General features: G+C 38.0%; 2 protein-coding genes and 1 long non-coding RNA gene across 3 annotated transcripts; 2 read left to right on the top strand and 1 right to left on the bottom strand.

Annotated features, from left to right (window-relative positions):
* The first annotated feature begins 32,421 nt into the window (after window positions 1-32,421).
* LOC6539201 (laccase-5) lies at window positions 32,422-54,998 on the top strand. The gene is made up of 8 exons (XM_002086066.4): window positions 32,422-32,806; window positions 43,752-44,241; window positions 46,908-47,668; window positions 51,252-51,436; window positions 52,342-52,537; window positions 52,591-52,803; window positions 53,686-53,916; window positions 53,978-54,998. The coding sequence occupies exons 1-8, from the start codon at window positions 32,686-32,688 to the stop codon at window positions 54,124-54,126; spliced, it is 2,346 nt and encodes a 781-aa protein (XP_002086102.1). The 5' UTR covers window positions 32,422-32,685; the 3' UTR covers window positions 54,127-54,998.
* Window positions 54,592-56,540, bottom strand: LOC120320581. The gene is made up of 2 exons (XR_005560112.1): window positions 56,473-56,540; window positions 54,592-56,250 (listed from the first exon to the last, which is right to left on the bottom strand). It is a non-coding gene; the product is annotated as an uncharacterized LOC120320581 (long non-coding RNA).
* A 7,459-nt stretch (window positions 56,541-63,999) lies between these two features.
* Window positions 64,000-65,972, top strand: LOC120320874 (putative laccase-16). The gene is made up of 3 exons (XM_043206768.1): window positions 64,000-64,013; window positions 64,832-65,082; window positions 65,193-65,972. Exons 1-3 carry the CDS (start codon window positions 64,000-64,002, stop codon window positions 65,783-65,785), a joined length of 858 nt encoding a protein of 285 aa, XP_043062703.1. The 3' UTR covers window positions 65,786-65,972.
* The last annotated feature ends 6,117 nt before the right edge of the window (window positions 65,973-72,089 follow it).

The following is a 72,089-nucleotide window of genomic DNA, read 5'->3' as shown; positions in this document are numbered from 1 at the left end:
CGGAACCAACACCCCTTTGTCTTCGGGTAGCAGGGTGTCCGGCAACACCCTAGCCCTAAGTCTGGTCACAGTCCCCGCCAGAAGGAAGACACCCTGATTACTCACAACACGGCATGGCCAGAAGACAATGGTTATGACAGGGACCAAACTACAAGGTACAGAAATCACGTCAAACCAAGTGGATGACATCGTCATCGGAAGTCCAGCGATGGTCTCCGAACCATAAGAGAGAACATGGCCCCCGTGACTCATGTATAAGACAGTGGTCCGGAATGCCAGACGTAAGGGAGAGTTTATTATAATATTCCGGGGATTGTCCAAATTCTGGAGGCGGATATCAGCATTGGAGGTTAGAGTATTCGCCCAACGGAAATGCTAAATAAAATCAAATTCTGTGAAAGAGAACATGTAGAATAATTTCACAAAGACGGTAAGAAAAACGTAGAAGGAATGCTTACAGATAACAACACAAAAAAACTCCTGACAAATGCGGATGTCAACATCGGACGGATATCCTGCCTTTTGCCAGTTACTCAAGAAATCACCGCGTAGTAACTAGAGCTTGTTGAAAGACATTTTGGAGATATTTGGAGACACACAGTTTTGAGAAGAGCTTGGAGAAGAAAGGTTTGGAAAAGAATACGTGAAAAGAAGAAGGCCAGGGACACCAGGCTCCGCAGGATCGCAACGGCTAGCCGTTCGGGACGAAGCAAGTCACCGAATTGAGATACAGGTAGCTGAAGTTTCCGAAGGAAGAACATTGTAGAGTTCGGATTTCTATTTCCTCTTTGCAATACTGTTTCTACTATTTCCTCCCAATACTGGGTGCCGTTATCGGGTTTAAATCGCCTTTATCTTCCTAAGTGAAAAGGTTTCTGCTACGCCTTAAAGGATTTGAAGTTCTCAAACACATCAGATGTATGTTTGAGAAAATGTGGGATAAAAAAGCAAGTCACCGAATTGAGATAAAAGTAGCTGAGGTTCTTGAAGGAAGAACACTGTAGAGTTCGGACGCCTTCCCCCAACACTAATCGAGATCACACCCAGGCCGGTAGTGGTCGATCAGGCGAGCCCCATCCCAACGAGATCCAAACTTAACACATTCTGGCGTACATAATTTACCTCGTTTTATGTTGCTAGCTCTGATGCTGGCATCTGCACTAAATTGGCTTCGGATTCCTCTTCCAGCATTGAGCCTGCTTTGTTGGAGCAAGATATTTCAGGTATCATCTCTGTCAGACTTTGGGTTTTTTTTTAAAATGGTATATCTAGTCTTTTCTATCCTCTTCTCTAGACTCCAGAACCTTGAACCTTTAATGTATACTTACAGGAGGCTGGATTGGACAGAGTTGGCACACTGGTAATAAGCTGTGTTTATGTTTAAATAATTTCCGTGTTGTTTCCTTTTCTTGTTGAATGAATAGAATGATAGAAATTGTGAGCAAGAAACTTGCGTTTTATTTTACCGGAGGCGTATGCAATGTGATCCCACTTACAAGAGTTAAATGCTACAACGTCATAATTGCTAAATCTAAAGCCTCTTATTACGATTTTATAAATATGGGATTGTAGGTCAAGTTCCTGAAATAAAGCCTGAAAAATAATATGTATTTATATAGTTTGTAAGCCACATAATTTCTGCTGTTGCTTGTTGGTAACCCGATGGGTGTGTTTTTTCTAATTCAAACCCCTCTACCAATTCGGGTTAAAAATGGATCGTGAGAGCCACCATACCTTTTTGTCCTTTTTCACGTCAGCATCGTCATTAATATGGAGGAGGAAACTATTTTTTTTATTTTATATTTAATTCAGTCAGACCTTGGAGGAATACAAATAGAACCGATATCATTGTTGCTTTTGCAACACTTAGCACGTAAAATGAAAAAGCGCCGCAAGGCAGAAAACAAGTTTTCATTGTCAGGTCTGCGGCAAGATTCATGTGTTAGGCTGAGGTGACCATGAAAACAAAGCTAAAACAAAGGTTAATTATCCATTCGACTAGTTTTTGGCATGCCATTTGCAAGTGTCGTCCGCCTACCCCACGAATTGGGTTTCATCAATGGTTGAGTGTGACCGAAGTTCTTGGCGTTTAAGGCGGTCTTCACTTGAGGATGATACCACCCGAATCTCGAAAATTGAATCTCGAGTATTGAGTCCCGACTACTGACTCTAGAAATCTGACTAATTTGTCGGTGGGCAACGGTGTTTTTATAGCGCTTAGAGCTTTTTCTGAGCTACTCCGGACATCTGCCTTCTATGCCAAGAGTTCCCACCTAGGAGTCATATTTCTAGATTTCCCCTATTTTGGGAGTCAGTACCCCTCGGTAAACTGTGCCCGTAACTGGAGTAGATTTGATTTTCTTGATTGTACCCCTTTCCCTGCTTTAGATTCTGGTCGGTTTTATATGTGAATCCTTTAAGTCTTATGATCTTCCAAAAAGGGTGTACGTAACAGGCTCGAAGTGATCGATGCGTTTACGCATGGAATGACTTGGCAAAAGAAAATCGTACGGCATTCTTTAAGTTTATTTACCTTTCCTGTTCTCATCAGGCGCACATAAACGTGTGGCTTCGACCCACCATACTCTGCTGACTGCGCTAGCCGGGCTATGTGTATTTTTGTAAAGACAGACGTAATTGGTTGTGAAATTTTAATTTTTTTTTTAATGCCTTTGCAACTTTTCCAATACAATTCACCGGTATCTACTAGTGCCAGTATTTCCACTCCATCACCCTTAGTCTTAACAAACATACGGTTATCGTGTTGTACGCTCATCTCCGTGTCCACGACTTTCGGTCTAAAGCGTCGGTGTCGGTTATGTTTTCATAGAGGTTTTGTATTCTGCGAGCGTTCCGTGCTGTTATCTGGGACTAAGGCCGAACGAGGGGGACTAAGGCCGAGCGAGGGGCATTCAATGTTCATTTAACATGTTGCCAGCCTAAACGTCGGTTTCGGGACGTGGGATCTTGGTAACCCCCCCCCCCTAAAACATAACGACAATAAATATTACTAGTGCCTGTAAATGTTCGTACCGTTCGTCAGTCATCAGTCCTTACTGCCCCACAAGCCGTAGCTTGAGCGTAAAACGATCGGAAACAGTTTCGGCTTCATTCACTCCCCTTCATGCGTCCGCATGCCTGATTAATAATAGTCGCGGGCCGCGCAATACGATTCCCTTTTGTCAAGGGAAACTCCAGGGTATGCTGCACATCTAATATCCACGGTGTTGATCACATTGGCGGTGTTGTCGGAGGCATGAGACTCCTTGCCGCCCATCTTGAGACTTCTATAGAATTGTAGTTTTTCTTCAAGCGTGTTCCTTGTATTGATCCTGGATCCTCCCAGACTACGTCCTGTTATCCTGGGGGTTGATGCAGTCCTCGCTCCTCTCGGCAGTTTTTCTTTGACCGAAGTTATTAGCGTTTTAAGGCAGTCATCATTTGAATCGCGCGGATAAAGTCTCGAAAAAAGCATTCTCGGGAATTGAGTCCCGACTACTGATTCTCGAGTATTGGCTTTCGGTTAGTAAGTTCGAGTCTTCCCGAATATTCACTTTCGGGAATTCACTTCGAGTCTTCCCGGGTATTGACTAACGGGTTTTCACCCGGTTATTGACTATTTTATCGGTGGGCCACGGTCTTTTTATACCGGCATAGAGCTATTCTGAGCTACTCCGGGAATCGGCCTTCTATGCGAAGTGTTCCCACCTAGGGGTCGTATTTCTAAATTTCCCTTATTTTGGGAGTCTATACCCCCTCGGTGAACTGTGCCCGTAACTGGAGTACTGCGGCCGCTCGGTCTTCGGACACTCGTTTATTGTCGACTTGCGTTTTCGTTGTCGCTTTCCGTCTGACTCAACGCGATGATAGTACAAAGTCTTAATTTCTTACAAATAGGGTGTTCGTAACACAACCTCCACCAAATGAATTTCTTGCTTTAATTAAAGCGCTTACGTAGCCGATTAAGTGTAAGTCAAGAAACTCGATCGATTAGTTTATCAAGGAAATGGATCGGAGCTGCTATTGCAGTCAAACAACTGAACCTCTCACAAATCCGTTTATCTTAAACAAATAAAACCAATCTTGAATAATTTAAATTTAAAATTTTTAACACGTATCAGGATTGCTGTAGCTAAAATTATTGGAATTGAATTTTCTTCGTCTTTAAGCTTCGTATGAACTTAAAAGAAATTTGTATACCTGTTACTCGTAAAGTAAAAGAGTAAGTGATTTTGTGGTGCGTCGGGTGAGTTAAATCACCACCTGGACATTTTTTTTATTTGTATCTCCCTGATTGGACCTCTCTACAGGTTCGGGAGGTTGCATCTTAGTTTCATCTTATCCGGATTTCCTTTTCCTCCATTTCCTTTTTGCAATACTCGGTGCTGTTATCGGATTGAATCGCCTTTATCTGAATGCCTGAAAAGGATTCTGCTAAGGCTTTAAGGATATGAAGTTCTCAAACACATCAGATTTATGAATCAGAAAATGTGGGATAAAAAGGTGAAAATCATCTATAAGTTGTATTTATGCCTTGGTATTATGCCTTTTGGGTTAACATTTCTACCTTGACTTCTCAACTTATAGGGATGGATAACGTTTAATATATAAATTTAAAACAAGAGAAAAATCTATAGTCGTGTTCCCCAACTATGCAAACGAGATTTTTACATTTTCTTGAATATCGGTAGAAATTGTGGTAAAAAATAAAAATAGTTTCCAAAAATTTGGACGTGACAGCTTTGGGCGTGGCAGCATTTAACTATATGCTTAACCTCTCTAATCTCGTTCCTTTCGCCTACTGTTCGCTCCGTAATTAAGTCGCACTGAATTTTCACTCTCGTTTTCGTACCCCATGCATGCGCATCGCCGCCAAATTTCTCGAGAAAAAAATCGTCTTTCAATTGCCAAAAAAAAAATCCTGTCTGAGGGACACGGCCTTGGAAACTATTTGCTCATCAGAGGGCAACTATGCTTAGTTTTGGAATTGTTACAAAACAGATTTGCTAATCGGCGTCTAGTTTTTCAGGCGCAGGTCACTAAGATTTTGCATAAATAGCCTCAAGAGTGGGCATCAACTGAGTATTGGAAATTGGAAATTCAGAGGGCAACTATGCTTAGTTTTGGAATTGTTACAAAACAGATTTGTTAATCGGCGTCTAGTTTTTCAGACGCAGGTCACTGAGATTTTGCATAAATAGCCTCAAGAGTGGGCATCAACTGAGTACATGCATTCCAGCGATTTTAGTGCATGCGTATTTAAGCACCACACCCTGCTTCCTTTGGGAATCTTGGCCTCGCCTTCACCACATGGAGAAACGCTTGCTTCTGACTCACATCATGACGTAAAACCCTCTGCATTGCCTGGAACGATCTAAGAATTGGTCAAAAACGTTAGTATTGATCGCGTTAAGAACGGCAGAGAGTCAGAATTTGAGATAATAGGATAGAATCTATTATAGTCAGAACAGTTAGGTCTGAATTGACTTAAAATTAGGGGTACGAAATTTCTAGTAAATCTGCTTGGAACAGTGAAGTTTAGACGACTTATGAAGTCGAGACTATCAAATTCACCACGAATAAGATTGAAATTATAGACTGCTCCAAGCATCATTCTGCGGTTAGCTAGGGAAGGTAAGTTAATTAACATAATTCTACTGGAATAAGGTGGTAATATAAGGTTTACATTCCAGTTAAGGCGCCGTAAGACAAAAAGTAAGAGGTTTTTTTGAACCGATTCAAAGCGGTCCGAGTAAACTTCTTAATGTGGACTTTACACAGGTGATCCATACTCAAGAATCGGACGGACTAGAGATATGAATAAGGTTTTGGTCATGTAAGGATCATCAAATTCTTTTGACCACCGTTTTAAAAAACCACGCATCCCTGGCCTTATAGACAATAGAAATATGGTCTGAAAATTTAAGTTTACGGTTCAGAAGAACACCAAGATCATCAACATGTGTTATTCTGTCCAAAGAGCATGCACTTAGTGTCTAAGTCGCGTGTATTGAGTTGGCACGACGAAAGTTCATAACTTTGCACTTGGAGCCATTTAACTTTAATACGTTATTACGGCACCAGGTTTGAAAGCTATCTAGATCGAATTTTAAGTCCAAATGGCGAGAAATGTCCTTATACTGCAGGCATAAGCGTACATAAGTTCACGCAAGTGCTTTATTATTAGGAGAAGGATGTTAAAAAATAAGGTATGAAGGAGGAGCCCTAGGTGCTTTCCTCGTGGGACACTCGGAGAATACAAGAAAGAGAATTTTTAAAGAGAACCCGAGGGATCGAGGGATCATAAAGGACTCCTTCCATATATGGGGGAACTGTGAAGGTTTCAGAGATAAATTAAACAGTTTCAGTAGAGGCTTGCACAAGGCTTCCGCACTGAATCTAAGCACACACCCAGGAAATCCGTCGGGACCTGGCGAATAGACAGGCTTAACTCGCTGAAGATCATAAAGCAGTGAGCTTTCGCTTAGAGTGGGACAGAGTATTAAATTCAACTCTGATACCGCGTAAGGGTAAGGCTGTTCGGAATGATGTAACGTAGAATATATAGTTTGAAAAAACTTGGCAAATAGATCGGCTATTGCCTGATCCAATGTTACCGTAGTATTTTTCGCGTGAAAAGATGTAAAGATGCTGCGCTCCTAGCCACTGCCACCGTAATAGTGAGGAACCGTTCAGGAATCTTCGTGCCTTGCCGTGCTATGCTCGACTCTGGATTTCAACTGCTCCTTATAACATCCCGATTCGCAAATTAGCGTAAGCTGGAGGAGGCAAAATCGGCAGCTTGTGTTGCTGGAATAAGCCATTCTCATTTTGAGACGGATGGTTCGTCATGAAACATTTCAATGCGATCTCGAACGTCTAACTACTCGCCTGTTATTGCCTCCAATATTATTGAAAGTCCGCCCAGCTTAGACATTGACAATTGCAACTGGAACGTATCCAAAAATCGTAAGCTCACGGACCCAGAGTTTTATCGTTCTCAATGCATTGACTTACTGATTGGCGCCAGTCTCTTCTACGAACTACTGTGCGTCGGTCAAGTCAAGCTTCTTCCGAGATTGCCGCCAATGCAACATGCTCAGTCAGGCTGGGTTGTTTCTGGAGGTCGCAGTCGCTCAAATCTCACGGACTCCATAACTGATTGGCCACCTACGGCATTAATTCAGTCAATGATTTTCTTTTGGAACATCTCCGCACACTATAGAATTAGGACAGCAATCAAGCTAACGTGCCTCGCTTTCACCCTCTGTTGACCAAGAAATCCTTCGTCGGGTCTCGCAGCTGCCAGAAATTACAAAATTTGGTTTTTGTAAACATGCCAACTTTGGAGACACAGTTCATTAGCATTATCTTTGTTATCTATGCAGACCACTTGCGTAAACATCTAAGCTCTTCCCTTTTTGCGATCACTCTCTTTTTTATTACTCTCACACCTACACCTTTCTGTTGTTCGCTCTGCAATTAAGTCGCTCTGCATTTTTACTCTCGTTTTCTTACCCCATGCATGCGCATCGCTGCCAAATTTCTCGAAGAAAAAAAAATTAAAATCGTTTGAATTCGCTACCATAAAAATCGTCTTTCTTTTGCAAAAAAGCTCTACACACACATTTCACCGAGTAATGGGTATAATTAAATGTTACCTTGGCCGTTTCTTTATTTATATTGATAAATATTTACTATAGTAATTAATGCATAAATAATAAATTGTTTATAATTTATATAAAGGCTGTTTAATGCAAGAGTAAACAATAAAATCTCGCACTTAAGTTAAGAATAAAATTATTTCAATAACGGTATGATTTTTGATTCTTATGCTCATTGTACCCATACCACACCACGTATTTAGAGCAGCGGCATTTAGAAAAAACCAAAAAATAAATGCAAAAAAAGTTGCACATATAGAGGCAAAGGCTCAGGGAACGATCTCTGTCAACAACAGGAAATATGAGTTTTATAGACTTTCTTTGGGCTGAAAAATGCCACAAGTAAAATGCTCAGCATTGATAGGATATGTTATGTTTACGTTGATGACCTAATAATTATACCCGTTACTCGTAGAGTAAAAGGGTATACTAGATTCGTTGAAAAGTATGTAACAGGCAGAAGGAAGCGTTTCCGACCATATAAAGTATATATATTCTTGATCAGGATCAGTAGCCGAGTCGATCTGGCCATGTCCGTCTGTCCGTCCGTCTGTCTGTCCGTCTGTCCGTATGAACGTCGAGATCTTAGGAACTACAAAAGCTAGAAAGTTGAGATTGAGTATACAGACTCCAGGAACATAGACGCAGCGCAAGTTTGTCGATTCATGTTGCCACGCCCACTCTAACGCCCACAAACCGCCTAAAACTGCCACGCCCACACTTTTGAAAAATGTTGTAATATTTCTTCATTTTTGTATTGGTCTTGTAAATTTCTATCGATTTGCCAAAAAACTTTTTGCCACGCCCACTCTAACGCCCACAAACCGCCCAAAGCTGCTACGCCCACACTTTTGAAAAATGTTTTGATATTTTTTCATTTTTGTATTGGTCTTGTAAACTTCTATCGATTTGCCAAAAAACTCTCTGCCACGCCCACTATAACGCCTACAAACCTACCACTAGCTGAGTAACGGGTATCAGATAGTCGGGGAACTCGACTATAGCGTTCTCTCTTGTTTTATCTATGTCCAAGAAAGACCATATCAGGGTCATTGAGTGGGTCCTTAGGGACGCAGCAATGGAAGTGTATCAAAAAATATTAAAGTTAATTAAAAACAAGAGAGAACGCTATAGTCGAGTTCCCCGACTATCTGATACCCGTTACTCAGATAGTGGAAGTCCGAAGGAGAGTCTTAAAGTGGGCGTGCCAAAAAGTTTTTTGGCAAATCAATAGAAATTTACAAGACTATTGGGCGGTTTTTGGGCGTTAAAGTGGGTCGTTCTTTACATTTTATATACAGCAGACATGCCTACAAACTATCAGCTCACAAGCTCTACGTTTGCTGACGATACCGCAATACTCAGCCCATCCAAATGCCCATCATAGGCAACAGAAAAACTTGACTGTCATCTTAAAACAGTGGAAAGATGGTTTGCGGACTGGCGCATTAAGATAAACGAAACCAAAAGCAGACATGTAACATTCACACTGAATAGACAAACCTGCCCACCATGTACCCTAAACAATACACTCATCCCACAATCAGACGTAGTAACATATCTCGGGGTTCACCTAGATAGACGCCTCACCTGGCGGCGACATATAGAATCTAAACGGACTCGTATGAATCTTAAAGCAGGTAATCTCCACTGGCTTATTAATTGCAACTCTCCGCTTAGTCTGGAATACAAAGTACTTCTCTACAATACCGTGCTGAAACCCATTTGGACATACGGCTGTGAATTATGGGGAAACGCGTCCAAAACCAACATTGAAATTATACAGCGAGCTCAGTCAGCGATTCTGCGAACTATCACTGGGGCACCATGGTACCTACGCAGCGAAAGCATCCATAGAGACCTCAACATAAACCTCGTCAACGAGGAAATGCAGATGAGAAAGAGTAAACATCAAGCAAAGCTCGCCGCACACGAAAATCCTCTCGCGAAGTCGCTCACGCGTGTATGTAGTCACAGCAGACTAAAGCGCAAAGATTCTCCAGCCCAGCAAATAAATCCTAGGGCCGTCTCTAACTAATACAACTATTTAATATTGTACTTAAACTAATTTATATAATAAGATTTGAATAATTATTGTTAGTCTCATAATAAGAGAAGATCCAATAAATAACGCAATAAGTTCAAAAAAAAAAAAAAAAAAAAAAAGAGTGGGCGTGGCAAAAATCGATAGAAATTACCAGACTAATGCTAAAATGAAAAAAATTAAAACATTTTTCAAAAGTGTGGGCGTGGCAGTTTTGGGCGGTTTGTGGGCGTGAATCGATAAACTTGCGCTGCGTCTATGTCTCTGGAGTATGCATGCTTAAGCTCAATTTTCTAGCTTGTATAGTTCCTGAGATCTCGACGTTCATACGGACAGACAGACGGACGGACAGGCGGACGGACGGACAGTCGGACGGACGGACAGACGGACATGGCCCGATCGACTCGGCTATTGATCCTGATCAAGAATATATAATGAATGCAAGAAAATGCAAGAATATATATACTTTATATATATTATTATATTATATTATATATTATTATATTATGCTTTCGGAGAACTTGGTTACATATGTAACATAATGGAACAAAGGGAAATTGCAACAGCTGAACATAGTCGCGCAAACAGACCACTGCCAAAAAATGCGAAACAAATACTTAGGGACTAAGTAATAGAAATAGCTGCAAACTGTAGAATGTATGTTCTGGGTAAACATGATCGGCATCCATCATATGCCCGAGATGCCCGTAAACATTTTCTAGCATGCATCGGAAAATTTTCCAAAGTACAATAGTAATAGTTCGCAATAGTACAGCTCATACTCCCGCAATCACAGGTAAAGGATACTGTCGAAAGTATTTCCCTTGCAACCAAAAAGCACAACAGATCAATCCGGTGGTAAACGAGAGACCCACAGACGTAAAAAATCTCATAAGCATAGAAAAAGGCACTGGACCAAATGAACAAAAGTAGAGCCTATAAGTCGTGTCTGGTAAACGACAGGGCTTGGATAGAAAACAATATGAGATTAGGGAATAAACTATCACCACTAATCACAGAAGCTATAGTGGAAGACACGGTTCTTATTAGCGGAAGGGTGGTCCATAAGGACAATCTTAAGTCAGCTTTTGAAATTAGAAAATCATGACAATTATTAAAAAAAAAATTTTTTTTAATTTTAACTGCTAAAAGCACACACATTCGCATAAAGAAAACGGTCCTATTCGCACGTGTGTCTGCGGTCTCGCGGACAACAAAAATGGGATTAAAGAACATAAAAGGAGATTAAATCCCTTGAACTGCAAGACAGTGGACGGCGATCTGAAGGACACCTACGTAAATGCAAAGGCTGCCATTAAACGACTTATTGGTGATGAGCTGAACAACAATCTATCACCAGTTTCCCGGCCATCACCATCTCAACTCTTAAGATTGGCCTTACTGTCGTTTATGGGAAACCATACCAAGTATACAAATTTTATTACTTCATTCTTGAATCTTATGAACCGTGAAAACATATCGAGCGTAGATAAGTTCAACCATCTCCGCAACTGTCTAACAGGATCAGCCATTATCTACTGGCATTGGATAAAATGAAGTTTCGGTACAATAAGCTGGCACTTACGAGTATATTCGTGAAATCAGTCGTGTCAATTTTCATGCACTGCAAGCGAAAAGACTTGCTCAATTAGGAAGCAGATTCCTGATAGACACGTCCGACCTGTCCGACACCGATCCACATCGGATACAAAAATTCACCAGCGCCTCTGGCTGGGGAAACTGCCAACTTCACACGAACCTCGACGGGAAAAAAGGGGAAAACCTACACGGTATCACATCGGACCTCTAATGGTCTAAGTGCGTCAGATAACCGACGGCCGGTAAAACCTAAGCTAACCTAACCTACGGAGCATAATTGACAACGAATCTGACCTTTTTAGTTCGTTATCATTTTTAGGATCTGATGCAGAAATTTCTCTACATCATCTACATTATATTAGAAAAGTGTGATCAACAAAGCAAAGCCAAGTGTAATGAGTCACTGGAATAAGTTACTCTTCCATCCTGGAATCAATTTGTGAAGGTGTCATTGCCAATTTCTTCTGTCGTTCTTCTGTGGTCCTGTTCAAACGCAAAGATCAAAGCAACTGCGAACGAATCGTAACTTTAACAGAGCACATAATGCCTTGTTTGCAATTACCAACCATTCTTCTGTACTTTGCTCATAGACGTCACTCAAGCTATTTGGCTGCGATAGGTTTAACTGCATAAATTCTGTAGAATGCTTTAATTAGGTACAATCGCATCGACTCTGCTTAAATTGCCTGTGCGGCGGCCTTCACCTGGCAAGATGCCCATCGGGGAATCGTTGTCGTACATGAAACAGGGCTTATGATACACTTTTACACAACCATTCTTTAGAAAGCTCAACAACACCGCTCAGCAACAACACCTCCAGCACCTATTCTAGAAGCGTTACGTCGCACATCGCTTACCAGCCTGACAACGATATTGACACCACCGCGTGGAATCTTCAACACTCCGCTAGCGGACGATAAATTTTACCGATCGCGATTTAAATATTAATAGGAACCGAAGCATTTTTTGATTCTATGTCAATTGGACAAATCAAACTGGGTCCCTCTGGCCCAATGCTTCAGAGAACATTATTTGGATGGGTTGTGACTGGCAGATTTCAGCCCAGTGGCATGACTAAATCATCAATCTGCTTGGCTCTCAGCACCACCGCAATCGATCGCAGTCTTCAGCGACTCTGGGAACATATCAGATCATATGTGCAAGGAGCAGTAAAAGAAAATTACATACTTAAATAGCACGGGCAAAATAATCGTCAAACTGCCTGTTGGTCATGCAGCCGCCTAAACTGTGCAGTAGACTAATCTTAGACTTGTAATATTGTAAGCCCAAAAAGTAGTAGTAGCTGTTGCGATGCCCATAGTGCAAACCGCTGTTCTCGCATAAATTTATCTGTACGGCGCTTATCCCTTTCTTTTCTTGTTATCTACCTACATTAAGCTTGGGCGCACCATTGGGCTGTCTGTCCTGCCAATTGTCACTTCTTCGTTTTTCGGAGACTTAATTTGTGCATTCGTTATAGCTCTTGGTCGGCTCTAGCTGCCAGCATAATTAACAAAATTAGCTGTATCGGAAAAAAGACTACATATTTTTCGCAACAGCTATTGAAAAAGCTCAATAGCTAAACACTGCCGTTTAAGGATAGTCCAATAATCCCCAATTCGGGAGTCGCCGGTTCCTCAGTATCGAACGTCGCTTATCGCAATCATTACCGCTTCGGACACAATATTGCGAATTTATGGAAGAGTATGAGAGACTGGAGCACATGTTTCTAGTCTCTCGACCTAAGTTCCACGATCCGCACTACTACATCCCCCATCATTATGTCACTATCCCTAGCCGCGCAAAAAGCCTACTCTACGGAACCCTGACGACTTTTAGATTTACGTTTAAAGAGCTTTGCACTGTCACAGCGGAAGTAGAAACCGTTCTTAGTTCACACCCTTTGTCTCCGCAGTCTCCAGATCCCAGCAATTTCGGAGCATTCAGGTGATCTCTTTCAGAACGCACCATGCCTACGTCAATACTTACAAATCTAGAACGGTTCGACGCCATAACTGCTGCTAAGCAATAGTTTTGGCGACGATGGTCAGCCAACTACATAAACGAGTTTCGAGGACGAACGAAATGGACAACACCAACATCGAACATTTTGGTGGGCTCCCCTATGGAAATAAAACCATCGTTTACAAACGCTCACACACGCCTACTTCTCGTGGAAAACTCGTTGAAAATAACAACGTATTAATTAACTCTATACACCCCCAACACTGATATCTCATACAGCACAAAAAAAGCTTTGTGCATCAATAATATAAAAGCTTTTTATAATTCTGAATTATTGTACTTTCTGATCAAATATCCCAAACATTTGCTAAGTTAAAAACTATAGATTTGTTTTCCGTGCTATGTTGATTTTGAAAAGGTATTTCCAAATGCTGTATGTACGTATGTAAATGTACGTATTTATTTATATGACATCTGCATGTATGCATTCAATTTGGCAAATGGATCAATCAATCTAGAAGAGGATACAGTATTTTCACTGCATATCTTTTTGAGAGTAAATAGATAGAATAACATTATGTTATTGGTAGAGATATATAAGAAAAAATTATAAACTGAAAAAGAAAAATAAAAAAAAAAACCGAATAATTTATGCCTAATTAAATATTTATAATTATTTTTTTACAAATTGCTACTTGCAAAATAAAAAACCAAATCTGAAAGCCGACGAAATTTTTAACATTTTTCTTTTCTCCATATGTTTTTCGAATACACCGTTTATTCAGCCTTATTTATTATTGCCTTATATCAGCTACATATGTATATGTTTTTTTTATTTTGATTATGTGTATGCTTATTAATTATGCCATTAATAAAAAATACAAGCTTTACATAAATATTAGTATTCCCGCAGAAACTGTTTGTAGGCAAAACAGGGTTCGGCTTTTATCCGAATGTGCACGATTGTAAACATATGAGCAATCGGCAAATTTTCCTTAACATGTCTAAAGGAGTATATCAAAATGTATTATAGCAGAGCTTTATACGAAGACTTTTATTCAATATTTGTATCAATTATCTTAAGTGTAGAAAAAATAAATTGTTTCGTTAATTTGTGGAAAATGAAGTATCTATAATATAATTATTTTTTTCGACACGTTCCCGAACGGAGTCCATTTGATAATCCGCACGTGGATTGCGGCGTCCGGAATGATGTTTCGCACGTGGAATGCGGCCAGTGGGTTTCCTAGTTGCACCTGTTGTAGATGGCTGTGGTTAGGGCTGCCAGATCAGTTACCAGGAACTCCACTAGTTATCGCTATAGATAATAAATCGAAACCTTGACTACTTGAAAATGGTTTAAAACCGCTCTCACACATTTTATCCACTAATTCAATTGTTCGAAAAATTCCACAATTTAAATATTTGTATGGCCGTGCATATTATATTTTATTCTCGATTTGTTGTTTTTATTGTATGCTATTTATATTTTTTTTTTTTTTTTTTTTTTTGCTTTTTTTATTATTTATTGAATCTTCCCTTTGTGTTAAGAGACTAACAATAAGTGTTCAAATCTTAATCTAACTTAATTAACTTTCACTTAGTGATAGTTTTTTCATTAATGCCCTAATAAGTTTATTGCTGGGCTGGGAGGTCGTTGCGGTGCAGCCGGCTTTGACTGCATACTCGGATTAGTTTTCTTGCGAGGGGATTTGTATGGGTGGTCAGCTTTTCGTTATACTTCGTTTTTTTCTCAGCTATTACTTCGATTACTAATTTGATTTTTAGGTCTCTGTGTATGTTTTCGTTCCGAAGGTACCACGGCGCTCCAGTGATAATTCTCAGAATTCTTGACTGTGCTCGCTGAATAATGTCTATGTTACTTCTGGATGCGTTGCCCCACAGCTCGGAGCCATAAGTCCAGATAGGTTTTAAGACGGAGTTGTATAGAAGAGCTTTGAACTCCAGACTAAGTGGAGAGCAAGCATTTATGAGCCAGTGGAGGTTCCTTGCTTTAAGTTTAAGATGTATCGATTTGGCTTCTATATGTTTGCGCCAAGTGAGCCGCCTGTCCAGATGAACACCCAGATATGTTACCTCGTCGGCTTGTGGAATGCATATGTTATTCAAGACCAGTGGTGGGCATGTTTGTTTGTTTAAGGTAAAGGTAACCTGCTTGCATTTTTGAACATTTATTGAAATTCTCCAGTCGGCAAGCCATCGTTCTACAGATGTTAAGTGTCGGGATAGGAGTGCCGTGGCTTTTATTGGGCATTTGGAGCGACTGAGTATCGCGGTATCATCAGCGAACGTGGAGGTTGTTAGATTGTAGTCTATGGGGAAATCCGCCGTATACAGGGTGTATAAGATTGGACCCAGTACACTGCCTTGCGGCACTCCAGCTTCGATTGCGCAATCGCGTGAAGTGCTTGTATCGCATCTTATTGCAAACACTCTGTTATATAGGTATGACTTCAGTAGCTTATGTGTGTTTTGGGGCAACAGCTTGATTATTTTAAACAAAAGTCCATCGAGCCACACTCTGTCAAATGCCTGCGCGACGTCTAGAAAAATGGCTGTGCAGTATTCTCGATGTTCAAAAGCAGTACGAATTTCTGACGTGATTCGATTGACCTGTTCGATGGTTCCATGTTTTTCTCTAAAGCCAAATTGATGTGTTGGAAGTGTGTTGTTTATTCTAAGATGAGGGCTAATCCGAAGGAGTAGCATTTTTTCAAACAGCTTTGAAAGACATGTTAGTAAGCTTATCGGTCTATATGATGATGGCTGCGTTTTATCTTTTCCTGGCTTTGGAATCATTACTATGGTCGACTTTTTCCATTTTTGAGGGAAGTATCCAAGCTTGGCGATTGCGTTGAACAACAGGCAGATGTGAAGAATAGCACACTTTGGGAGTTCAATGAGCATTCTTGGAGTTATTAGGTCGTAGCCAGGCGATTTTCTTGGGTTCAGTTGCTTTTTGATAACCTTTGCTAGTTCACATGGTCGGAATTCAAAGGGTTCTTGAGGATCTAGATTGGCTGCTATTAAAGGAGGGAGAATAAATGTGTTGGTAGAGGGATTTGGTCGGAATACATTTTGTAAATGGTCAGCGAAAGCACTGGCTCTTTCTTCATCACTTCGAAGCCAGGTGCCAGAGGGACTTCGTAGTGGCATAATTGGCGCTATTGGAGTCTTTAGGTTTCTGTGAGCTCTCCAAAGAGGGTACTTAGTGCTGGTGGGAGAGAGTTGCTCGATATATGAACGTTGGCTGTTTTTTTCCTCTTGTTTGAGAGCATTGGTAAGCCTGCGTGTGGCTATCTTAAGCATGTGCTTTGTAATTGGTGATCTATTAGACTGCCAATCCCTTCGTAGGCGTCGTTTATCTAATACCAGCCGCTCGATTTCGCGATTAGTTTTGATGTAGTTTGGTTTTGCATACGTCACTGGCGGGGTTGAAGCCTTTGCAGCCGAAACTAAAATGTTTCCAAGAGTTTCCGTTGACTTGTCTATATCCTCCTTTGTAGATAATGCCGTCGTTAGTTCTATGTGTGAACAGACATACTTTTGATACCTTGGCCAGTTTGTTCTAAAATTTGTGAGTCTATACGGTGGGTCGACGATGTGGGGGCGAGTTAGCATATTTAGAAAAACAGGTGAGTGATCTGATGATAAATCTGCTAGTGCTTCGGCGGTGACCATGTTGCGGGGGACATGTTTAGTAATTGCAAAATCGATCAGGTCTGGGATTTTTCTTGGGTCTGCTGGCCAGTATGTAGGCTTACCCGGGGATACATAGTCTAGCTTGTTTTCTGGCTTCGTAAGCGCATTGTACAATTGCTTACCCTTTGGCGTCACAAGTCGAGATCCCCAATGGGTGTGCTTGGCGTTATAGTCACCCGCTGCGATGAACCTGTCACCTAGTGTGTTAAAGAATTCCATGAATTGATCCTCAGAGATTGGAAAGCGCGGTGGGCAGTAGACTGCGGCTAGAGTCGTTGAACCATTGTTGAGTTGTAAGGCTATGGACGTAGATTGTAAGTAGTTTTTGTCAAAATTGTTTAAGTGGTGGTGTTTTATGCGATTTCTGATGAGTATTCCAGTGCCTCCATGAGCTTTACCATCTGGATGATTTGTACCATAGAACAAGTATCCTGGTATATGAAAATTGTTTTTATTTGTGAGGTGCGTTTCTGATAGTAGCATTACGTCGATGTTTTTTTCGTAAATGAACTGTGTGAGCTCTTGTGTATGCCGTGAAACGCCATTTGCGTTCCACAGAGATATCCGTAGGGAAGCCATTATGGGGATTTTGAAGATACAAGAAGTTGAATCAGGATATTTTGGTTTTTCATGAGCTCTTGCAAAGTATTTTGCATGAACGTCATAAAGTCTTTCATGCTTTGCTGTAGGGATAGCATCATAGCTTCGATGCCACTTTGTTGTGTTTGTTGGATGTTTGTCGGAGTATGATCGGAATGAGCAGTTCTTGTCGGTGGGGCGGGCACTTCTAGTCCGGATTTTAGGGCGCTAGCGAAAGAAATTGTTGGAGTAGTGCTTGGGACAGTTAGGGGTGGTTGAAAAATCGGTTGCGGAGAGTAGAAATTGACTTTGTTGTATGTATGTGCTGTGGCAATACGTTTGTTTAGGCGGCTCTTCAATTCTTTGTACACCACACAGCCTCTGTAGTTTGCAGTATGTTTTTCCCCGCAGTTACTGCATTTCTTCACAGACTTATCGTCCTTGTTTTTGGGGCAGTTTGCGGTAGTATGAGGTTCGCTACAGACAACACATACGGACTTAAGGGTGCAGTATGCCTTGGTGTGGCCGTATTCTTGGCAATTAGTACATTGAACTGGATTGATACGTTTGTGCGGCTCCTCCACGGTGATCCTCCGATGTAGCAAGTACTGTAAATTGTATATTGGGTGCACTTCGTTTTTCTTTAGTGCCTGGAGCTCTGGTTCGAGTTCTATTTTGAATAGTGGCTGCGGAACTTTGTCTTTGTTTAAAATATTAATAGCTGTCTTTGCAGAAAAGTTTTTGGCCTTCAGAGCCTCAATTATCTCAGCTGGTGTCACTGTTGCTTCAATGCCCTTAAGTACTACCTGTAGCCCTTTGCAACTTTTTAATTGGTATGTGTAGTAGTTTTTACCAGCATCATTTAGGTATTTAGTCACTATACGGTGGTCTGCTTCTGTTTGGATCTGTAGTTTTATTTCATGAATATTTCCTTTTTTAAGTGGGATAATGTGGAATTTGCTGTCACCAATCAAAGCAACGAGTTTATTTACAAGTGCATTTGTACTTTGTTCTCGTATGAAAATTGGTGGAGGCCTGGTCTTTTTTGGTTCCCCTACCGTTTTTTCGTTGGGTTGTTCGGTCGCAGAATCAGCCAAGATAGCATATCGGTTTGAATTATTTACTGCAGAGTTTTCATTGCCGTTGTTGGTTCGATTGATTTTGGGTTGATTACCTGCCTTATTGTTTTGAGGGCTGAGCTTTCTCTTGATTTGGATGTAGCGATCCATGCCAGTCTGCACAGTCGAAATCGACTTCTGCTTTTGTTTTGATTCTTCTTTGCGTGCATTATTGTTGTTGCAAACGGTCAGTGCTGCTGAATTATTTACAGCTGGCACAGCGATAATTAGTTGGGCCGCTGACGAAGTTGTTGTTGTGGTAGCAGTGACAGTTGCCAGTGAGGTCACTGCACTCGTTATTGCAGTGTTACAGTTACCCGGGACGGTCGTTTGGCGCTGCGAGAGGAGCGGGGTAGGAGAGGCGGTCTCTTCGCTCCACGACTTGTGAGCCGAAGCAGGCAGAGAGGGAGAGCAAGAACGCGGTCTGTCGTTCTCTGAGGGCAAAAGTTTCGAGTTAGTTGAAGGTGAGGGTGCTCGATCACCGATTTGCGGTGAGACGAAAGAAAAGTATGCATTGTTGCGTTGTAAAGAGAGCCGGCGCTCGTCTTGTTCACATTGTCGCTGAGAACGTATGTCGTTTTGATTCATTGTTCTAAGTCCACATATAACAATTACCAGAACAATATGGAATAATTATTTATTTTAGTAAATAATTACTATAGTCAATAATTGTTAGTTGTGCAAACTGCACTTTACACTTTGTGTTTAACTTTCACTATACTGTTGTAGTTTTTAGAACTTGCTATTCGTAGCTTGAAAGAAACACGTCTGCACTCGCCGACGTTCGATTTCAATAATTTTATTTCCTTTTAGACTTAAATAAAATTTTATAATGTTTTAAAGGAGTTTTTAAGTGGCCGCACCTAGCTTTGCCTTTATAGAAGTTCTAAGAAAATGGTAAGTCAATAATTATACTCGTAAATTAAATTTTCAATCATATTCGAATTTAATTCATTAATTATTCCAGGTAATGGATTTATATCATAATCAACAACATATACAACTCACGAAAGTGATCATTTAAGGTAAATTGTTTTAAGATACTTTCGTATAAGTTAACACAATCACCAAACTGACGAAATATAGTCGTAAGCCTCAAGTCTTTTTTCTATATATAGATCGAGCTTTACCTATAAGAAACTGCACCTTGTTATTGTAGATTAAGCTTTAGAGATAAGAACTCTTGTTATACTTAAGTCAGTCGATTTTGGGAGTTTGGAAGCGTCGGTCATCGCCACGTACCTACAATTCGCCTCATTAAGTGCAGACCGCACAAGCCCTGTCATATTTGTATAACTACTCAAATAAATATATTCAAATACTTAAAATTATAACTGGCGCCCAAACGGATATAAAAACCTACGACAACTGAATAATTATAAATAAATAACAAAAGGAGCATCCGGAGACAAAACCAGCGGCATCAACTGGCTAATCAACTTTAACCTAAAAAATAAATATTTCCTGATTACATAAAATATAATATTAATTTTACCTTAAAATAGTTTGTTAAGCATTATTATTATATTGTAAGTATAACGCTTATTGAACAAATTAAAAATACCAATACTTTTTTATTACATAACCTATGAACAGAGTGTTGATGAAAATACATGAGTGACAGTGATAACCTTATAGACGACCTCGTGTCAAGTTTAGATAAATGGTCAGCGCTCCAGGCAAATAGGCAAAACAGTGCAGAAAAAAATAATAAGTCTTCAGAAAATTATTGGTGGTCAAAAACAAATACAACTAGCGAAATGGAATTTGAAGCTCAGTTAAAAGCGATCGTAGAGAGTGCTGTTGCCGGTGCACTCACAGTCCAAAAACAATCATTTGAAAAGCAATTGCAGGAGATAAATGAACGAATCGGGAAATTAACAGTGAACACGCCAGAGGTGGAAACTTATGTAGATGCTGAAATTAGACCAGGTGTTGTCTGTAACGAGCCTCTAGATATAGTTAAATCTCTGCCAGATTTTGAGGGCAAAAGTGAAACATATGTGTCGTGGAGAAAAGCGGCTCATGTCGCTTTTAAAGTTTTTAAAGATTACGAGGGAAGTTCAACATTTTACCAAGCTCTTGGTATTATGCGAAATAAAATAAAAGGTCCAGCAAATACAGTATTGGCTTCTTTTAATACTCCGTTACATTTCAAGGCAATGATCAGCCGTCTTGATTTCACATATTCCGACAAAAGGCCGATCTACCTAATCGAACAAGAGCTATCAACTTTGCGACAGGGAGACATGACTCTCACTGAATTCTACGATGAAGTCGAGAAAAAACTGACCCTACTTACTAACAAGACAATAATGACATTTGATAGTGCCTTGGCGATGTCACTGAATGAAAAGTACAGAGCAGACGCGTTACGTGTATTTGTAACCGGAGCTAGGAAATCGTTGAGCGACATTCTTTTTGCAAAAGGTCCAAAAGATTTACCAACTGCTCTCGCTTTAGCGCAAGAGGTCGAGTCGAACCATGAGCGTTACCAATTCGCCCTTATTTATTCTAAAAATATTGGAGACAGGGGTCAGAAAACCGAACAAAAGCATAGCGATAGGGATAGAAATTCAATCATGCCCATGCAAACTAAAAACCCATATTTTAGAAAGCGCCAGGTGCCTACTTTTGATACCCAGGAAAGACAAGATCCAGTCCAGTTAACAAACCCTGATGTATCCATGCGATCTAGAAGAACTGGAAATTTTGGACAAGCTCCATTTCCGACTCAGGGAAATATTTGGCCATCTCAACAACAAAATTCTTGGCCATCTCAACAACAATATTCTTGGCCATCTCAACAACAATATTCTTGGCCATCTCAACAACAATATTCTTGGCCATCCCAACAACAAAAGTCATTTCAAACACAAAATCAATTCGCATCGCAACCCCAACAGCAAAACACAAGTCAGGCTCAGGGACATGTTGGGTATGCGCAAGCATCAAAAAGACCAACAAGTGGCAGTGCAAGGTTTACAGGGCCAAAACAGCAGAGGATCAACCACTTACCTCATGAGAAAGGTCAATGTGAGGAAGACACAGACGATTATCAAAAGGAGGCAGAAGCGGAGGTTGATGATTATGAGGACGAACTAGTGAATTACGATCATGTTCATTTTTTAGCCACAAATCCCTGCTACCGTACATAGAAAGAGAGATAGCAGGGAGAACCATAAAACTTTTGATTGACACCGGGGCTTCGAAAAATTATATACAGCCCCTCCCTGAATTAAAAAACTTAATGCCGGTACAAAATAAATTCACGGTAAAATCGCTCCATGGTTGCAACACCGTCAAACAGAAATGTTTTATTAAGCTATTTAACACATCTGTTCAATTCTTTATTCTTCCAAGTCTCTATAGTTTTGACGCAATAATAGGACTTGACCTTTTGAAACAGGGAAATGCAACGTTAGATTTTAAGAACAAAACGTTGAATATCAACAATGAAGTGGAATCTATTCAGTTTTTGAGATGTGACAGCGTAAATTTCACCAACATAGAGAATATTGTGGTTCCAAATCAGATATCTAATAAATTCCATACAATGCTTCGAAACCGATTGGCCGTCTTTGCGGAACCGGAAGAAGCACTGCCGTATAATACCAACATTGTTGCCACAATACGTACTGAGGACGACCAACCCATTTACTCAAAACTCTATCCGTACCCCATGGGCGTATCAGATTTTGTGAATAAGGAAACAAATGCTTTGTTGAAGGACGGAATTATCAGGCCCTCGTCGTCACCTTACAACAATCCGGTTTGGGTAGTCGAAAAAAGAGGTACAGATGAAAAGGGAAACAATAAGAAAAGGTTGGTTATAGATTTTAGAAAACTAAATTTAAAAACAATCGACGACAAGTACCCTATACCAAACGTAGTATCCATCTTGTCAAATTTGGGAAAGGCCAGGTTCTTTACAACTCTTGACCTTAAATCGGGGTTTCACCAAATTCTGCTCGCAGAAAAGGATAGGGAGAAAACTGCCTTTTCAGTAGGAAATGGAAAATACGAGTTTTGCCGTTTGCCGTTTGGCTTGAAAAATGCCCCAAATATTTTTCAACGTGCTATTGATGATGTTCTTAGGGACCGTATAGGAAAGTCATGTTATGTTTACGTTGATGACGTAATAATATTTTCAAACGGAATCGAGGACCACGTAAACGACGTTGCTTGGGTACTAGACAGACTGTCTGAGGCAAACATGAGGGTTTCTAAAGAGAAATCGTTTTTCTTCAAGGAAAGCGTCGAGTATCTCGGATTTATGGTGTCAAGTGGAGGTATCACAACCAGTCCTAGCAAAGTAGAGGCTATTCAGAAATATAATCAACCTACTAATCTGTTTAGTGTTCGATCGTTTTTAGGGTTAGCAAGTTATTACCGCTGCTTTATTAAGGACTTCGCCTCTATTGCTAGACCACTGACTGACATTCTGAAGGGTGAAAACGGAAAAGTTTCCGCAAGCCAGTCTAAAAAGATACCAATTTCTTTCGATGAAAGACAATGTTCTGCTTTTGAGAAACTTAAAAATGTTCTTGTCTCCGAAAATGTAATGTTATTGTATCCCGATTATAGGAAAGCCTTTGACTTAACAACAGACGCTTCGGCTTTTGGCCTGGGTGCAGTCTTATCACAGGATGGCAAGCCTGTTACAATGATTTCGAGAACTTTACAGGATAGAGAACTTAATTTCGCAACAAATGAACGAGAACTTTTGGCCATCGTTTGGGCTTTAAAGTCTCTTAGGAACTATCTATATGGTGTCAAAAACTTAAACATTTTTACAGATCACCAACCGTTAACATACGCCGTGTCAGATAGGAATCCAAATGCAAAAATCAAGAGATGGAAGGCGTTTATAGACGAACATAATGCTAAAATTTTCTATAAACCTGGCAAGGAGAACTATGTTGACGATGCACTATTCAGGCAGGCTATTCATGTCCTAGAGGACGAACCCCGGTCAGACATTGCAACAATACATAGCGAAATTTCATTGACTTTTACAATCGAAACTATCGACAAGCCGGTTAACTGTTTTAGAAACCAGATAGTAATAGATGAGGGCACCGCAGACTCAACTCGAACTTTTGTTATTTTCGGAAGCAAGACAAGGCATCTAATACAATTTCTAGACAAAGAGACTTTACTCGGAAGAATTCGTGATGTGGTTAAGCCGGATGTAGTGAATGCGATACACTGCGAATTACCTGTACTAGCTTTCATTCAAAACAGTCTTGTAAATGAGTTTCCAGCAACGACCTTCCGACACACTATGAAAATGGTTAGCGACATTTTTAATCAAACTGAGCAACGGGAAATAGTGTCTTTGGAGCACAACAGAGCGCATAGGGCTGCACAGGAGAATGTAAAACAAATTCTTCAATACTACTTTTTCCCTAAAATGTCCCAAATAGCCGCTACCTTTGTTGCTAACTGCTTGGTTTGTCAAAAAGCCAAATACGACCGCCATCCGCAAAAGCAAATCCTCGGGAAAACACCTATTCCGTCACATGTAGGCGAGACATTGCATATTGATATATTTTCTACGGATAGGAAGTACTTTTTGACATGTATTAATAAACTTTCCAAATTCGCTATTGTGCAACCAATCGGCTCTCGAACGATAACTGATTTAGAACCTGCAATTATGCAATTAATGAACTTTTATCCCCATTCAAAGACAATATTTTGTGACAATGAACCGTCCATAAATTCCGAGTCAATCAAGTCACTTTTGAAAAATCGTTTTAATGTTGACATAGCGAACGCACCTCCACTTCATAGTACCTCAAACGGACAGGTTGAAAGGCTTCACAGCACGCTTTTAGAAATAGCTCGATGCCTGAAACTTGACGGTGGAATGAATGATACTGTCAACCTTATTCTTCAGGAAACAATAGAATACAATAAGACGGTGCACTCAGTCACCAATAGAAGACCGATCGACATTATTCATTCAACTCCTCCCGAATTGGCTAACGAGATAGTAGAAATGGTTAACGAAGCTCAGGAAAAACAGCTAAGAAGAGAAAATGTAACCAGACGAGACAGAACCTTTGAGGTGGGAGAAACCGTCATGGTAAAACAAAACAATCGCTTGGGAAATAAACTAACCCCACGGTATAGGGAAGAACTAATCGAAGCAGACTTCGGGACAACGGTCCTCATAAAAGGGAGGGTCGTTCATAAAGATAATCTACGCTAGGTTTATTATTTCTTTTCCTTTTGTGACCATCGCCAAGTTAGCAAAATACAAACGTGAAGTCTGGACACTAATAAAAGAGTTTGCAACAGTTTTTCAATTAAACATTTGTCAAATCTTACTTATTTAATCTTTATTATATCCGCTTCATCCTCTTTAGAAAAGTTTAAAGGTATGTGATGAAATGCTAACCCGTATTATTTGAAAACTTAAAATCCACGCAACCACAAATATTTCCTAAAACTACAATAGAAAATAAATGCATTAACAAAACGACATAATAATAGTATAGCGCACTCACTCTAATTAGATTTCTATTTCCTGATAAAAAAAAAAAACACTAATGTTATCAATACCCTTTTCTGATTTTGTTCAACTAAATAGGAAAATCAATACTTGCAATCAATAAGCGTTTTACTACATACTTTAATATCAAAAATATCTGAATGAACTTTATTATAAAATTATAATTCTTATACTTAATTATTGTCAAAACTTTAGTATTAAAACTGTAACTACCTCTTAAGTAGATGAGAAGGAATTAAGATCTATCAACGTAGTATCTGCTAAAGATATAAAGATGCGGCAACTATTTCTGCGCCTGGGTACTGAAACGACGAACTGAATAATATCTGCCATCAGACGCCATCCAGAGTGCGTTCAACAAATACATTTTGATGGTCAACCAGTTCAACCAACATCAGCATCATCGTCGTCAACAAGTCGACGGCTACAATAAAGATGTTTTCCAAGTTCGCTACGATCATCTCCAGAACCTTGTTGCGAACCCATGACATGGAGAATCAACAGCATTTACGAACTTCTTGGATCATCCAGATATGCAGAACTGCCTTCCCATCGATGGTTTACCGCAGTACCAAGTTGGCAGTATGGGAACTTGTTGGCAATGAGTAAGCTGTAAGCACAACCAATGTTACCCGTAAGATCCGCTTTCAAATAGATTTGCCAATTGTAAAAAGTCTGTGGACAGCCTTCGTCTTAGAAGGGGAGGAGTTAACACAATCACCAAACTGACGAAATATAGTCGTAAGCCTCAAGTCTTTTTTCTATATATAGATCGAGCTTTACCTATAAGAAACTGCACCTTGTTATTGTAGATTAAGCTTTAGAGATAAGAACTCTTGTTATACTTAAGTCAGTCGATTTTGGGAGTTTGGAAGCGTCGGTCATCGCCACGTACCTACAATTCGCCTCATTAAGTGCAGACCGCACAAGCCCTGTCATATTTGTATAACTACTCAAATAAATATATTCAAATACTTAAAATTATAACTTATACATCTAAAATTTTTTATTTTAAGGTTAGAATTAATTGTAATTGTGAACATGTAGTACCATTTTCAAAGCAACTGAAACGAAGCTGGCCCCAACTCCGTAGGGCAAAACGCACAAGACTCAGCAATTTAATAGATAATTTATATGTATTTTTGCTTACACTCCTTACACTCCGCTCCTTTTGCGGTGTTTATGTGATATATATCAAAGCGATGATTTCCTGGACATCCCTATGTTAAAATCAACAATTGTTATACCCGTTACTCGTAGAGTAAAAGGTTATACAAGATTCGTTGAAAAGTATGCAACAGGCAGAAGAAAGCGTTTCCGACCATAAAAAGTTTATATATTCTTGATCAGGATCAATTGCGGAGTCGATGTTATGATGATGTTTTGATATTTTTACATTTTTGTATTAGTATTGTAAATTTCTATCGATATGCAGAAAAACTTTTAGCCACGGCCCCCTAACGTCCACACTCTGAAAAGATTTGATATTTTTTCGCATTTTGGTTAGTCTTGTAAATTTCTCTCGATTTGCCAAACATATTTTTGCCACGCCCACTCTAACGCCCACAAACCCCCAAAAACGGTCAATGCTGAAATTTCTCTGCGCACTTCCATTATCTGAGTAACGGGTATTAAGTAGGCGGGGAACTCGACTACAGCGATATCTCTTGTTTTCATATAAATTTAGCCGTTAGTAAACGGTCGAAATTGTTACAGTTTGGTAATTCATCGGTGAAAAGCTAATGGATGGAACTGCAGGGAGGCTTCCAAAAGCATTACCTGAAATACATTATCGAAAGGCTTCTGAATGTTTTTTAAATCAAGTATTTCAGAATATTTATATTACCATAATTTCGTAAACATTACTGAGGATTGTTATACCCGTTACTCGTAGGGTAAAAGGGTATACTAGATTCGTTGAAAAGTATGTAACAGGCAGAAGGAAGCGTTTCCGACCATATAAAGTATATATATTCTTGATCAGGATCAATAGCCGAGTCGGTTTGGCCATGTCCGTCTGTCCGTCCTTCTGTCTGTCCGTATAAACGTCGAGATCGCAGGAACTACAAAAACTAGAAAGTTGAGATTAAGCATACAGACTCCAGGGACATAGACGCAGCGCAAGTTTGTCGAATCATGCTGCCACGCCCACTCTAACGCCCACAAACCACCCAAAGCTGCCACGCCAACACTTTTGAAAAATGTTTTGATATTTTTTCATTTTTCTATTAGTCTTATAAATTTTTATTGATTTGCAAAAAAATTTTTTGCCACGCCCACTCTGACGCCCACAAACCGCCTAAAGCTACTACGCCAACACTTTTGAAAAATGTTTTGATATTTTTTCATTTTTGTATTGGTCTTGTAAATTTCTATCGATTTGCCAAAAAACTTTTTGCCACGCCCACTCTAACGCCCACAAACCGCCAAAAACTGTCAGTGTTGAAGACCTCCTTCCCACTTTCACTAGCTGAGTAACGGGTATCAGATAGTCGGGGAGCTCGACTATAGCGTTCTCTCTTGTTTTTTTTTTTATAAGTAAAATCATAACTTCGATAATTCCTATGATTGTATATAATTTTGATAGTGAAAGCTTACGCAACATACCTAAATGATTTTTCAATACTAATAAACCTTTAAAAGTTGTGCATTTTTAAAAAATGTTTTTATATTATTTCATTTTTCTATTAGTATTGTAAATTTCTATCGACCTGCAGAAACACTTGCCACGCCCACACTTTTAAAAAATTTTTTTATATTTTTTTAAAATTTTTGTTAGTCTTGTAAATTTCTCTCGATTTGCCATAAATCTTTTTGTCACGCCCAATCTAACGCCCATAAACCGCCACATACGGTCAGTGTTGAAATTCTATTCGCACTTCCACTAGCTGAGTAACGGGTATCAGATAGTCAGGGAACTCGACTATAGCGTTCAATAGCGTGCCAACCAATAAATTGGTTATATTGGTGGCACGAAGACAAGTAGTCGGAAATGCGAGCGGATGACATTGGCTTTTTAAATTGAAGTTAAGTTGATAATCAGTACGTTGTTTAGATCCCGAGTCCAGTAGAGCACGACAAAGGAACGCGGAATGGATTTTTACTAATACGGTTGCATATCTTTACTAATATACTGTGCAAGTAAAGCAGCAGACGTCCCAGGCAATATAGGGAGTTCTACGGCATGATTTAGTCTGGGGTGTTGTGCTCAGATCTGTATGAACGCAATTGCAGAAGGCACAGGTGGAAGGGTTGAAATTGGTGACAAGAGAGGATGACCCAGCTTGTAATAGCGAAATCCTTATTCTCCAGCTTCCTGCATCGAAGGTTTCTCTAGAAACGATGCTATGGATTTGTAATTTAAAATTAAAATATCGAATTCTGGGTTATTCAATTAAAGCCATTTTCTTTTTTTAAACGTGTAACTCAATGGCAATTTTTTGATCCCCTTTAAACACAGCGATACGGACACCCGCCGACATAAGTCGCGTGTTAATCATAATCCGTTAGAAATCGTGATTTCGAATCCCGCCGTATGTTATGTTATGTTATGTTATATATTACGTAATGCTATTTAGTATAATTGCTTAATTTTACATCACCTCCAACTACGTCATCAAACCTGCTGACTACGTGAAAATTTTATTAAGGACGGCAAAGCCGCTCATCACTTTATCGAATATAATTTCTTCAACAGCTCACTTATTATTCGAAGATAAGCGAAAGATATTGGAGATATTTAGAAATCCATGTAAATAGGAAAAAATTGTTGATAGTTTGTAATTAAAACCGAAATTTCTACAAAGAATTATCTAATATGACTATTACATCCGAAGAGAAGTGGAGACGCTTGATTGGAGTTGTATAAAAGAGAAAGTTAAGGTTTAAGGTGGCCCGCTGTGGAGACGCTAAGAAGACTTAAAATGTAGAATTTTTGCGTCACAAATACCCATATTTGTTTGAAGAAAGACTGACTTTTCGCATCTTGTTGGACCTATATGCCGTGAACTACGGTGCTTATGACTGTGGCGGTCTTAAGAAAAAATGGAAGAGTCCTAAAAAGAATAAAACATAAGAGAGAGAACGCTTTAGACAAGTTCCCCGACTTTTGTGGAAATTATAGGAAGCTAGTGGAAGTGCGAAGGAGAAATTTCAACACTGACAGTTTTTGGCGAAACGTGGACGTTAGAAAGGGCGTTGGCAAATCGAAAGAAATTTACAAAACTAATGAAAATGTAAAAAAATATCAAAACATTTATTAAAAGTGTTGGCGTGGCAGTTTGGTGCGGCTTGTGAGCGTTAGGGTGGGCGTGGTAAAAAGTTTCTCTGCAGATCGATAAAACTTTAAAATACTAAGAAAAAACAAGAGAGAACGCTATAGTCGAGTTCCCCGACTATCTGATACCCGTTACTCAGCTAGTGGAAGGGAGAAGGAGAGTCTTAAACACAGTTTTTGCCGGTTTGTAGGCGTTATAGTGGGCGTGGCAGAAAGTTTTTTGGCAAATCGATAGAAGTTTACAAGACCAATACAAAAATGAAAAAATATCAAAACATTTTTCAAAAGTGTGGGCGTAGCAGCTTTGGGCGGTTTGTGGGCGTTAGAGTGGGCGTGGCAAAAAGTTTGTTGGCAAATCGATAGAAATTTACAAGACCAATACAAAAATGAAAAAATATCAAAACATTTTTCAAAAGTGTGGGCGTGACAGCTTTGGGCGGTTTGTGGGCGTTAGAGTGGGCGTGGCAACCTGAATCGACAAACTTGCGCTGCGTCTATGTCCCTGGAGTCTGTATACTTAATCTCAACTTTGTAGCTTTTGTAGTTCCTGAGATCTCGACGTTCATACGGACAGACGGACAGACGGACAGACGGACAGACGGACAGACAGACGGACGGACAGACGGACATGGCCAGATCGACTCGGCTACTGATCCTGATCAAGAATATATATACTTTATATGGTCGGAAACGCTTCCTTCTGCCTGTTACATACTTTTCAACGAATCTAGTATACCCTTTTACTCTACGAGTAACGGGTATAAAAACAAGAGAGAACGCTATAGTCGAATTCCCCGACTATCTGATACCCGTTACTCAGCTAAAGGAAGTGCCAAGAAGAGTCTTCAACACTGAGAGTTTTTGGAGGTTTGTTGGCGTTGGAGTGGGCGTGGCAAAAAGTTTTTTGGCAAATCGATAGAAATTTACAAGACTAATACAAAAATGAAAAAATATCAAAACAATTTTCAAAAGTGTGGGCGTGGCAGCTGTGGGCGTTAGAGTGGGCGTGGCAAAAAGTTGTTTGGCCAATCGATAGAAATATACAAGCCCAATACAAAAATGAAAAATATCAAAACATTTTTCAAAAGTGTTGTCGTGGCAGCTTTGGGCGGTTTGTGGGCGTTAGAGTGGGCGTGGCAAAAAGTTTTTTGGCAAATCGATAGAAATTTACAAGACTAATACAAAAATGAAAAAATATCAAAACATTTTTCAAAAGTGTGGGCGTGGCAGCTGTGGGAGTTAGAGTGGGCGTGGCAAAAAGTTTTTTGGCAAATCGATAGAAATTTACAAGACTAATACAAAAATGAAAAAATATCAAAACATTTTTCAAAAGTGTGGGCGTGGCAGCTGTGGGAGTTAGAGTGGGCGTGGCAAAAAGTTTTTTGGCAAATCGATAAAAATGTACAAGATCAATAAAAAAATTAAAAAACATCATATTATTTTTCAAAACTGTTGGCGTGGCAGTTTTGGGCGGTTTGTGGGCGTGGAAACATGAATCGACAAACTTGCGCTGCTTCTATGTCTCTGGAGTCTGTATGCCTAATCTCAACTTTCTGGCTTTTGCAGTTCCTGAGATCTCGACGTTCATGCGGACGGACAGACGGACATGACCAGATCGATCGGCTATTGATCCTGATTATGAATATATATACTTTATATGCTCGGAAACGTTTCCTTCTGCCTGTTACATACTTTTTAACGAATCTAGTATACCCTTATACTCTACGAGTAACGGGTATACCAAGAGAGAACGCTATAGTCGAGTTCCCCGACTATCTGATACCCGTTACTCAGCTAAAGGAAGTGTCAAGGAGAGTCATCAACACTGAGAGTTTTTGGAGGTTTGTGGGCGTTAGAGTGGGCGTGGCAAAAAGTTTTTTGGCAAATCGATAGAAATTTACAAGACTAATACAAAAATGAAAAAATATCATAACATTTTTCAAAAGTGTTGGCCTGGCAGCTTTGGGAGGTTTGTGGGCGTGGCAAAAAGTTTTTTTTTCAAATCAATAGATATTTACAAGACCAATTCAAAGATGAAAAAAAAGCAAAAAATTTTCAAAAGTGTGGGCGTGGTAGCTTTAGGCGGTTTGTGGGCGTGGCAAAAAATTTTTTTGCAAATCAATAAAAATTTATAAGACTAATAAAAAAATGAAAAAAAAAACAAAACAATATATTCTATTATACATATTCTTTATAAGTCGGAACGGGACGGTTAAAACAAATTTAAGTTATCTTATTCGGTATCTATATTCGTTTTTTCATGCATATTTTCCGCGATTTTAACCGACTCCGACTCACCAACACTAGCTATAATATTTTATATTTACACTTTTTGTTTGATTTCTCGTGTAGAATTTCATATTTTTAGTCATGCTCTGCCTATTGTTTAGTTTCGGACATTTTTTTTAATTGATTAAATATCTTTTGTATAAATGTTTTTTGTTCATATTAGTAGTAATAGTATATGCAAGAATACTATAACCTATTTAAGTAACTGTGTACATATACATATGTGCTGACATACTTAGTTGGTAACGGCGTTAATTGTTTTTCATGCGCCGTATACATATGTATGCATTTTATAAGCCGATAAAAGTAAAAGTTACATGCAAAAATCTTAACACAGCACATCAGTATTAGTTTTGAGATCTATTTGTTTGAACTTTAAAACATTCCCTTCATTTGTTTTAAGCAACAACAATACAAAAAAGATCCGTTATATTTTGTTTCATTTTCTTTTTTTATGCTTTGGTAAAGCTTTTGTGAGATTATGGTAGCTCTAGACTCGACCAACTTGCTCTGAGATCGTGATCAAGTTGGCTGCTGCAATTTCTTGCGCTCTCTGAGCCATGTCATGATTCACTGAGCCATTCCTTTCCCTGGCTCATTCGTAAGCTCGTTTTGCAGTGACTTTTCTACTTAAACATTTTATATAGTCGTACGTATGTAGCTACCGCTTCAGTTTGGTGCTTAATCGCGTTGCTCGTACTTCATTAAGCTGAAATCAGTTCAAGTGGTGTTGCTATCGCTTAGTACACGTACTTTGAAAAGATAATATAGTCTTATGTTATGAACATCCACCAAAAAGTATAATTGAAAAGCTTACAACATTTCGAGCCCGAAAGGAATTTAACAAATTAGAACAAGAATTGTGAAAAGTCAAAGTATACGCCATTCATACGACTATTAGAGCCATGGATCTCAAAGGATTTTACCTAACTTTTATTTCGTTCCTGATCCTGTGTGTATTTTCCGAGTTTCCTGAAGCATTTGCAGTACGTGTTGCCAACTCACAGCAAAATCATCCTAAGAAAGGTAAGAAAATCCGAGGCTAAACAGAAAACATCAGCTCATAAATATGGGTAATTTTAACTCCCAACAAGTCTTGGAATATTATGCTGTTGTTTGTCAACTGTACCTAAATTTTTTTTATATGTGTATTTTTATACAATGTGTTTTTGAACTCTTAATCAGGACTTTATTTCGGGTCTGTAGTTATGTAAACTATAGATCTTTAATGTATTTTTTACGGAAAAGAATAAGAAAGATTTACGTTGGTTTGCTTCACTTCCGTTTCCGTTCTCTTGAGAAAATATATAAGAATTATATAATTATTAGTTTGCCATATTTCCAGGCGCCCATGCTTGCAAAAGCTTCAATTAAATTCACTCAAAAATGATTATAGCATGCTGCAACTCTTCACGGATTAAAAATTATGTAGCGATTGTGATTCATCACACACAAACTCTTAAATACCGTCTTACTTATTTAACCCATAATAAATGAAAGGTAAAATTCTGCAAGGTAATTACATTTGTGAACGGCTGTATTCGTGGTAAGAAGGCAGCTTCTATATATGAACACACGAAAGCTTAAAATTTGCTGAGATGGTGCGATCAGTGTGTGATACTTAAAGCGAAAGGTATTACTAAAACGGAAGGAAATGAATATTAAAACATAGGAAAAAAAATTAAATGGTTTTGGAAAAAGAGCGGTGAATGCGTACCAAAAAACTGGCTATGTTGAATCCAGTGTAGATAGATAAATGTACTTTCTAAACTTCGCCAAGCTCGAATAAAAAAAAGGGTATGTTTCCTACATATCTGGTAAAATATGCTAATGAAAAGGGCCATCTAAGGAGAGTTTATTTTATATATCTAGTTTCTTATAAGTTTCGTCAGAGAAAATACATTTTTGGTTTGTTGAAGGTTAAATCCCTTTTTACTTAATTTTTGATGGAATATTTTAAGATTATTTAAATTAAATTATAAACATGGAACTTTAACTTATAAAAGTTCCACTCTCTTTAAATAAATAAATGAGTAAGAATAATAATACTAATACTGCTAACTTTTTCTTCTTTAAGTTATACTCTTTAAATTTTACTATTAGTGGTACTCTCTTCACTTTTAAATTGCTGAATGACCTTGTCAGTTGTTAGCATGCTGCTCCCTAAAAATGTTATTTTCAATAATACGAACAATTTAACAACCTGTAAGATGGAACTTCGAGATGTTGCCAACTATATTGGACGATTTCAAGAAAACTCTGTATGATTGTGGTATGACAATATGTTGTACATTTTGTTTATCTTTCTTATAAAAAAACACATTTTATTCAATAATACAATTTCCCAGAGTTTGAGTCATATTTCTTTTGTTTCATTTCGAGGTAGTCATTTACTTTTCGAGGTAGAATAACACACGAATTAAAAACAAGAGAGACTGCTATATTAGAGTTCCTCGACTTTTAGATAAACGTTACACAGCTAGTGAAAGTGCGAACGAGAAAGATTTACAAGACTAACAAATATCAAAACATTTTTTTTAAGTGTCGGGGTGGCAGTTTTGGGCGTGGCACCATGGGCCATAAACTTGCGTTTCGTATGCAAAAGTGATATCGAAAAGAACACAATTAAAAACAAGAGAGAACGCTATAGTCGAGTTCCCTGACTATCTGATACCCGTTACTCAGCTAGTGTAAGTGCGAAGGACAGTTTTTGGCGGTTTGTGGGCGTGGCCAAAAGTTTTTTGGCGAATAGATAGACATTTACAAGACTAATACAAAAATAAAAAAATATCAAAACATTTCTCAAAAGTGTGGGCGTGGGAGCTTTAGGCGGTTTGTGGGCGTTAGAGTGGGCGTGGCAAAAAGTTTTTTTTGCAAATCGATAGAAATTTTCAAGAGCAATACAAAAATGAAAAAATATTAAAACATTTTTCAAAAGTGTGGGCGTGGCAGCTTTGGGCGGTTTGTGGGCGTGGCAAAAAGTGTTTTTGCAAATCGATAGAAATTTACAAGACCAATACAAAAATGAAGAAATATTACAACATTTTTCAAAAGTGTGGGCGTCGCAGTTTTGGGCGGTTTGTGGGCGTTAGAGTGGGCGTGGCAACATGAATCGACAAACTTGCGCTGCGTCTATGTCCCTGGAGTCTGTATGCCTAATCTCAACTTTCTAGCTTTTGTAGTTCCTAAGATCTCGGCGTTCATACGGACAGACGGACAGACGGACAGACAGACGGACGGACAGACGGACATGGCCAAATCGACTCGGCTACTGATCCTGATCAAGAATATATATACTTTATATGGTCGGAAACGCTTCCTTCTGCCTGTTACATACTTTTCAACGAATCTAGTATACCCTTTTACTCTACGAGTAACGGGTATAAATAGGTTTTTAACATTGTTCTTTTTTAAATATTCAAAGTTACACTAGTGGGAGAGAGATGACCAAATTATGTATACTTAATACAAAATAGCATATACATTACTTTCATCTGTGTTTGCTGAAAGTTAACAATTGATTACAATAACCAATCAGAGCTTGTGGATTTAGCTTTGGAGTATGCACGAAAAGGGTGTTCTTCGGACATATCAGTGAAAAGATTATTTGAACGACGTATAAATAATTTGCTAATTACGTATTCTTAGTCCTTTTATATATAATATTAATATATTTATATTATGAAGCTGTTGCTACTTTATATAAATTATTGTCCTGGCATATTACCTTTGTCCTGTTAAGCGCTTGCTAATACTGTTAATTATTTGCGTTATGACCTGACGAAAGTTCACCCAGCTGGTTGTCGCGCGCTTAAATTTCTTAGTATGTTGTCGATTTTCCAAGTGTCTTTGACGAAAATACCTCCAACCATTTTTGACGAATGAACTTTTCGCTGTGCGTTTTTTCGATGTACATTGTTTAGAAGGTTTCAAATTTAGTACCATGTCATAATTATGTAATGTATGTTATGTATCTTCACGTCAGATTTTATTCGTCCCCAGCCGGTGGTGCATTTTTGGGAATACATGCATATGAAGAGATAAACGGATATCTGATAGTCGATGCACATATTAGATTTTAGATTTTTACACACTACTACTACTGGGTATCTTCCTTAATCATTCTTCTAAGTGGTCCTTACCCAATAAATACAAGTGTCTTATTTGAAATCAATGCAAAAACAAAATACATATTTATTAAGCTTAAACCGGTCTGCAAGAGATATAAAATGGTGCAGTCTTAAAGAATAACTGATTCAAGGTGACTTTAAACTGAAAATTGGTATATGTGTTTGTGTTCGTCCAAACATATATTTGTTTAATGTTAGTATTGCATTATTAAACTTTAACATTCGAAACAGATATACTTCTTCAAATCAAAACATATTTTTATATTGTTATTGTGGCTAAATAAATGGTCAAACTGTTAGGTAAAACCATGCCAGACATCTTTATTTCCATAAATACAAACTAACAGACTAACATATGTGACACGTACGGAATGTGGGACTGGTTTCCGATTGCAACAATACAGTCCCAATATATATATACATATATATATATACGCATGCTATATAAATATGTATGTGCGCTAGTGAAAATGTTTCGAAATAACGTAATTGATTACACTAGCGAACAAGATAAATTGTGTAAAAAAGCTTCAGAAGTATATTAAATCTTTTTAAAGAGCTTTTATAAATAAAATTTTTTAATTAAGCAATCTCTATTTTTACTATTTTTTATTTTAAAACTAGCATAGCTAAATAAATAAATAGGCTCTGCTAACAATATTGGATGCAAGGACAACGAAAATATAAAAATGTATATTTAGTAGAGCTGTTGCAATGGACCTAATATGATACAAGCATACATAATTATACATATGTACATATGTACACCGAAGAAATTAAATTTTACCTTTTTTTGAACTATAACAGATTATCGTAAAACTGTTCCGTTTTGTTATTTTCCCATAAAAAAGAATTAACACAATGTTTAAAATAAATATTTCGAAAATAGGAAAATGAAACCTGTCTTTCTAGACTATCTTCGGGTTATGAAAATAACATTTATCCAACTTAGCAGCAATAATAAGCTAATTTTAAAATAAATTTACCAGTTATAGGTGTAGTTTTTTTATTAACATTTATTTTTAAATTTTTCGCTTAGTTGAATACATTTATTTTTGAAATGTTTACATGTATAGTTGTATATGTATATGTAGATTTTCCATTTATTTTAAAGACTATTACGGCTAAAAATTGCGGTCCAAATACAAGTCGAAATAACTCACAAAACAAGACTAAGCTGAAGAGCCAGTTTTCTGGTTTACTTTAAAACTGTATTTGTAATTCATACATGTGTACAAAAATATTTAACTGTGTGAAATGTCTGTACTATATATGAAGTTGTCTATGAAGCTCAACGAAATAGAACAAAAAACTAGTTGACGACAACAAAAACTAATAATTTTGTGGCTTATAGATTTCGACCAAAAAGCTTAACTAGAAAAATAAATTTATTTATAGATAATACCGTATTAAAACATATACATATAATGCAATTTAAATTTTTGTATGTTTTTTTTAACTCTTAAGCTTTATTAAACGAAGTCAAAAAAAAAATTTAATAGATGGGCAGAATAGGACTCGAAAACACGTTTAAAACAAAACATATTTAGTTTATGTACGTTCAAGATTTAAGCTGGAAAATTATTTTAATTTCTGCGCTATGTACGTTTGTTGCTAATTTTACATGGCGACGTGTGGCATGGAGTGTAGCTGGAAAACAAGATAGAACGCGATGGAACGCTAGAAAAGTATGTAACAGGCAGAAGGAAGCGGTTCCGACCATATGAAGTATATATATTCTTGATCAGGATCAATAGCAGAGTCGATCTGGCCATGTCCGTCCGTCCGACTGTCGGACCGTGAACCTCGAGATCTCAGGAACTATAAAAGCTAGAAAAGCATGCAGAAAAGCAACTAAATTTGCCACGTCGACTCTGTCTTCCATAAACCGCCCAAAACTGCCACGCCCAAACATTTGAAAAATGTTGTGATATTTATTCATTTTTTTATATGACTTGTAAATTTATATTTTTTACTCCAACGCTCAGATACCGCCAAAACTGACACAACACATTTAAAATTTTGTGATACACGTCCAAATTTCTTTTTTTAGTTTTTAGTTTTAGTTTTCATTTTATTATTTTTTTCCCAATTTCAACCGATATTCCAGAAAATGTTTAAATTTCTTGGTCACACTTCTGAGTAATAGGTATCTAATAGTCGGGAAACGCGTTCTCTCTTGTTTTAACTGATTTACTTAAATTTAATTTCTTTATTCTCATTGGCTATTTTGGGTGATTTTCTTACTTAGTGTTCCGTTTGACCGAATTATATTTGCCGAAGCTAAGTCCGATCCGGAAATGCTTATTGGCGTCTGGGTGTGGCTCCCTTATTCCCTCGGACTCTTATGCTCCTAAAAATACTACAGTTTTTAAGGCGTATACCGTCGGCGACATCTGTAGATGTAAACATAATTTTACTGTGGGACTGGTTCGTGATTAGCCGTTTGAGTAAGTTCACATAATCCCACAGATTTATTATTAAAAGTTTTATGTATATTATGATGTGTTTAATTTGGTCATCCTTAATGATTTAGATTGACTGACCTCAGTCTGCCCTTTTCAGGCCTTCCACGTCGTTAGCCTCTGGTTACTCCTCGTTAGCTGGGATAGCCCAATCAATAAGGTGGTCTCGTCGGCATCAGTAAGGCCTTATTGTATGAAAGCAATAAGTTTAAGTGAAAGGCACAGCAAGTGTTTATGAAACGGCAGTAGAGTGTGTTCATTAACCCTTAACTGGTCCGTGGGGCTTAAAATAGACTTTCATAATATAAAGAAGAGAACTTTTATTATACCCGTTACTCGTAGAGTAAAAGGGTATACTGGATTCGTTGAAAAGTATGTAACAGGCAGAAGAAAGCGTTTCCGTCCATATAAAGTATATATATTCTTAATCAAGATCAATAGCCGAGTCGATCTGGCCATGTCCGTCTATCCGTCCGTCTGTCCGTCCGTCTGTCCGTCTGTCTGTCCGTATGAACGTCGAGATCTCAGCTAGAAAGTTCAGATTAAGCATACTGACTCCAGAGACATAGACGCAGCGCAAGTTTGTCGATTCATGTTGCCACGCCCACAAACCGTCCAAAACTGCCACGCCCACACTTTTGAAAAATGTTTTGATATTTTTTCATTTTTGTATTGGTCTTGTAAATTTCTATCGATTTGCCAAAAAACTTTTTTCCACGCCCACTCTAACGCCCACAAACCGCCCAAAGCTGCCACGCCCACACTTTTGAAAAATGTTTTGATATTTTTTCATTTTTGTATTAGTCTTGTAAATTTCTATCGAATCGCCAAAAAAAATTTTGCCACGCCCACTCTAACGCCCACAAACCGCCAAAAACTGTCCTTCGCACTTACACTAGCTGAGTAACGGGTATCAGATAGTCGGGGAACTCGACTATAGCGTTCTCTCTTGTTTTTTTATAGTTTTATTTTCAATAATTTAGAATGGCAATAAGGCATTGCTTTTGATTTTGAATAGATATTTTTTTGTTTTCTAAAATATATTCTAATTTTAAAATAAAACAAGAGAGAACGGCATAGTCGAGATCCCCGACTATCTGATACCCGTTACTCACCTACACTAAGTGCGAAGGACAGTTTTTGGCGGTTTGTGGGCGTTAGAGTGGGCGTGGCAAATTTTTTTTTGGCGATTCGATAGAAATTTACAAGACTAATACAAAAATGAAAAAATATCAAAACATTTTTCAAAAGTGTGGGCGTGGCAGCTTTGAGCGGTTTGTGGGCGTTAGAGTGGGCGTGGCAAAAAGTTTTTTTGCAAATCGATAGAAATTTACAAGACCAATGCAAAAATGAAAAAATTTTAAAACATTTTTCAAAAATGTGGGCGTGACAGTTTTGGGCGGTTTGTGGGCGTTAAAGTGGGCGTGGCAACCTGAATCGACAAACTTGCGCTGCGTCTATGTCCCTGGAGTCTGTATACTTAATCTCAACTTTCTAGCTTTTGTAGTTCCTGAGATCTCGACGTTCATACGGACGGACAGACGGACGGACAGACGGACGGACAGACGGACATGGCCAGATCGACTCGGCTACTGATCCTGATCAAGAATATATATACTTTATATGGTCGGAAACGCTTCCTTCTGCCTGTTACATACTTTTCAATGAATCTAGTATACCCTTTTACTCTACGAGTAACGGGTATAATGATTTTACAGCTTATCTATGTTTACATTTTCTGCTGCCGTTATCAATTTATTTCCACTTCATCCATTTCCTCTTTATTCATCAAGTCCATTGTGGTCATTACCACATCCAGGGTGCCAGTCCACTATGGGGAATTTGACCTGTTTTTTTTGGCATAAATGTGTTTTTAGGTAGCAACCTCTCAATTGGCAATGCGGCCCTCTTAGAAGTGTGGCGCACCCAATGGGTAGCTCGTGAAAAACTGAATGCTATATTCAAATTTATTTGTTTGCATATCGACGAATGCATTTTGGAAATGAATAAAAGTCACATATGGGAGAAAGCGCGCATGTTTCATGTAAATTTGTTGAAGAAATGGAAAATGTGCAATAGAAAGCTGGATAAATTTGTAGCAAAATACTCGGCATGGACGGAAGGCAATCTTAGCTTGAACTTACTTGGAAGTTTAAGCAAAGTTGAGCCTGAAAGACATCAAGCTGGTCGTCCAAAAATAACATTCGGGTTGAAAGGACCAAGAGGGCAGAGAAAGCAAGCAACCAACCTCTCAAGACTCCAAAAACATAACCACGGATTATTGTTGCAAGCGTCGAGAATAGCTGCACGGAAGAATGGGCTCAACGATCTGGCTGCAGTACTCAAAATACTGCCCCTTAACCCAGCTAAAGCCAAGATAATTAGGAAGTGGATCAGCAAGCCCGTACAACATCCGGTGCGCTCTACCGCTGAAGAGGCTCTGGCCCTAATTCTGGATCATGGACTCACAGGTCGAATTCCCCATAGTGCAGTCTTGATGTCCACATCATACATCTGTAAAGTGTTGCACGACTGGGCAAAGGAAATCCTTTTTAATATAAATGGTTGTAAGCCCGAGGGCCAGCCGTGTGTACACAAATTGCCGCAGACATGTCACATGACATGTTTAATACTCGGCTCTTTTTCCACCGCTTTTTAAAATTTTATTTTGCGTGTCGATGACTTTTCCAGTTCTCGTGAATCCTCACGCTGCTGGCGTTAGCGATCTGTATTAGTTTCCATTGTTTTCTTTGTTGGCCGCACGCTCTTTCTGTCTTCCGCCATACAAAAAGTTACATTTTGATATTTTCATATACTTTCATACGGTAAACTTACTGTGTTTGAGTGCTCGAATTGGCGATTTCCGATTTGCACTGTGGAATAGCGTCAACACTTAATCACCTCTTTTTCAATGCATGACCTTTTCTACTTTAAATCTTCCACTGCGATGATTAAAAATGAGTATCGCAGATTCTGGAGTTATCACCAAGGCTGCAGCACAGCCTTGCGGTATAGACCAAGATACTTCGGTTTTAGGTTTAAGCGTGGACCAAGTTGAGTTCTTTTATAAGAAACTTTTTCGCCAACTTTGTAATTTGATGCTGGTCTTCGCCGTAGATTGTATCTCTTTTTGTTCTCGTTTTAAATAAAGAATATGCTTCCTTGCTGGGATTCTAAGTTGACGCGATCGTCATTGAAATTCTGAATCATTTAATCCTCTAGCATCTTGAATCATTACATCTAATTAAAGAAGCTTCTTCGTTCTTGGTAATAGCTCAAATGGTAAAGTTTCGGTGCTTTTAGCAAATGTTGAGTTAATGACTCGTTGTACGCTACTGACACATTTATACCATTCGTCGTAGGTCGTCAATGGAACATTTTGAAAGGCCTAAAACTATTTTCAACCTCTCAACCTGGCCATTTGCTCGCGGAAGGTCTGTCGTGATGAGGTGATATTTAGTTCTTCGTTATCAAAATATAGCCTGAACTTCTCCGACGTTAGCGCCAAACCTTTGTCGGATTTGCTCTTAAAGACTTGTAACAGCATCTCTTCAATTTATTGACTGAAAAATGGCCGTGCTTGCTAAATGATTTCGCGGCGCATAGCCGCAGGCACAACTATGAGTTTGCTGTCGTCTACTAGCTTGTACAAAAGACCTTGCTTCATGAAAAACTCGTGTTTTGTCTTCTACGATAGAATTTCGATAGGTACGATAGGTAGATTCTGAATTTCTTAAATGCTTACACTACAGCGGGTATTTCAAGTTCATAACATGTAAACTTTCTTTCAGCTTCGGAAGTCTTTTTGCTCATCTCATCTCAAAACTGCGCCAAAACCATTTGTTGAAGCGGTAATAAGTAAATCAGTCTTGTCCTGGTGATGATTTTTAGACAGGTGTGATCGGCATCTTAAGACTGTTGAAAGCAGCCATCTTCAAATCGCCAAATTTAATCTTCGCATCTAGTTTTGTCATTTTAGCCTTTTTGAAAAGTTGGGAATACATTTTCGGAAGTATCCTACTAAACCAAGGATATTTTGTACTTTGAAGTCGCAGCTGGCGTTTTCGTTGGGGACGGACTTATTAGTTTATTCTCGATTATGTGGCCCAAATACTCGATTTTAGTTTTCAGAAAATGTCATTTTTTAATTATGAGCTCATATTCTGAGCACCTGTTAAGAACTTCATTGATGTTTCCTACAGCTTCTTCGTCAGTTTCTGCATGGATTATTATATCAGCCACGTATGGTATAGCCACTTCTTTGACGGTAAAGTCCCTGAAGATAGCGTTTACATGTTGGCATACGCTTGGCGTATTTGAAAGACCGAAAGGTACTTGCAGAAATTGAAATCATCCGTTGTGAGTGATGAACGATTTATATTTACGGCTCTGTTCCTAAATTTCTATGTGGTAGAATGGTTGCGGTTTAAATTCATCTAAAATTATTAACTACCCGTGCAACGAACCTATAAGCACTTCGTAAGCATTACCCTCTAGATTCCCTGAAAGCCTTCTGGAAGCATTTCCTGAAACGCTTCTGGATGCAAGCTTTGAAAGGTTTTTCGAAACATGTATTCTAGAATATTTATATTTATTTATACTTTTCTAAACGTTAGCAAGGATTGTTTCTGAATAATTTTTATTTATATTATAATTTGTTAAATTTACTGATCTTTAATAATTTAGATTGACTATTGTTTAAGGATTTTCGCATTTGTTGATGGTCGTGTTGTATCATAAAGTTTTCCGATCACCTGAAAAGAATCGTTTAAATTTCCACTGCATAAGAAGGGCAGCAAGCTTAGTGAAATTCCTAGTCTGTTCAAAAAATTAATAATCCATTAGCTACAAAACCATTTTACATCAATATACATATATGGTACATATGGCAGGAAAAAACAAACTAACAAAAATCAAGAGAGCACGCTATAGTTGAGTTTCCCGCCTATCTGATACCCGTTACTCAGCTAGTGGAAGTGCGAAGAGGAATTTCAACATTAACAGTTTTTACGGATTTGTGCGCGTTAGAGTGGGCGAGGCAAAAAGTTTTTCTGCAGATCGATAGAAATTTACATTACTAACAAAAAAATATCAAAACATTTTACAATAGTGTGGGCGTGGTAGTTTTGGTCGATTTGTGTGCGTTAGAGTGGGCGTGGCAACTTGCGCTGCGTCTATGTTTCTGGAGTCTGTATGCTTAATCTCAACTTTCTAGCTTTTGTAGTTCCTGAGATCTCGACAGACAGACAGACAGACAGATAGAATTTCGACCATAGCAATGAAAAGCAAAAAGATAGCTATGTTAAATACGAATGCCTTCTACCGACACAGAGTTTAATTTTTATATATATTTTTTAATTGTTTTATTTAACGCAGAAAATCAACCGGATCTTACACCGATGGGGTCCTTCTGGCAGCAACATGTGGCCACTTCCAGTAGTTCAACTCCATATGATTCACCATTTTTTTCAGCAACACACGGCCTTGTGCAGACTCACCCCTCTCTGGGAGGAAGCCAATCCGGGCCTGCTCCATTAAATGGCAATAGCCTTGGAACTGGTGGGCCTTCCTCAAACTTAGCTGGTACTAAGCCTTCTCTAACCGCTGGAAGCGGGTACCTGAACTCACGCGGAAGTCTACCGACCTCTGCACGTTATCCAGCTAATAAGATCACAGGAACCGTGGTCGAACCCAACCCAAAATCTCCTTTCCGTCACTTAGATTTCTCTACTAGTGCAACTGCCGAGCTGCGGCGCAATCCTGCGCTATCTGCTCCTGATGAATGTGCCCGCGCTTGTCGCGAGGGCGAGCCTCCGAGAATTTGCTATTATCATTTTACGTTGGAATACTACACAGTATTGGGAGCGTAAGTACTTTGCAATTTAAAATTGTTTGATTAGAAAGAATAGCTGCTTTAAAAGGCAGTGTTTGGTTTAATAAAAATGAATGCAATCCTATTAATATCGATCGGTTATATTTTTTAATTATCAATATTTTTACCAACCGATTTCAATTCCTGGTATTCTGGTTTTCCGATAGTGAAAAAAGTTTGTAACAAGTGATTTAAATATAAACAACAAATTAAATATATATGTTTAAAAAATTTATAATTAATTATTTTATTTAAATAAGAATATTTATCAAAAACGACTTAAACGTAAAAAAAATTCCTTGAATTGAGAATCTTAGAGTTTGAGTTGGAGAATATATAATTTCCAATGCGTTCTATGCGTAATTAATATCTATAGCGATATACTTTGTTTAAATAATTAAACTGTTAACTTAGCATGTATGTTGACTAAAAACTACACTATTAAGTTGGATATACAGAAACAAAACTAATACAATTAAACCAACGATAATTTAAAATACTTTAAATATTAAAACAAGAGAGAACGCTATAGTCGAGTTCCCCGACTATCTGATACTCGTTACTCAGCTAGTGTAAGTGCAAAGGACAGTTTTTGGCGGTTTGTGGGCGTTAGAGTGGGCGTGGCCAAAAGTTTTTTGGCAAATAGATAGAAATTTACAAGACTAATACAAAAATGAAAAAATATCAAAACATTTTTCAAAAGTGTGGGCGTGGCAGTTTTGGGCGGTTTGTGGGCGTTAGAGTGGGCGTGGCAACAAACTTGCGCTGCGTCTATGTCCCTGGAGTCTGTATACTTAATCTCAACCTTTTAGCTTTTGTAGTTCCTGAGATCTCGACGTTCATACGGATAGACGGACAGACAGACGGACGGACAGACAGACGGACGGACAGACGGACATGGCCAGATCGACTCGGCTACTGATCCTGATCAAGAATTTATAAACTTTATATGTTCGGAAACGCTTCCTTCTGCCTGTTACATACTTTTCAACGAATCTAGTATACCCTTTTACTCTACGAGTAACGGGTATAAATAGTTGAGTAATCTGAAACTGAACTACGAGAACTTATTTACAAAAAATTTCCGACGTTATCAGAATAGCTCCACGGAGTTGATCTGTATGCTCTTGATAAAGTCAAAATCTTTGCTGTGTTTATCCTGCAGCAATAGGGAGAGCTGGTTGAATATAACACATAAAACATAAAGTTAACCGTTAGGATGTTCAGACTCACTGATCCTATTGCCCAAACTGTTGATTTCAGGACATCGTTAAATATACCTGGGGTCTAAGCGTAGCTTGTAGAATAGCAAAAATACATTTATTTTATTTTTATACCCGTTACTCGTAGAGTAAAAGGGTATACTAGATTCGTTGAAAAGTATGTAACAGGCAGAAGGAAGCGTTTCCGACCATATAAAGTATATATATTCTTGATCAGGATCAGTAGCCAAATCGATCTGGCCATGTCCGTCTGTCCGTCCGTCTGTCCGTCTGTCCGTCCGTCTGTCTGTCCGTCTGTCCGTAAGAACGTCGAGATCTCAGGAACTACAAAAGCTAGAAAGTTGAGATTAAGCATACAGACTCCAGAGACATAGACGCAGCGCAAGTTTATCGATTCATGTTGCCACGCCCACTCCAACGCCCACAAACCGCCCAAAACTGCCACGCCCACACTTTTGAAAAATGTTTTGATATTTTTTCATTTTTGTTTTGGTTTTTTAAATTTCTATCGATTTGCCAAAAAACTTTTTGCCACGCCCACTCTAACGCCTACAAACCGCCCAAAGCTGCTACGCCCACACTTTTAAAAAATGTTTTGATATTTTTTCATTATACCCGTTACTCGTAGAGTAAAAGGGTATACTAGATTCGTTGAAAAGTATGTAACAGGCAGTAGGAAGCGTTTCCGACCATATAAAGTATATATATTCTTGATCAGGATCAATAGCCGAGTCGATTTGGCCATGTCCGTCTGTCCGTCCGTCTGTCTGTCCGTCTGTCCGTATGAACGTCGAGTTCTCAGGAACTACAAAAGCTAGATAGTTGAGATTAGGCATACAGACTCCAGGGACATAGACGCAGCGCAAGTTTGTCGAATCATGCTGCCACGCCCACTCTAACGCCCACAAACCGCCCAAAACTGCAACGCCCACACTTTTAAAAAATGTTTTAATATTTTTTCATTTTTGTATTAGTCTTGTAAATTTCTATCTATTCCCAAAAAAACTTTTTGCCACGCCCACTCTAACGCCCACAAACCGCCCAAAGCTGCCACGCCCACACTTTTGAAAAATGTTTTGATATTTTTTCATTTTTGTATTAGTCTTGTAAATTTCTATCTATTCCCAAAAAACGTTTGGCCACGCCCACTCTAACGCCCACAAACCGCCAAAAACTGTCCTTCGCACTTAGTGTAGGTGAGTAACGGGTATCAGATAGTCGGGGAACTCGACTATAGCGTTCTCTCTTGTTTTAAGATGTGATACTATTTTTTTGATAACAAAGTTTTTGACAATTATACTATCTAGATTCTATTAAAAAAATAGTTTTTGCTTAAAATTGAGCAAACTTAAAATTAACGCTAATATTTATTTATTTCAGAGGAATATATTTTTTATTTGAATGACCTAATTTTATAACCATTATATTTACACACAGTGCGTGCCAAGTATGTACTCCAAACGCAACGAATACGGTTTGGAGTCATTGTCAGTGTGTCTTAGCTGATGGAGTTGAACGGGGAATTCTAACTGCAAATCGTATGATACCCGGCCCCAGCATTCAAGTATGTGAAAACGACAAGGTAGTAATTGATGTGGAGAATCATATGGAGGGAATGGAAGTAACTATACACTGGCACGGTATATGGCAACGTGGATCGCAGTATTATGATGGCGTCCCTTTCGTCACTCAATGCCCCATTCAGCAGGGTAATACCTTCCGTTATCAGTGGACAGGAAACGCCGGGACACATTTTTGGCATGCTCATACCGGTCTTCAGAAACTAGATGGACTGTACGGCAGCGTTGTGGTTCGACAGCCACCGTCAAGGGATCCTAACTCCCATTTATATGATTTTGATTTAACAACACATATAATGCTTATCAGTGATTGGTTGCATGAAGATGCAGCAGAGCGCTATCCTGGTCGTTTGGCTGTTAACACAGGCCAAGATCCGGAGTCCATGTTAATTAACGGAAAAGGCCAGTTTCGTGACCCAAACACTGGCTTTATGACTAATACTCCATTGGAAATATTCACAATTACACCAGGACGTCGTTACCGCTTTCGAATGATAAACGCATTTGCTTCAGTCTGTCCTGCACAGGTAACGATCGAGGGTCACGGCATGACGGTTATAGCCACCGATGGTGAGCCTGTGCATCCTGTTGATGTTAACACAATCATTTCATTTTCAGGTAAGTTGCTTTTTCAATCGAATCAGAGATCAAATTGATATTAATGTAGTGATTATTTTAGAAGTGATTTCATAATTACAGATTGCCTAATCACTAACATAAAAATAAAAGACTTGACTTTTCTCCCCGCCATTAGCCATTATTTTTGAAAACTGTTAAATTTCTAATTATACCCGTTATTCGTAAAGTAAAAGGGTATACTAGATTCGTTGAAAAGTATGTAACAGGCAGAAGGAAGCGTTTGCGACCATATAAAGTATATGTATTCTTGATCAGGATCAATGGCCGTCGATCTGGCCATGTCCGTCCGTCTGTCCGTCCGTATGCATGTCGAGATCTCAGGAACTACAAAAGCTAGAAAGTTCAGATTAAGCATACTGACTCCAGAGACATAGACGCAGCGCAAGTTTATCGATTCATGTTGCCACGCCCACTCTAACGCCCACAAACCGCCCGAAGCTGCCACGCCCACACTTTTGAAAAATGTTTTGATATTTTTTCATTTTTGTATTAGTCTTGTTAATTTCTATCGATATGCTTAAAAACTTTTTGCCACGCCCACTCTAACGCCCACAAACCGCCCAAAGCTGCCACGCCCAAACTTTTGAAAAATGTTTTGATATTTTTTCATTTTTGTATTGGTCTTGTAAATTGCTATCGATTTGCCCAAAAACATTTTACCACGCCCACTTTAACGACCACAAACCGCCAAAAACTGTCAGTGTTGCACTTCCGCTAATCCTACAATCAAAAGTTAAGCTAGGGGCATCACAGCAAATTTAATCTCTTTAACTAAAAGATGAGATTACTCGGGCAGGTTGAACTATTTCTGGTTCACTTTGGTTCATTTTAGCCATGGAGGGGGCTTTACTCCTTCTGGTGTAGTTAGGTGGCCCCGGGTTCACTGTACTCAATTACTTCTCTTGATCACAGGTGGAAAGCAGTCTTCTTTCAGGGATTCGGTTCGCTATTTCACATCAAGTAGAACTAATTAACAGAAAAACAAAATTATGTCTTACTTTTTAACCCAAATCCAATTCTCAATACAAAAAAACAAAAAAAACAGGCCTGAATAACTTAAAAGCACTATAAGGTTGTGCCGTAAATATCGCCGCAGGGTACGTGTCATAACGCCCAGTGCGACAAGTGTTTGTGTCATAAAACCGACTTTAAAAAGTAGCATACAGCACGAATAAGTGGCATATTGTAGAATAATAATTATTTTTACGATTCTCAAATCTGCTGCCACACAGTTAGCGCACACACACAGCGCACCACAAATGTACAGAATACTAAACCTTCACGGTCATTAGGGAACATCTGAAGCCAAAAAAATCTTGGACGCTGTTCAGGCTATCAACGTGGTCTACCCTAAAAAGCCTAAAATAATACTTCTCCAAAACCTACGCAAGGTGCCGAAATCGTAGATTTTAAAGTGTAAAGTGCATTCTTTTTCTCAATTTTCCAGCTCCTACAGTTCACATGACTTCGACGTTCTACTGACAAATAAAAACTTAAAATGTACTAAAAGAAAGTGAAATAAAAACAAGAGAGAACGCTATAGTCGAGTTCCCCGACTATCTGATACCCGTTACTCAGCTAGTGTAAGTGCGAAGGACAGTTTTTGGCGGTTTGTGGGCGTTAGAGTGGGCGTGGCCAAAAGTTTTTTGGCAAATAGATAGAAATTTACAAGACTAATACAAAAATGAAAAAATATCAAAACATTTTTCAAAAGTGTGGGCGTGGCAGATTTGGGCGGTTTGTGGGCGTTAGAGTGGGCGTGGCCAAAAGTTTTTTGGCAAATAGATAGAAATTTATAAGACTAATACAAATATGAAAAAATATCAAAACATTTTTCAAAAGTGTGGGCGTGGCAGATTTGGGCGGTTTGTGGGCGTTAGAGTGGGCGTGGCAACCTGAATCGACAAACTTGCGCTGCGTCTATGTCCCTGGAGTCTGTATACTTAATCTCAACTTTCTAGCTTTTGTAGTTCCTGAGATCTCGACGTTCATACGGACGGACAGACGGACAGACGGACAGACGGACAGACGGACGGACAGACGGACAGACGGACGGACAGACGGACATGGCCAGATCGACTCGGCTACTGATCCTGATCAAGAATATATATACTTTATATGGTCGGAAACGCTTCCTTCTGCCTGTTACATACTTTTCAACGAATCTAGTATACCCTTTTACTCTACGAGTAACGGGTATAAAAACGTTTATTCTGTATAGGAATTATAGAACGTTGGGAATTACAATGTGGGATGTAGTTGCGGGGTTTGGGAGCACTTAGCTGCATAGAAATTTATATTGTTTCAGATTTGTTGGAAAAGTGCACTCAAGGTTTTCTATGTTTTCTCATCTTGAGGAACTCATCTAACTTGAGGTTAATTTTCAGATGATTGGACTTCCCGTCAAAAAAAAAAACGTTATAAAATGTCCAGATGACCTCTACACATTATTTTTTATACCCGTTACTCGTAGAGTAAAAGGGTATACTAGATTCGTTGAAAAGTATGTAACAGGCAGAAGGAAGCGTTTCCGACCATATAAAGTATATATATTCTTGATCAGGATCAGTAGCCGAGTCGATTTGGCCATGTCCGTCTGTCCGTAAGAACGTCGAGATCTCAGGAACTACAAAAGCTAGAAAGTTGAGATTAAGCATACAGACTCCAGAGACATAGACGCAGCGCAAGTTTATCGATTCATGTTGCCACGCCCACTCCAACGCCCACAAACCGCCCAAAACTGCCACGCCCACACTTTTGAAAAATGTTTTGATATTTTTTCATTTTTGTATTGGTTTTGTAAATTTCTATCGATTTGCCAAAAAACTTTTTGCCACGCCCACTCTAACGCCCACAAACCGCCCAAAGCTGCCACGCCCACACTTTTGAAAAATGTTTTGATATTTTTTCATTTTTGTATTAGTCTTGTAAATTTCTATCTATTCCCAAAAAAACGTTTGGCCACGCCCACTCTAACGCCCACAAACCGCCAAAAACTGTCCTTCGCACTTAGTGTAAGTGAGTAACGGGTATCAGATAGTCGGGGAACTCGACTATAGCGTTCTCTCTTGTTTCTGACTATAATTGCGTTTATCCTATTATCTCAAATTGTTGACGCCACTGGTTGAGCTCCTAGCTATTTCAAGGAGGATATCTACAATCATGACAAAATCGCTCTTTACCGTGTTTCCGCACATGACATGCGCCGCCGTTGTTTGCATTCGCTATCTTGCTGTTCGTTTGTGCAGTAGCAGTTTAATGGCCTTGTTATTCTTGTTTTTGTCGCTTTATACTGTCGCTGTTTTTGAAATTGATGACCGTCTATACCAAGGCTGTATTATATTTTTGTTATTTGTGTTTCGTCTTTTGATCTAGCATCTGATCTGTCACGTCAATAGCTCAATGGCCCTTTGTAAATCATTAGCTCTTTTAACTCTATTAGCTTATAATGGCAACCATTTAAAAACATAAAGCTCGTAAAAAATTTATGCCTATAAGGATATATGCACAGTTATATTCATAATTCTACTTTACTATTTTTGATAAATTTCATACATTCAAGGTGAGCGCTACGATTTTGTTATAAGCGCCGACCAACCTGTTGGAGCGTATTGGATACAGTTACGTGGACTTGGTGAGTGTGGTATTCGTAGAGCTCAACAACTGGCTATCTTGCGTTACGCTCGTGGACCTTATCAGCCAGCATCTTCGCCGCCAACATACGATGTTGGAATACCGCAAGGAGTCGTAAGTATCTGTTCACCAAAAACGATCCTTAAATACGGTCTAAATATTTTATTAATTTTAAAAATTTATAATTTCCATAATTATTTATACTATTTATACTACAATGTTGACAAAGTACAAAGTTGTTGTATTGATTGACTATTGATTAGCTAAAGAATACAGTTCATCTCCCCTTAATTTATGGAGGGAACGTAGGCATATTATTTATTATCATATTATTTGTATTATCAAAAGAGATGGATTTTAAATTTTCTATTTATAAATATATATATTTGATGATAATTCAAATTATGATGAATTCAAAGATTATGGAATTCCATTTCTGATTTGTTTTAGCAAATTTGATTGCTTCTTATTTGCATCATAAAAAAGGTGTCTCTGGTTTAATGAAGTTAAATTTATCGTTATTTAAAATACTGTAAAAATTCAAATATAGACCTAATTTAATTAACTGGTGTGTTTTTATACTGCATGGTTGTGAATATAGTATTTAAAAGCCTAAATAGGTATTTATACGTGTTCTTTTCTGAAACGTAAGATATATATATATAGCTGTAAGTAATATGTATATATACATATGTATATGTATAAACTACATATTTAAACATATATAAATTTATAAATATATGTATATACATATATATATATTATGTATATATATTATACATATTTATATATGTATATTATACATGTTTATATATGTATACTATATGTATATATTATAACTTATGTGTATTATATTTAAAATCAAATTAAATTTTTTTCTTTGTTTCTTTAAATACCCAATATGTACATTATCAACAAAACAAAAACCACTTAAACTTTGGCTAACTGCACCTGTATATAAAAAACACAAATACCATTGTATTTAATGACCTTTCAAAACGCACCAAATAAATGAAAAGGTTATGAATCCTTTGGATGCTCAATGCAACCGTCAACGAAACGATGCCATATGCGTAAGCCAACTTAAAAATGCTCTTGAAATTGATCGTGGTATTTTGGCAGAGAAGCCAGACGTTAAGATTTTTTTACCATTCCGGTTCTTTGTATACCGGGCTGAAGATCTTTTTCAGCCAAACACATACAACAGATTTTTAGGTACGTAGCAAAAAAATGTGTCTTATTATAATAACTAAGTACAAATATTCCAGTGGCACCCACCGGCGACCATGTAATATCACTAATCGATGAAATTTCGTACCTATCGGCTCCAGCACCATTGACTTCTCAATACAATGATATAAACCCAGAACAGTTTTGTAACGGAGATAATCGTCCTGCAGACTGTGGGCCAAATTGTATGTGTACTCATAAAATTGACATCCCACTTAACGCAATTGTGGAAGTCGTTTTAGTCGATGAAGGTAAGCTCTTTTTTAAATATAGAAATGCATAAATACATATATAAAGTTATGTTACTATTAGGTAGCCATAAGACACCTATAAGATACGTTATTCGTTCATATTTATAACCTTGCTTCCATTGTTCCATGGGAAGGACCCACGTTAGAAAGCCTTCTATTAACTTAGATAAAGCATGTGTCCGGAGCAACGTTCTGGAGTCTCAAGTTTTTAACATTAAAAGATTCTGAGATCTAGACATTCATACGGACGAACAGATGTAATCCTGACCAAAATATATATACCTAATAGGGTGGAAAACGCTTCTTCAACATTTAATGAAAAGTATTATCGAATCTAATATGCCATTTAACTCTACGAATACCGATTATAAATAAATGGGTGGTAATGGATTTATATTTAAATAACAAACTGTCCTTTTTAATAATTACAAATATGGGTTTTGTATAGCTATAGCTTTGTATTTTTAAAGATGTCTTATAACTTTATTGTTAAATTATTATAGTAAGTGGGATAGTTTAGCTAAAAAAATAATTCCCTCAGCCATATCAAAACTATCTGGAGAATAAAATTTAAGTTATCTTAGTTCGTTCCTGTTCTGTTAATTATTTTAAGAATAATAAGTTGTTTTTGAAGAATTTGGTATAAAGTAAAATTATTGTCCTTATTTTATTAGTCCAGCCTAGATGTTTAATTATAGGCCAATCCTAGCTTTTACGTATTGATAAACGATCTAGATTGTTTGTTCGATTATAATATATGATTTGTTTGGAAATTTCATTGCTAAGCCTTTTATTTTTTCCTATTACTAAATTAGTAAACAAAACGCCAACTACTTGTTTTGTAGTGAATTAGTAACTTCATTTAAATTTTTATTTTTTCAGTTCAACAGCCCAACTTGTCACATCCTTTCCATTTGCATGGATACGGGTTTAGTGTCATTGGTATTGGCCGTTCTCCAGATTCATCAGTGAAGAAAATCAATTTAAAGCACGCTTTAGACCTTGACAGGCGCGGACTTTTACACCGTCAGTACAATTTACCGCCGACTAAGGATACAATTGCAGTACCAAACAACGGCTATGTTGTCCTGCGGTTTAGAGCTGACAATCCTGGTATGCTACAAAAACAACGTTGAGTTTTTTGCATACCTAATGCTAAATATAATCTTTTCAGGCTTCTGGCTCTTCCACTGTCATTTCCTTTTCCACATTGTTATTGGAATGAACTTGATTTTACAGGTCGGCACTAACGCTGATCTGCCACCTGTTCCACCAGGATTCCCAACATGTGGGGACCACACACCATCCATTCCAATAAATTAATATTTTACTTGACACAAAAGTAAATTAACCCATATGGCGACCAAATTGAAAAGAGCAAACAGGACTTACATAATTCTGATTAAACAGTTTGCAAAAAGAATCCTCGATTACTATATATGAACCAAGATTGTATGTATATATATGTATTTTAAACTCACAAAGCACGGTTTTTGCTTAATAATTGTAAACACTGCCAATGTCCAATTATTTTTAAATAACAATGTACCTTTTCTTTAATTTTCACCCAGGAGCTTACTATCAAATGTATATATTTTATTATTTGTGTGTATTTGTAGGAACCAAAAATAACAATACATTAATTTATTTTATGAAAAAAGCCATTATGTAACCTTTTTGTTGTTGAAAATGACTGCAAGCAACCAACCACTTTCCTTTTATTTTCTACAAATTTCTTTGAGCCTTATTTTTTGAAACTAGTAGCATTTTCATTTTAAACTATTTTCAAATACATTGGCGTTCAAAGAAACATTGTGAAATGGTTAGTATTTAACTATGTAATAATTAATCAAAGTTATTTCCGGTATTATATGATATCGATTTACTTTCTTGTAAACGTAAATTTTCTGTACAAAATAAATATATTTAAACTGAATTTTAAGAATAATTGTAATGATTAACAAGGAATATAATATTATCAATTTAAAATATTGTAATTTTTTTATATGTCATTGGAAATATTTTCATACACAGATGTCTTTTTATTTTACGTTTTAGCATGCATTTTAACAAATCAACTGCCATTTACACATTTTTCTGAAACTTTGTTTGTAAATACCATACATGTTTTCGTATATAAAATAAAATGTCCTTTTTTATAATTGTAAAATAAACCTTTAAATAACAAACCAAAATAATTACTTGTGACAGCTAAGTTGATTTTCATACAAGCATCATTGTAATTATGTTTCCAAATTGTTCAATTCTGGGTACACTTAATTGGTTTTTATGTTTGTATCTAAGCCCCAAATTTTCATATCAGTATATATAAAAAACATGCTCACAATGAAAAAACCCTTTAATTATAAATGTACACTCAATTGTTAATTTGCTTATATATACATATATTAAAAATAAATAAATGTATTTAAAACCCCGTTGGTAAAAGGGTATACTATACTTCAGTATAAAGTATTTAACTGGTTAAAGGATGCTTTTCGTTCCTATGAAGTATATATACTTATCTGGAGACCTCCTGTCCGTCAGTATGTACATATGTCCGTCCATATGACCGTGAAGACATAACTAACGATTAGAGCAAATTGGCGCTCACTGTGATTATAAAATGGAATTCCTTAAATTTGCTTGCACCTACCCAATTATAAACATTTTTATTAAGTTTCTAAAAAAAAAAACAACTTAACAAGAGAAAGCCGTGTTACCCGTTACTCAGCTAGAGGAAATGGAAAAAAAAGCGTGGGCGTGAATGTGGTGGTCAAAATGTTTTTTAGTACAGCTGTAGAAAATAGCTAGAAAATAGATAATATTAAAACGAACAAATTTTAAGACATTTTTTAAAAGTGTGTGCTTAGCATTTTTGGGCGGCTTTGCGGCGTTAGAGCGGCTAGTGATCATGATCAACAATATATATATATACTTTATATGGTCGGAAACGCTTCCTTCTGCCTGTTAAATACTTTTCAACGAATCTAGTATACCATTATACTCTACGAGTAACGTGTATAATACTGTAGACATCTGTTACGTGTTACTGAGAATGTTGTGGAGCCCAACAAATTTGGTTGAGTACGAAGCATACAAAGATTTCGACAAAATGGGCCTTACAGTTTGAAAAATATAATTTTTATACAATTTTCTTTGATGTGCCAAAAATTATTTAGCCACGCCAAATCTTGCACCCACAAACGGCACAAAATGTTCACGCAAACAAAACACATAAAATCTGTAACCCCCTATTTTGAAAAATATTTAGATTTTTTTACTTACCATAATATATCGATATGCAAAAAATTCTTCACGTTCGGTACCAGGCTGCACTAGTGATCAATTGCGAAAAGATTATTTTCCTTCCGTGTTTTGTGTGCAGCTCCATCTTAATCTCTTTCGAACTACCACTAGCCACTGTGACTGATATGATCTTGGGAACTATGAATAATAAAAAGTTGAGATTAGTATGTAGATTTAAGAGACGCCTTCGTTGTGCAAGATTCAAAGAGCCCCAAACCCATTTTACTTACGATCACTAAAAAAATATTTGCTTTGTCTTTGTCATTTTATTTGGTCAATTTCTATAAATTTGTAAAAAGGACTTTTTCTATTCGCTATTCCAATTTCTATTAATATGCAAACAAAAAAATCTGACCATACCTCTGTAAAACTGTCAAAAATTACAGTTTTGGAAAATGTTTTGCTTTCATTTTATTTCAGTTTTTTTTCCATTTTCTATCGATTTTCTAAAAATACAAAAAATAGATTAGTAGATAATTTGTTATCTTTTATTTATTTTTTTGTTTTCAAAAGAATTTTTAAATTTCTTCCATGCATTCCTTCTAGAAGAGTAATAGTAAAGAAACTTGAGTAAAGTGGTTGTACCATTGTATATGTATAATATATATACATAATATATAATATTGTCCAACGTACAGGATCCCGAGGGTCAAGATCTCATTGTTGATATTTAAAATGGGGTAAGTTTGACGGAACACAGTTCTCTTATTACAGTGCCAACTTTGTAATTTATAAATAACGTAAGCGAATTTAAATATAATAAGAGTTATAAACATTAATGAAATAGCCTTATATTATATTTTTAGTAATTATTAATATTTTTAGTAGAAGCCTGAACTTTTCAGCGTCGAGTATTAGAGAAAAAACGTTAACCCTCAGAGCGATGTTTTTGGTCAAAAGTAGTCTGAATTGTTTGTTAACGTATGCACCTGTCCCTGCGGTAAACGCAATACTCTGCGCTACAACGATAATTGTATAATAATTCTACAAAGATAATTGTTAGTTAAAGTATTTTCGTGTATAATAATTTTTACTTCATGGCAATTAAAGAAATTTGTAGTTTAATAAATTTTTTTTTATATCATATTTAATAAATTTATAAAGTGAGGAGGTTTGTAACACCATGAGCTGTAAAATCCATTATCAGCTTTAACGGACAAAAGCGATCCCTTTGGAACACGAACGTGTGAAAGGTTGTGATAGTGTCCGAAACACAGTACAATCGTTTTACCATCAATAGAAAGTTTAAATATAGCTCTTAGCGTGCTCTCACTGACTACGCACGTACCGACGGGGGCGCGGATTGACTATTCGCAGCGTTCCTCTTGCTTTATGACTGTGTCCACGCCTTCTGAATATGTTCCGACTGTCTGACTGCGCGACTCGCGGTCGTACACCGCGCTTGCACGTATGACCTACGCTTGTTTAACTGACTACCTCGAGCTGCGCTCGTGTTTGATAACAAACAGAGTAACTGAAGTGCGTTGCGTTGCGTTACCGTGTGTGTCGTGTAAGTTTTATTCTTGAAGAATATACATGGGTTGAACTTAACCTGAAAAACAACTTCTATCTTACATACCGCAGTTTCTCATCCCATGTGATGTGATCGCAAAAAGGAAGTGATTTAGCCCGCCGAAATTAAGCTTAGCTTTTCCCTATTTAGTGTGCCCGAATTCATAACATCGAAATCCTGCGCAAAGATCTTTACGTTCTGGCGGCTCTAAATTTTAACTTAAATAACTATCGATAGCCCTAAACCGTTCTGGGACATCTGGTTTGTTAACATTTTGCTATAAGGTGTATTTTCTTTAACAGCCACTTCTATCTTGTTTCGGCTTATAATACCTTCTTACAGGTATATATGCAAACGTATGTATGTATTAAACATATGCACGGATGCATTTTTAGCGGCAAAGGAATAATTCAGTATAGAAGAGGGTACTGTGCTTTAACTGCATAGTTTTTAGTTTGCTATAAGTTTTTTGACTAGTACAATAAAATTGGAGTGCAGTTCCATCGTTGTACGATTGTTCAATCAAAACGCGCAGTTCCTAAAAGTTTCTTTTGATATTCTTACTCCGCGCACAATCAAGTTGCGAGAACATCTTACACAACTTTGTTTTACTTTGTAATTGGTCACGAAGTGAAAAGGGACCTCACCCATACCCTACTTTCCTGGGCGCTGTGGAACAAAATATTACATTCGACTTTGATACCGCGTAAGAGTAAAGTGGTAATGAAGTAAAGTAATGAATTGGCGTAGATTATGTTGTTCGAAATATCTGGGCAATAGATCGTATTATTCGATGTTACCGTGGAATTAAAAAAAATAGGGAGGAATAGTATGTTTTGTTTTTCGCTTTATGATAACGAAATTATAAATCTGCTTCGGATCCTATGCAAACTTCAACATACAACAGTTTAAATAGTTCTTGTAAAACTGAGCATTAAATATTTAGAAAGGTTAGAGGGGGAGATAGTATTCCTAAATTTTCTGTGAAGTCTTTGTTACTTCGGCCTGTTAGTGCCCTTGTCCTGGAAGAGATCTTGGTCCGAGGAAGAGGTATCCGATGCTCAGGAACCAGGTTGCCTCTTGGGGAAACTTTTCGTGGGAACTCTCGCCTCTCCAACATTATAAGAATAAATAAATATCTGGTTTAGAACCGTTCGTCAGTCATCAGTCCTCACTGTCCCGCAAGCTTAGCTGACGCTTGATCGTTAAGCAATAGTTCAATGGTTCGGCCACATTTCCTCTTCTTAACACGTCGGTGTGCCAAATGGGATCGTCGCGCAATGCTATTCTCTTTTATCAAGGTTGTCCGTCAAAAAGTTATATCAACATTTTTTACCTACACCAACTTCTCACGTCAGCACCCCCTTTGAATATCATTTATTTGTTGTAGCTGTAGTCATATTATAATTTTATTGATTAAAGGATTGTTGGCTAGTGCCATGTGTAATAAAAATTAAATTCTAAATAAATACTCGCCGCTGAAGAGTAAACTCTATACTCAAAAGTATTAATTATTAAACATATAATTTTTTTCATTGAAAGGGCAATGAAAGAGGCTACCAATAAAACATTTTCTATGCCTAACACACATTACAATTACAAAAAATATGTTGATCGTAAAAAGAAATAAAGTTGGCACGAGAATATTTTTATATACAAAATATAAAAACAAAATCTGGAAAGTGTTTTTATTCCAAATTTACCCCGCTCTAATCCTGGGCGATGAGATCTTGACACGTTGGATCCACGGTGTTGGAGTTGCTTAAATTATACATACATACATTTATACAAAATATATCGTATACGCACATAAAAAATAACATATAGTAAGTATATATACATATATATATATATATATACGTATAGAAATTACGCTCCAGCCCACTATGGGAAATTTGACCACTTTTTCTGGCCTAAATTAATAACTCCAGAACGGGGAGAGATATTCAATTGGTGTTTTTTGTATGGGGTTACACTAGTCCATATCTTTAATGGTACCAAAAATTATGGGTGGCACCGCCCCTTCCATTTTTGGTAATTTATAACTCCAGAACGAAGAAAGATATTTAATTTTTTTTAAAATTTTAATTTGTACAAAAACATATCTATACGTACCCCAAAAACTAGGGGCGTGGCACCATCCCTTATATATATATTATTAATTTTCGAAAAGGCTTTCTCTAATTTTGTATGCCTTTTTTAATCTCAGCAAAAACAACTGATTTCGTGATAGTGTTTATATACTAAATTATTTTACAGAACTTAACAACAATAGTACTAATTAAAATAACAAAACAATTCAGCAACCGCCTTGTTTAACTCCTGTTTAGCATGAGATTACTCTGAATTTGGAGAAGTAGGGTTAAGTCTAAAATCTATAAATTCTTCCAAAATCGGTAAAAGTGGTTTTTAAAATTACAATAATCTGAACAAGTATTAAATAAGCTACAAAATGAGGTATATTTTATTGATGCAATCTGCTGCAATCACTTTAAATCTTTATTCAAAGTTAGGCATTATAAAAAAAAATACTTTTGTAAAGCAACTAAGATTTTTACTAAATTTCTGGGACAACACTGTTTTTTTTTCTATTGAATGTTGCAAACGCCTAATAGAAGGCCCACTGATTAAAATACATTTTACAGAATGGAAACTAACGCTTTGGTTCCAAAGATATTAGAACTTTTGTAACGAAAGAAAAACTTAAAGTTGCAGATTGTTGTTTTGTGTACGCGCAACAGCTGTTTTAAACAGCTGATTTCTTTGTTGTGGCGCCATCTATTAAAATTTCTGGTATGCAGCACTAAAGATTGGTCAATTATGAATACGTACACTAAATATTATTGTAATATTCCGACTTTCAGAAAATGGGTTTTGGCCAGAAAAAGGGGTCAAATTTCCCATTGTGCAGCCGGATGTTATTGTTCTTACTTTATTTTAGCTTTTTTTTTGTTTGTTTTGCCGACTGCTACATGTCCGTCTGTCCGTATGAAAGTCGAGATCTCAGAAACTATAAAAGCTAGACTGAGCATGCAGACTCCAGAGACATAGACGCAGCGCAAGTTTGTGATATTAATATTTATTTATAAGTAAATTTCTATCGATTTTCAAAAAAAACTTTTTGCCACGCCAGCTCCAACGCATACGAACCGCCCAAAACTGCCACGCCCACAAGATAAACGGTGTCGTATTACCGGTGTTGTCAGAAGCTTGGATCTTTTTATCTACTGTTTAAAAATACGGGTCTTTTCTTACGAGGTGTCCTATTGCCTTTACATTGCCATCCCAGTCCAGGATTTTCTCATCCCTCCTGAGATAAGGATCTGAGAGAAGGTGTCTTTTTTGGACTCGATCTTAAAAGTTCACTTTAGACATAAAAATCTACGTCTCGAGACTCTCCTCTCCCTAGACCGTCTTCTTTTTTAGTGGTCATAGGTCATTTATACTGGAAAAGAGCTTTCTCTTGTCTATTTCCGTAATCGGTGCTATAGGCTAAGTGTTCCCACCTCGGAATAATATTTAATGCCCTACTGATGAATACTGCCGCCGCTGCAATCAAAACTCCGCTGTGCTGCAAATATGTTGTTCTCCCTTTACACTCTATTTTTAGAATGTCCTGTTAGAGTTAAGACAAAACGGTGTTGCCATACACAAATTTGGACATTTTGAGACAATCTGGTTACTTTTCGTAAATATTTGGAAACATTTTTTTTAATTTTTGGCCTATGGGCGCAATCACAGTGCGCTGGGCTGGTTATTTAACACTCGTTTATTGACGAACTGTATTTTCTTTGTTGAGATTTTGTTAAGATTCCGGGTGTTTTATGTATAAAAAGAATGTACTCGTTTGGTTGACTTCTCTGATTTTTCTTTTATAAAGGTACCATTTAATTTTAGATTGTCCCCTCAAAAGTAGGATATGGATCTTCAGGTTGAGTAAAAAATGCATAGGAGTACTATTTTCTTTGATTTTAAGCTCCCTTTAGTTTTTTGCAAAACTTAATTCCCAATCTTTTGGAGTTCTTGATATCATGGTTAATTGTTTTCTATACTATGATAGGACAGCGCCTAAACCAAAGGAGTAGCAGCTGGTGGCAATTCAATTTCAGATCATTTTAGATGCAAGAACATCTCTAAGTTTTTCGAATGCCTGGCGATGACTGCCGTTTACGCTTTGCGCCAGGTGATGCCACTGGCACTCCTGCCACTCCCTTCGAAGTCGTCGGTTTTTAGCACAAGCAGTTCAGTATTTCGCCTTGTCATGTGAAACTTTATATTGCATGCGTAGGAGGAGTTGACGATCAATGTCTTGCTTGTTTTCCAAGGGGCTAGAGAGGTCGGTATGGGAAGAAACATATTTTTTGTACCTCTCCCAGTTGGTCCTGTTGCTAGTAAGCCTATACGGCCGCTCGATGTGTTGCAGTTTGTGCAAAAGATGAAAAAGTACCGGACAGTGATCAGACGAAAGTTCTGGAAGAGCCTCAGCTGTAATTATTGATTGGGATATCCTTTTGGTGATAGCAAAGTCAATCAGATCAGAAAGCTTCTTATGATCTGGTGGCCAGTATGTAGCTTGCTTTGCGGTTTAATGATTGCGTTGTACAGCTGTTTTCCTTTCTTTCATGCTTTGCTGCATCGAGAGCACAATAGCTTCAACGCCAATTGGCTGCTGTTGCATGTTTTTGTGAGTGTTGTGAGTTATTTGAATGCTGGGAGTGTCTGCTGTCCGTGCATGGATCCCAGATTTCAGCGCACTTGCAAACGAAAAATTTGGCACTGTACGGTGGCTGGCAGACAAGGTAAGTTAGTCGGTTCCACTACTTTGAGAATTATCGTTTGCTTAGACGACTCTTAAGTTCTCCGTAAACAATTCATCCTCGCCAGTTGGCGGTGAGGTTTTTGCCACAGTTGCTGCATAGTTTTATTGAACTGTCGTCTTTGTTCTTAGGACAGTTTGCGGTACTCTGAGCATCGCTGTAGGCGACGCCGCGATAATTTCGAATGTGGTCACTGATGACTCTATCCCTTTAATGACAACCTGCAGTCCTTTGGCACTTTTCAGCTGGTAAGTGTAGTATTTCTTCCCAGCTTCGTCCGGGTCCTGGTCACTGATCGACGGCTGGCCTCATCCTGAGCACTTTCGTTTCTTGTATGTTGCCCTTAGTAAGAGTTATAACATGGAACTTGTTTTCTCCGATAATTGCAGCTAGTTTGTTAACCAGCGCACTTGAAGTTTTCTCACGTATGTATATTGGTGGCGGCTTAAAATTACTCGGCTCCTGCTCATTGATTGGATGCACTTCGCAGTCACCCAGTAGTGCAAGCATATTCGAGTTTTCCTTTTGGCAGCGTTGGTGTAATTTATTTTCGGCAGATTACCAGTCTGCTTGTGCTGAGGGCTCAACTTTCCCTTGATTTGGATGTAGCGATCCATACCTGTTTGACACAGTTTTTTTGTTTTGTTTTGGTTCTTGTCCGTTTTGGCTTTCCAATGTCGTGGTGAGTGCACTTTTTGTTGTTGCCACTTGTTCAGCAGAACTTCAAACCTCTGTCGTTTTTGAGCATAGGGTTGATGTTGTTGTCGTTGTTGATATGGGTGCAGTTGCTGTAGATATTGAATTTACCGTACTGGTAGTTACAGAGCTTACCGCCTTTTGTGATGGGAAGAGGGGGAGAGAGACCTTCTCAGTGCGTTCGGGTTCACCTAATGTAGTCGGAAGAATTGGTGAGCAAGACCGCGATCGTTTACTTTCGGCAGGTTTAAGGTCATTGCCCGGGTGGATTGTTTCGCGCAATCGGGCCTCATATACGACTGTGAAGTATAGATTGATTCGCTGCAAAGAGTGACGGCGCTCGTCTTGCTGTTTTTGCCGCTGAGCGCAAAAATCGCGATGGCTCATTGTAGAATTTTCGTTTTCCTCGTTATACCCGTTACTCGTAGAGTAAGAGGGTATACTAGATTTGTTAAAAAGTATGTAGCAAGCAGAACGAAGCATAAAAAGTATATTTGGCCACCGTCGATTTGGCCAGAGACATAGACGCAGCGCAAGTTTGTTGATTCATGTTGCCACGCCCACAAACCACCCAAATAGGATAAAGTATATTACAGTCAAATATTAATACTCTGTAGGGGCCATGCAACTCATAGTTGATCTACAATAATTTAAGGTACGTGATATCTTGTGCATCTGCTTGGAACAAAGAAGTTTAGCTGACTAACAATGTCGAGACTGTCAGCTTCTACTTAGAACATCATAAAAATTTTTTTAAAATATCGGGAATTGGGGAAAAAACTAGAGAGAACGCTATGGTCGAGTTCCCCGAGTTGATACCCGTTACTTAGCTAGTGGAAGTGCGAGAGAGAAATTTCAACCATGACAGGTTTGGTGTGGGCGAGACAGTCTTGGGCGGTTTGTGGGCGTTAGAGTGGGCGTGGCAACATGAATCGACAAACTTGCGCTGCGTATATGTCTCTGGAGTCTGCAATCTCAATGCTCAATGCTCACATGCTCAATCTCAACTTTTTAGCTTTTATAGTTCCTGAGATCTCGACGCTCATACGGACAGACAGACGGACGGACAGACGGACGGACAGACGGACATGGCCAGATCGACTCGGCTATTGATCCTGATCAAGAATATATATACTTTATATGGTCGGAAACGCTTCCTTCTGCATGTTATATACTTTTCAACGAATCTAGTATACCCTTTTACTCTACGAGTAACGGGCATAATAATATGATTAAAAAAGTATTTAGGCACGCTCTGGTATTCGTAATTTTTTTCTATCAAAAAACTTTTTGCCACGCCCACAAACCGCCCAAAGCTGCCACGCCCACCCTTTTGAAAAATGTTTTTATATTTTTAATTTTTGTATTAGTCTTACAAATTTCTATCGATTTGCAAAAAAACTTTTTGCCACACCCACAAACCGCCCAAAGCTGCAACGCCCACACTTTAGAAAAATGTTTTGATATTTTTTATTTTGTATTGTAAATTTCTATCCATTTGCCAAAAAACTTTGTGCTACGTCCACTCTTACGCCCACAAATCGCCAAAAACTGTCAGTGTTAAAGCCTCTCCTTCGCACTTCCACTAGCTGAGTAACGGGTATCAGATAGTCGGGGAACTCGACTATAGCGTTCTCTCTTGTTATTATTCTTTTTTACTCGTAGAATAGTAGAAAAGAAAGTAGTTTACTAGAAATATTGATCAACTTATAACAACTAGGATAACTACCAAAGTCATATTTTTACAGATTCTCAACCCTTTGGATGCAATTTGTGACCGTAAGCGGCCCGATGCCGTTTGCGTTTCGAATTTAAAAAATGCTAAAAGGGTCGACAAAGGCGTTTTGGTTGAACGCCCTGATGTTAAAATCTTTTTACCTTTCAGATTTTTTGTATATGAGCCAAAGGCTCTATTTATACCAAACACCTACAACCGATTTTTAGGTATGTAAATAGCTGATGATAAAAATAATGACTATTTTCATGACTAACAATTAATTAATATTTTAAATGGGCTTTCACTACACAACGACAACATCAACATTTCCTTTTAGTTGTGCCTAGTGGGGATCATCTGACATCTCTGGTCGATGAAATATCATACATATCACCACCGGCACCCCCCCTTTCTCAAATAGACGACATTCCACCCGAATACTTCTGCAACGGGGACAATCGACCGCCAAATTGTGGACCAAACTGTGAATGTACACACATGGTTGACATACCACTTGGAGCTATTGTTGAAGTTGTGTTGATTGATGAAGTACAGCAAGTGAATCTTAGCCACCCATTTCACTTGCATGGTACGGCCTTTTATGTGGTAGGACTAGGTCGCTCACCAAATAAGTCAATAAAAAAAATTAACCTAAAGCATGCTTTGGAACTGGATCAAATGGGAATGCTTGAGCGTCATTTTTCTAAGCCCCCACTTAAGGATACAATAGCTGTTCCTAACAATGGATATGTTGTAATACGTTTTCGCGCAGACAATCCAGGCTATTGGCTTTTTCATTGTCACTTTCTTTTTCATATCGTCATAGGCATGAATCTTATCTTTCATATCGGTACTATAGCTGACCTGCCCCCAGTTCCACCACGATTTCCCACATGTGGCGACCATGTGCCGCCGGTTACATGGTACTAGTCCAGTGGTATATATATTTTATTAACATCTAATTAAGATATATATAATAACTAATTTATTGCTTAGTTAACCAATAAACCGAAATTGTAATATTTTCACAATGCTGTTTAAAGATAATAATTTAATGTTTTAATTTATTAATATTACATTCAAATAGAAACAATAAAACTTTCTTATAAACAGAAAACATTTAGCAATTTAAGTTTTTATTATTTGTTTCTAACCATTCTAAATATTATTATTTTATAGTCGCTTCAGATGCTGATCATCTCATATCACTTATCGATGAAGTATCTTATATATCACCACCTTCCCCGATGCTATCACAGTATAATGATATACCTCATGAGTATTACTGTAATGGGGATAATAGGCCAGTAGACTGCGGCGAAAACTGTCAATGTACTCATAAAATAGATATACCTCTTAATTCAATAGTTGAGGTCGTGCTGGTGGATGAAGTTCAACAGATAAATATAAGCCATCCATTTCATTTACACGGTACTTCCTTTTATGTCCTAGGACTTGGCCGCTCCCCGGATAAGCAAATTAAACGTATGAACTTAAAGCATGCCCTGGAGCTTGACCAACGTGGATTGTTGGAAAGACAATATTTGAAACCTTCCTTAAAGGATACCGTTGCTGTACCAAACAATGGATATGCTATTTTACGATTTCGTGCAGATAACCCTGGATTCTGGCTTTTTCATTGTCATTTCCAATACCACATTGTAATAGGCATGAATTTGGTGTTTCAAATAGGTACGCTCAATGACTTGCCTCCGGTACCACCTAATTTCCCTCGTTGTGGCAACCATTTACCCCCCATAATGACGTAAAGTCTATTTAAGCACCTCATTCTTATGTATTTCATATGCAAAGAAAGCCTGGAGACAATATAATATCCTATAAGCAATAATGATTGCAGCTTCTCATCAAATAAAATAAAATTTTAAGTTAAATATATGTATTAGGAAGGGCGATCGAATTTAATCGACTTTAGATGAAATTTGACTTCAGTGGTACCCACGTAAGCCCACTGGAAAGTATGTGAGAGAATAAAAACGTGCAAGTAATGTAACGGGAAACCACTTATGGTGTAAATGATTAAAAAAATCTAACAATTACATCTCTGGAAATAAGATATATTAAAATTTTAGTAAAAACAATAGAGAACGCTATAGTCGAGTTCCTCGACTATCTGATACCCGTTACTCAGCTAGTGGAAGGGAGAAGGAGAGTCTTAAACACCGTTTTTGGCGGTTTGTAGGCGTTAGAGTGGGCGTGGCAGAAAGTTTTTTGGCAAATCGATAGAAATTTACAAGACCAATACAAAAATGATAAAATATCAAAACATTTTTCCAAAGTGTGGGCGTAGCAGCTTTGGGCGGTTCTCAAATTTCTAGCTTTTGTAGTTCCTGAGATCACAGCGTTCAGTATGAAAAGAAAGTTGAGATTGAGCATACAGACTACAGAGACATAGACGCAGCGCAAGTTTGTCGATCTATGTTGCTTCATGGACAGACAGACGGATATGGTCATATCAACTCGGCTAGTGGTCCTGATCAAGAATATATTTACTTTATATGGCCGGAAATGCTTCCTTCTGCCTGTTACATACTTTTCAACGAATCTAGTATACCCTTTTACTCTACGAGTAACGGGTATAAAAAGATCTTAACTAGTAGTTTCCATTTTTTAAAAATGGCCCAAAGGGATTGTTTTAGCATAGCCAATAATCATAATCAATCTCCAGAGTTACAAGCAATTACAATAGGACAATCTAAAATATGTATATATCTCAAAGAATATTAGAAGAGAAAACTAAGTTGAATTTACTATCTTATCTGTTACCAAACACAATATATTAACTTTATCGCCTTCCTTGTAAGAAATTTTATCACCGAACTAGACAACGAAAGGGGAAACCAAGACTAAAGGCTATAACGATGCTTTTGGTTAGATTGAGTCCGTCACAAAATTTATGTGTCGTAGTGGCGGTACAAGATATCGACCCGATACCTAGAGTACATTAATGCAATAATCGACGGTAACTGAGAATTTAAGTAAATAAATTACTGAGCTTCGCGATGTCTTTTTACCAGCTATTCGCGGGGAAGCCAACATGAGGATCGTGTGGGTTTTCAAACGTCGTTGATCGGTCGATAGTGCCGACGTCCGGCTTTGCTGGATGGTCTGTCCAGCGACCCAGTTCCGCTGTCTCGCCACTCTTGTCGTCCTGAGTGGCGCGGACCGTGTCGTTGAGTGCCCTCGGCGGGTTCACGTACGCGGTCGGAGACTTTCCTTGTCCCGATCTCTGACTTCGTTTCTTCACGTTTTTGACTTGTATGCTCGTTTTCCTTGACTGTCTAGCTTCCATCGTTCGGCCTGCTTATATAGGCCTCCTTTAACGGTTCATCCGATCCAGTCTCTGGATCCAAAGTCCACGGTTTTATCGTTGGCCCGGTCTATGATCCTTCTCTCAAGGTCAAACTCTCTTTCTCCTCGGCTTCGCACAGCCGTTACTACGCGTTGACTTGTTGCGTAACTAGAACCGGCAGGCCGTCCTTATGCAATCTTCTTCTGCATTTGTGCGGAGTTTGAACTCCTCACAGTGCAGGAGTAACCCTCCCGATCACTGTCTGTCATTTAGTGATATGTCAGTGCCAGCGATTATCTTAAATGGGATGCCAAGATAGTTTTAGTTTCTCATCTAAGCTCACATTAAATGTAAAAAAAATGTGTGTTAAATAATATCCGATTTGATAAGTTGTGCAAATGAATAGATATTTAAAGGCAAAATAAAATAATATTGGAGCAAAATTTTTTTGAATACAAGAAGATAATGGCAAGATACAAGATACAATAAAATCAAGTTTGAGAATGGCAGGCATTTTTTAATACATTGAATTTGGTTATTTTACCAGATTTACATGACAATTTTCGAATACCCTTTAAAATTCATCAAACCGACACCCCTAAAAATATACAATAAAGAAAAAAGTTTCCATTCGTAATTTTCAATAATGTTAAACCGAAGTAACCAATTGCTATATATTCCAGAAGAAAGTTCTGGTTGAATTCAAATAGTTCTCTAAACGTCATAAGCTATCGGTCACCATCACCAGTAGATAATTATACCCGTTACCAATGGACTAAGAGGGTATACTAGATTTGTTAAAAACTTTGTAACGGAAGTAAGTCTTGTAAATTTCAAGAGATTTGCCGAATAAGTTTTTCCACGCTCACTCTAACGCCCACAAACCGCCCAAAGCTGCCACGCTCACACTTTTAAAAAATGTTTCGATATTTTTCATTTTGTCTCGTAAATTTCTATCGATTTGCCAAAAAAAACTTTTTGCCACATCCACTCTAACGCCCACAAATCGCCAAAGCTGTCAGTGTTGAAGACTCTCCTTCGCATTTCCACTAGCTGAGTAACGGGTATCAGATAGTCGGGGAACTCGACTATAGCGATTTCTCTTGTTTTTTATTAGTCATGTAAATTTTTATTGATCTCTCAAAAATCATTTTGCTACGCCCTAAAGTCCACAAACCGCCAAAAACTGCCACGCACACACTTTCGAAAAATGTTTTGATTTTTTTCACATTTTTGTTAGTGTTGTAAATTTCTCTCAATTTGCAAAAAATCTGTTTGCCACGCCCACAAACGGCCAAAAACTATTAGTGTCGAAATTTATCCTTCGCACTTTCGCTAGCGGTGTAACGGGTATCAGATAGTCGGGGAACTCGACTTTAGCGTTTTCTTTGTTTATATTCTTTGAAGCTACTTTAAAATAAAGCTTCTCCTACCACCGTCTTTTATTTCCATATAGTTCTGTCTCGTTCGATATTAGTTTGTTTTGAGCTAATAAGCTTTTTTATTAAAGATTTTTAATAATAAGAATACAATTTAAATGTACTGAGTTCGAATAAACATATTTTATTTAAGTTGGCTAGAGCAATAACGAAAGCAAAAACTATTGAGAGACTTAATTGCAGAGCAAACAGCAGAACGCTATGTCAAAAGTGCAGGCGCAAGTACAAGAGAGAAAGAGACAAGCTAAGATGGTCCCTTGTGCTTCCTTATATAAATTATAAGCGATATTATTTCACAGCTGATGTACCGTAGGGCTTATATATGTCTTCAAATTTGGCATGTTTTTCAATAACTAAATTTAGGAACTTCTTTGTCTTCTTAAGTTGACAGCCCGAGTCGGGAAGAGCACGGCAAGGAACATATGTTTTTTTTACTTATACGGTGGCAGTGGCAATGCAGAAGGCTCTACGGCGAGAAGAAATTCAGACTCCAAAGTTTTTCGAAGCTGTAATCTTTCTAGTTATGAATGCGAGGCCAAGATTGAAGGTGAAGGAGAGTATGATGCTTAGACCCGCATGCACGTAAATTGACGGAGTTTATTACCAGTCTAAAGGCAATTTATGCAGAGTGAGCCTTTTTTCTTCTTGAAATCGATTAGTATAGGTTTTAAACTTCTGACAATAATAAGTGGAGTGCCCAGAAGCATTACAAAAAGCACAGGGCGTAGGGCTGAGACTTGTGGCAAGAAAGGTGGACCTACGCAAACCAGATGTTCTATGTTTTCAAACTTGATTGCCTGGCGCATAGCTTGACAAGCCGAAATCTATATTTTTCAGTGTCCTGCATCGCTGCTCCAAAAACGATGCCATTCATTCCCACGTTGGAATTACATTTTTGAAGGCTCCCATTTTGCCTGACTCACCGGATCCATGGAACACCCGAGCAATGCCACCGGCTCGTAGCACGCATTTTGGGCGAAAATAAGCATTACTGTTGTGCCCTCTTCCTGGATGTCAAACATGCGTTTAACAGAGTGTGGCACTCTGGATTCATATCCAAGCTTAAATTCCATCTTCCCAGTTCCCAAGGAAGGAAGAGAGTTCTAAGTGCGACGCGGTTCCTCAACTAGCTCGTCAAGGCCCATACGAGCCGGAGTACCTCAAGGCAGCGTCCTTGGACCCATTCTCTACACCCTGCTCAAATCAGACCTACCTTCAGTAAGCTCACAATAGCCACCTATGCAGACGACACCGCGTTCCTTATCACCGCAACAAACCACAAGAAGCATCAGCCATCATCCAGAGACAACTGGATGCTCTGGATCCATGACTGAAACGTTGGAACATTGTGGTGAACGCGGAAAAATCCTCCCACACAACATTCTTGCTACGCAGAGGAGAATGTTCCCCTGTCAAGCTCGACGGTGACACCATTTCAACCACCAGCCCCCCCAAATACGAATCGAATACCTAGGGCTAACCCTGGACCGTAGGCTCACATAGGGCCCTCAACTCAACAAAAAGCGTATCCAGGCCAACAGAATCGGGAAACGAAGTTTGTGCAGATATTGACAAGGAGTCCGCTAAGCGTTCCACTCTATTATAAATTGCAGTCGCCTTGCGCCTTAAAAATGTCACCCTGTTTGCGGCGGGGGAACATTTCCAGAATGTTGATAATATTTCCAAAAATGTTTCTTAAAGCTCATCGATCAGCTCCAACCTCACATGAAGAACAGAGTCGTCAAACGAAATTAATGCTAAGCCTAAAAAGATATTTTTTGCATTTGTTCACCGCAGTTAATATTATTTAAATCATGCAGACAAATGTTGGTTGCTCAACCAACGCACTCAGCAGCAACTGCGACTTAAATAAATTTTAATTTTAAACAAATTGGTCCGATTTGCACTGGGTTTTGTTTATGCACAAATCGTCAAGGTCATCAAATTTTGAGCTAATAACTTTTTTATTAGCTTTTATTATTAATTAACGACGATTTAAATGTAAAGATATTTGAAAGAATTTGGTTTATTTTAGTTTGCATAGATTCACATATGCAAAGGGTACGAAAGCGAATGACAAGATGCTTAATGGCAGAACAAAAAATGTTGAATTTTCTTTTTGTATCTACGCGTATGCTATTCTTATGCGATTTCCCAGGGCCTTGTCTATATTTAAAACTTTGCCAGTGGCCAATAAGGTGGGGTTCTGAAGTGTTCAATACAGCACGCTTTGCAGTAGGAAGGAACTTTTCGACGTAGGTTACAAGACCGAGAGAAATTCGTGTTTCCTTTTGGATTTTTGGGACTTTCTTTGTTATTCATTTTATTGGGGTGTATTTTCTATTCTTTATCAGATATAATATGTCCAAAGAACTTAAACTTGCTTATCTTCCAGGTACGCTTTCTGTTATTAACAGAACGTTATTTTCTTGGAAGATTTTGCATCCGTTTGGTTGGAATTAGCGGCCATCTCTTCCACGCAGGT

This window comes from Drosophila yakuba, chromosome 2L, assembly GCF_016746365.2.
Source record: "Drosophila yakuba strain Tai18E2 chromosome 2L, Prin_Dyak_Tai18E2_2.1, whole genome shotgun sequence".
Classification (NCBI taxonomy): domain Eukaryota; kingdom Metazoa; phylum Arthropoda; class Insecta; order Diptera; family Drosophilidae; genus Drosophila; species Drosophila yakuba.
The sequence above is the reverse complement of the archived record's forward strand: the minus strand, read 5'-3'. Positions and strand labels throughout refer to the sequence as shown.

Bases quoted from the DNA above. Each gene is read 5' to 3' on its own strand.
- LOC6539201 (XM_002086066.4), top strand. From the start codon at position 32,686: ATGGATCTCAAAGGATTTTACCTAACTTTTATTTCGTTCCTGATCCTG. The intron at 51,437-52,341 runs GTAAGTATCTGT...ATAAATGAAAAG, and splicing joins TTGGAATACCGCAAGGAGTC to GTTATGAATCCTTTGGATGC. The intron at 52,538-52,590 runs GTACGTAGCAAA...CAAATATTCCAG, and splicing joins CACATACAACAGATTTTTAG to TGGCACCCACCGGCGACCAT.
- LOC120320874 (XM_043206768.1), top strand. The intron at 65,083-65,192 runs GTATGTAAATAG...ATTTCCTTTTAG, and splicing joins CACCTACAACCGATTTTTAG to TTGTGCCTAGTGGGGATCAT.